Source organism: Eptesicus fuscus, chromosome 3, assembly GCF_027574615.1.
Source record: "Eptesicus fuscus isolate TK198812 chromosome 3, DD_ASM_mEF_20220401, whole genome shotgun sequence".
Lineage (NCBI taxonomy): Eukaryota > Metazoa > Chordata > Mammalia > Chiroptera > Vespertilionidae > Eptesicus > Eptesicus fuscus.
In genome coordinates, this window is record NC_072475.1 from 89,113,676 (window position 1) to 89,185,764 (window position 72,089).

A 72,089-nucleotide genomic window follows, 5' to 3' on the forward strand; every position below is an offset into this window, starting at 1 on the left:
GGAGGTTTTTGTTGCAGCTACTTGAAATTTTAAGTATCTTGATGCACCATTCACTATTGGAAGACTAGCTCTTTGTTGTTATATTTGCCATCAGCCCAACTTGTTCTAAACATTTACATTACTTCTCTTTCAGTCTTTTTCTGAATCTCTTTTCATAAGCCCAACTAAAGAGTTGGAGATTCCAGGTTTTGTAATGGCCTCCAGCTTTTGTATTTCTATTAAAGTTAATGTCTGCCTGCCATTAAAGTTTATTCAATTCCTGTAAATTCTTCTTTATGAGGCTAAGCATCTAAAAGATGAGCTCTTTTGCTTCCAGAAGGGCAAACACTCCAATGGCCAGTTCTTTATCTCTAACTGTGTAAATTAGGGTTCTAATAATGACAGAATCCTAGCGTTACTAAAGCTACTACCCTCTCCCATAACAATCTGCAGAGATCTGGGTCTGGTCTGAGGTCTCTTGTCAGCAATGCCACTGCCTCAATCTCTTCAGAAACAGATTGGTGCTGAGTATCATAGCCACTACCAACCTGACTCACTCCCATGGCATCAGAAGCCACAGATGAGCCCCATCATATTGCTAGGCCAGAGAACTCTGGGTATTCTGCCTGAAACCATACCAGTGCCCAACAACTGTCAGACCTCAATGTTTTTCTTGGGAAGAAGAGGTAAGAACAGTAGAAGAGAACCTTTCAATCCTCCTAACATGGTGATATAGACAGAGATAACATCACATGACTCCAGGAGATATAGAATAGACCCCCAGAGGCCAGTGATGATGCTCTGGGACTCTGGTTACATCCCTACACTGGGAATCTATGTCTTGTATCACATGTAAGCCATTCAAAGGCAGTGGGTGGGGTGTTCCAATGACTATGAAGCACTGGTTGGGAGGATTTGCAGGTTGCCAACTCTTGCAGATATTTCATCTTTTAAATAATTCTTTTGTTCGATGGCCCTTTTAAGATAGCCAGCTTTGGTAAATAAAATTATAGGGTGTTTAGTTAAATTTGCAATTTATAAACAATGAATACTATTTTAGTGTAAACATGTCCCATGCAATAGTACTTATATATTCATAATTTAAAATTATTTGTTGTTAATCTGCAATTCAGATTTAAACTGGGCATCCTGTGTTTATCTGGAACCCTTTGTCCTGGAGGCATCATTCTGTCCACAGAAAACTCAGTGCTCTCAGTTCCGCTCCTTGTTTTGTATTTGGCCAGCCTCGATTGTGTATTGGCAAGAAAGTTATGGAGGGGCCAACAAAGAGAGTCAACCAGTCATGTGCTGAAACCAGAACCCACCAATTGCTTAGATCTCATTGTAAGTATCTTTTCCCAACTCTGTGTTCAGCAATGTCTCACTGATAGCTTGAAACAGGCCATGGCTGGCATTTACACCAAAGAAATAGACAAACACTAGGGATGAAAGTTGTTTTTATCCTCCAACCCCCCAGTGCCCTGGAAAGTTGGTTTTTTAATTTGCTCACGACTGATTATAATCGATCTTCTTTCACCACAAACTCTGTCATTCTTATAATGTGGAGAAATCACAGAAGTCAGTTTTGGAGTAAAGGTGAATGAGAAATACCATTGCCACCAGAGGTCACTCTTAACCTCTTGAATTCAAAAGTACTCAAACTAAAATAAATAAATAAATAAATAAATAAACAAATAAATAAATAAATATCTTGGTGCACAGAATCAGGAGACATTTTCTGTATCATAAATTAGATAACCTAAACTTTATATTTTAACCAATGACTATGAAGTTTCTATAAAATACAAAATATTTCAAGAACCAGTGTTGCAAATACTAGTATCGCTTTTTCATTGATTGTCAGGTACAGAAATTTATTATTTATTAGACTCTCCTCCCTTCAGTTTTATCAAAAGAAATAACAAATCTTAAGATATGGAGGAAACTATACTTCATTAAAGTTTAGCTTTAATACATAATCTTGTGCCAGTCACTAGGCTAGGTCTTGAAGAAGGAGGAATAAGGTACAGGCCAGGATCTCAAGGGATCCATTATTGAAGAAGTAGACATGTCTGGGCGTTTGAGGTAACAGGAGTAATTGATAGGCCTTCCCTAAAGCATGAACCTTATCCCCCATGTCCAATAAATGTCAATTGATGCTGATGATAATATTCATGACAAAGAAGAAAAGATGGTTGACATTCATGTCTTCCCTTCTTCCACCATTAGGATTGCTTGATTTAGCAAATAAAAATATTAAACACCCCTGCAATATTTGGGATGTATCTATAAAATCATTCATTATTTATTCTAAATTCAAAGTTGATTGGTTTCTCCCATTTTATCTAGCAACTCTCTCCACCATGTGAGATCCATTGACCTTTTAGAACAGAACTCATATGCTCTAAAAAAAAAAAAAGCATCCTCTGCAGAAAGCTTTTCCTCTTTTAGCTGTCCACCTCCTGCAGGGGTTGCGTTTGTGTTTTGATTGTGTTTCTCTGTGCTGGCTTTACTTGCATACATATCCTTTACAACCATGCAAACTCCAAAGAAGTTAACCTGGCATACTAAAACAACAGAGTAGACACTTACCTAGGAGGTTGTTGCAGATTAAGGGATTCTGGGGCATCTGACACAGGTTGGCAAAAGGTAAGGGTTCTTACCATGTCAGCACACTCCCACATCTCTGTCTACAGGATCTAGTGGAAGTGAAAGTGAGATTACAAAATGGTGGTAGAAGTGGAAGCTACAGTGACATACTTCCAAGACCAAACTGGAAATACAACTAAAATACAGAAGAATCACCCTGAAAAATCAATAGAGGACTAGCTAGAAAGAACCCTGGTAACCAAGGATGGAAAGTAGAGACTGAATAAAGACAGGTAGAAAGTGCAGAGATGCGAGAGAGCTGGCCAGTATCCCACAGACAGCAGCTAAAGTTCCAGAGAAATAGCTTAGATGTGGGGGGATCCCACTGAGAATTCGGAAGTCTAAACCTCAAGCTGGGGCTCCCCACCCAGAGCACCAGAACTGAGAAAGGTGCCCACATAAGATCTGGCTATAAAAATCAGCAAGGGTGCTGTCTGCAAGGGAGAGACAGCTGGAAATGCAGGTATCCTCCTGAGGGCCAATGCCACTCATCTTGAGCTCTGACAGAGGAAGGGCAGAATGGATTGAAGCTGTGTGAGAAGAGTCCAGGGTTGGGGGCTCTGGGGTTGGAGATCTAAGAGCAACCACTCTGGTCTGCTGTGCTGAGTAATTACCTCACAATGAAGAGGAGATCTTTATTCTGAGGGCATTTGCTTTCCTGGCAGTTTTTGCCTGGGGAGGGGTCAGTTGCCCTACCCTGTTGGAAGACCTCTCTCTCCACCCTGTGGTTGATGGCCTGAGGCTAATCAAGGCTGATAACAATCAGACTGCAGGCAGAGGAGGATCTCTGGAGAATTTGAATCTTTGCCTGATCTAATCCAGGGGATGGAGCTGTGGATTGCTCTAAATGGTACCCAGGCCCAGTCACAAACAGTGTCTAACATTGCCCTGCACTAGAGATTGGAAGTCATAGGAGATCTACATAATACACAGACACAAACACACACAGGCAGTCAAAATGGGGAGACTAAATAAATAAATAAATAAATAAGCCCCAAATGAAAGAACAAGAGAATTAACCAGAAGAGCTAAGTGAAATGGAGATATGCAATTTATCAGACAGAGTTTAAAATAATGATGACAAAGATGCTCAACAGCAGGAGAAAAAATAGAGTAACTATGAAGAATGACATAGCACTAATAAAGAACACAGTGGAAGGAATACACTGCAGATTAGGAGAAGACAAGGATCAGATAAGTGAATTAGAAGAAAAGATAGAAAAAAAAAATCACTCAATCAGAGAACCACAGAGAAAAAACAATTAAAAAACAGGAGGAGAGCTTAAGGGCGTTGTGGGACAATTTTGAATTAAAATATTTTAATTAAAGAAAAGCAGTTAACATTTTAAAATCAGTTATAAAGTTATTCCCCTACTTTTGTTAAGGGCCTTGTAGGAAAGCACATAATAAAATTTCATAAGAAAATATATCTCTTCATTTTTGTAAGATAGGGAAAGAGAACAAGGAGACTTTTTTAGATTTTCTTTTTTTTTTTTTTTAGACTTTACTTAACTCAATGGTTAATAAGGACAAAAATAGAGCTCATAATTTTTCCATTTTTACAAAGTGCTTTTTGGTTGAGCTTGCAAAATAAGGATTTGATCACTGGTAGGTCAATGTAACATGCTATATATCTTTATATTCTGAATACTAATAGGTTATATGGAAATCTGTGGGGGAAAATGAGTTGGATCTACTGGTAGAAAGTATCAAATGATTTGTTCAAACAATACGTGTCTGTGATTGTGGTGCTGAAGCAAAAACAATGTAAAATATTTTGGATCAGAAACAAATTTTAACAAATTTAGCATTTCTGTAGCTCTTAGTTTATCACACACCTACTTGATTCCTAAACAGGTCCACTTTGCTGCTGCCTATGCTTACCTATATCCCCTTTGATTATTTTTCCTGAAACATCTTGAAAATACTAAGTTTTGATTGCTAGCGCCCTCTGTTTCTATCCTTTAGATGAGAAATATTATCAGAGCCTATTGATATAACCTTCCAAATATACCTACTAGAATTTCCTATTCTCTAGTTATACCTCTGTTCTCAATGTCTTCAACAATTCTTATTTATCTGTACTTAGTCCTAGTTTATTTTCCAAATTGATTCTGGCCAGATTTGTCTATTGAACTCAAGCATCTTGTTTCTTTTCCCAATTCTAGTCCTTGCTATGGCTCTTATCCTATTGTTTTATTTACCCAAAACTTTTTAGAATATGTTTCACTATCAACCATTTCCTCTTTAATGACTTACAATTTGGTTTCCACTTATTTCTTTGTAAGTGAAGTGTATCATAATATAGAAAGTGGACCTGGACTTTGATTGCAGTTCTACCCTTTTTAGATCAAAGTTACTTCATATATGGGATGGCAATAGTAAAAACGCATTGCCGAGTTTGGTTATGAGAGTGAAATCAGATATAACATATAAAAGATCTTTTACATACTTGGTAGAAACAAGGTTCAGAATAGTACATTTTTATCTTTCTTTCATACTTATTAATACTATATGTTTTGTTTCTCCTCTTACTAGTCTAACCATTCTTCCTTCTGTATTGGATGTTCTTCTCTTATTTCCTCTAATAATTATACTCACAAAATTTGAATCCTCATTCTCTGCATATTTGTCCCAAATATATATCTTTGATTTAGCAAACCTTGAATTTGAAAGTAGCCTTATTGATTTCCTGATTAAACTTCTTTATTGTGTCCAGAGACCCAAATCCCAGAGTGATTAAGTTACTTCTCTAGAAACACGGAGTTTAACAGAATCTCTATATCTTGAATTTTGGATAACTGATCTGTCAGTTCTTTCTCCAACGTGTCAATGTCTTATTTTGAATTACCTAGTCATCTCACAAGAATCTTGTATTTTTTATAATAATCAAAGTGTTTTAAATTTTCTATCTCATTATCTCCAATATTCCCCAGAGCTTACCAATGCTCAGTAAATTTAAAAACTTCCTTGCTGAAACCGGTTTGGCTCAGTGGATAGAGCGTCGGTCTGCGGACTGGAAGGTCCCAGGTTCGATTCCGGTCGAGGGCATGTACATTGGTTGCGGGCACATCCCCGGTAGGGGGCGTGCAGGAGGCAGCTGGTTGATGTTTCTCTCTCATCGATGTTTCTAGCTCTCTATCCCTCTCCCTTCCTCTCTGTGAAAAATCAATAAAATATATTTAAAAAAATAAAATAAAATAAAAATAAAAACTTCCTTGGCTTATATAACTAGTAAAGAGCAAGAATGAGACTCAAATATTGCCTTTTGTTTCCTAAAAGCTCTGCTTCTTCATTTGTCAGAAATCATGCTTCCCATGCCTTTTGCATGATTTATTCACTGTTTTCAATGCTGAGAAGGTAATTTCTAAATACCACTCTATACAGTTATAATTTTAAACAACTATACCAAACTCACATGTAAATATATTATTAAAATGTTTTAAGAGGCATAGGATTATAACCTATTTTTAACACACACACACACACACACACACACACACACTCACTAAGTCAAAGGGACCAAGGTAATATATTTTTTCCTTTGCAGGCAATGAAAACAATGAGTCGCTATGTAAATTTTTTAAGGATTAATTTAAATATTCAATCTCAGACTCTCTTATGTAGCTCTCAGACATATCTTAATGTGAAACAATGACAAAGAAATCTCTACAGAGGCTGTTATAGGCTAGTACCAATAAAACATAGCTAACCATGATAAATACATTGGGATGTTTTATGACTAGATGGTGATTGTATGAATTATAAGTAGTAGAACCTGGTTACATTGTGATAAACTAACCAGCTTCAATAAAAATTGTTTTTGTTATTACTATATATAATGGGAATATGACATTCATTAGCATTATGTTTTCCAAATACACCTGCTATTATTTTCAGGATAGAAGCTTAGAGTCATTTTCCTTGAAAACATATTTAGTGTCCACGAACCAAAGTTACATGTACTATATTTCCATCATTTATACTTCAATAAACATGGTAATATTACATAACTTTAGATTATTTTCTCAGGTATATTACATAGATCTGCATATATGTATAATGTATGAATATTATTAGATTGTAGTAACATTAGTGTAATTTACTTATACATTGATAATATAATTTATATATAATTTATTAATTATCAATGGACTAATTTATATTAGTTACTAAATTATACATTTAATATAACATTTATTATTATGTATTAATCTATATACTTTTGAATTATATAACCTGACTGCCTACAATCAAAGCATTTACATCAGGAAAATTATTGAAATGTATTATGGAACATGCCAAGAAAGTAATAGTGTCTAAGTCCAAATATTAATTACACAAGCACCTACACATTGCATCATAACTACCAATGAAGCAGATGTGATATTAAACTGAATTAATAAACACATCCTAAATTTTAAATAAGGCTGATAATAGTCCCACTATATACAGCACATGGATCACATCTGGGTGGGCGTTGGCTCTAGACAGCACACTTTAGAAGAAACATTGGCAAACTGTAATGATTCCAGGGGAAAGCAGTGAGAATGTAAGACATTTGCTTAATAGAAATGGTAGATAGAATGGTAGATATTAAAGTTAAGGGGAAAAAGGTGAAGAGGCAGGATTGAGAGTCTGATGAATATAAAAAACCTCAGAGATATGAAAGATGTAGCATGAAAGAGGAGTTTGTCTTATTCATAGAGCACCAGAAGACAGATTGAGATCATGCAAATTGAGCAGTCATCTTACGGAATCACATTTCAGCTCAATCAAATAAAACACTTTCTGACAATTATCAATGCCTAAAAATTGAATGGACTGCCATGAGCTATTGCAATTTTTATTGTTGACTATTTTTAGACAGGGTTAAGGCAACATGGATTGGGGTATGGAGCATCAACATTCACTAGATCCAAGTGTAACAGACTTTTAAATAAGGTGCCTAAATCTTTTTATAAGCCCAAAAGAATACATTTAAAAGTAAAAGAGGATGCTAATAATTAGTTTTGAACAACAGTCCGAAACAGTGACTGTTATGGACACACTGGTGTTTCCATGATTTCTCAATGATTCTCTGAATCATGGAATCCATAGTCTTGTTCTTCTTGTTGATAATGATGATGATGATAGAAATCACTTAATAGCATTTCCAAAGAACCAGGCCATGTATTAAGTTACTTATATATGAGGTGGGGAACATTATTTTCAACATTCTGCAGAGAAGGATAACTGCAGTCAAATTTCCTAGATTGATTTAAGGTCTTACCGCTGATAAGAGATAAAACCAGCTGGTAAGAGGTAAAGCCAGGATTTAAATTAAGACAATCTATTTCTAGAGCTTATGAACTTTAACTATAATAAAAGCATAATATGCAAATAGACTGAATGACCATCCAGACATCCTTCCGGACGACATTCCAGATGGCCTTCCAGATGAAGCTGGTGTTGCAATTGCGGGATCAAGGCAGCTGCCTCGGCTGTGAGGGAGGGACCAAGGCAGCCACCACGGCTGCAAAGGCCTACTCTTGCACGAATTTTGTGCACCAGGACTCTAGTTTAGAAATAAATAGATTCACAGGAAGCTATAAATATACTACAGAGTGGTCTCATATTCACTTCCATTTTTTCCTAATAGTTGCATCTTATATAAAATAAAGTATATTGAATCCAGAAAATTGACCTCAGCACAGTGCATGTATATAGTTTCTGTGCCATTTTATCACATGTACCTTAATGTAACCACCACAGCAACCAAGATACAGATCTAGTCCATCAGCACAAGGTGCTCCCTTGTGGTTACTGCTTTATAGTCACACTAGAGGCCCGGTGCACGAAATTCGTGCACGGAGGGGGGTTCTCCCTCAGCCCAGCCTGTACCCTCTCCAATATGAGACCCCTTGAGGGATGTCCGACTGCCCGTTTAGGCCCGATCCCAGTAGGATCGGGCCTAAACGGGCAGTCGGACATCCCTCTCACAATCCAGGACTGCTGGCTCCCAACTGCTTGCCTGCCTGCCTTCCTGATTGGCCCTAACCGCTTCTGCCTGCCAGCCTGATCACCCCCTAACCACTCCGCTGCCAGCCTGATTGATGCCTAACAGCTCCCGTGCCAGCCTGTTTGCCCCCAACTTCCCTCCTCTGCCGGCCTGGTCACTCCTAACTGCCCTCTCCTGGAGGGTTGATCACCTCCAACTGCCCTTTCTTGCAGGCCTGGTCCCTCTCAACTGCCCTCCTTTGCAGGGCTGATCCCTCACAACTGCCCTCCCTTGCAGGCCGGGTGCCTCCCAACTGCCCTCTCCTGCTGGCCATCTTGTGGTGGCCATCTTGTGTCCACATGGGGGCAGGATCTTTGACCACATGGGGGCAGCTATATTGTGTGTTGCAGTGATGATCAATCTGCATATTATTCTTTTATTAGATAGGATAGAGGCCTGGTACAGGGGTGGGGGCCAGCTGATTTGCCCTGAAGGGCGTCCCAGATCAGGTGGGTTTCCCTTGGGGTGTGGGGTGGCCTGAGCGAGGGGCCTGTGGTGGTTTGCAGGCCGGCCACGGCCCCTGGTAACCCAAGCAGAGGCCCTGGTATCTGGAATTTATTTTCCTTCTACAATTGAAACTTTGTAGCCTGGAGCGGAGCCAAGCCAAGCCTGGGGCTCCCTCCGAGGCCGCAGCCATTGTGTTGGGGTTATAATTGAAACTTTGTTGCCTTAAGCAGGTGAGCCCGGCCAGGGTGTGTGGAAAGCTTTGCTTCCCCTGTTGCCGGCGGCAACCCTGGCCTGCTCTCTCAAGCTCCATTCTGCCGCCATTTGTTTGAATTTGTTTACCTTCTATAATTGCAACTTTGTAGCTTGAGTGGAGGCTTAGGCCTGGAAATGGCAGGCGGAAAGCTTGGCCTCCTCTGTTACCTAGGAAACCTTGCTCTCTGTGGCTGTAGCCATCTTGGTTTGGGTTAATTTGCATACTCGCTCTGATTGGATGGTGGGCGTGGCTTGTGGGCGTGGCTTGTGGGTGTGTCGGAGGTATGGTCAATTTGCATATTTGTCTATTATTAGATTAGATCTTCCCTCTTCCCTCTCACTGTCCCTAACACTTGGCAACTACTGGTCTGAGCTCCTTTTCTACAATTTTGTTATTTCAAGAACACTTTATTAAAAAAAAAATCATATACTTGTTGGCCTTTTGTAATGCTGAATAGATATGTTTAATGGGGAAATTTAAATGTGTCAATTATACAATTTCTATGGACAAGATTCCATTTGATTCTATGATAAAGCATTTGTTTAAATATAATTTAAAAATAACATATAATGCAGGAAACATATGAGACTTGATGACCTTTGGGGGATAAATATATTAAGAATATTGGATGAAAAAGGAAAGATTGTTGCGTTAACTGAGTAAGAATTGCTATTTTGGTTGGACTTGTTATGATGATCTCATAATGATTAGCTGTTTATTTTGTATAGCATCTTAAATGATCTGTTTTGTTGCCTATAAACACAGAAACAGCTCAATGTGTTGATGGGAAAGAATATAATTTAGCAATCAACATTTAAATTTACTTTAAATTACATTCCCAGACATAGGAAAATATTAAAAAGGAATTAAGAATTTTCCCCATTAGAGTTTTAGTTAGAACCACTTCATTAAAGACAGCTTCAAGTAAATAGGCAGGTAATTATGTATCTCTACTAATCACACTGGCTGGTAAAATTGTTTCTTTGCTTCTTATTTCCAGTTAGCTCTGTGCAATAATGTTATGTATAGGATAATGCTTCTGACTGAAGAAAAAAGGAATACTAATAAGCAAATCTAATTGCCAATAACACATCTACAGCATTTTATTAAAAAACAGCTTAAATGCTTAACAATTAACAAGATAAACACTGATTTTTTTGTTTCATTTTACTTTTTAATTCATTTCATTTATTTATTCATTTCTGGTAACAGGAAATGCTAATGTACTCTATGCTTTCATGCACATGTGGGGAAAATCAATTGCCCACCTTTGGAAAGGCAGCTGAGCAGACTCTAAAACAGGGGCAGCATTCTAGCCTAGCACAGCGCTATACCCAGAACCTGTGCTCACAAGATGCTTGGACATTAGAATAGGGCAAAACAAAGAAAATGTATAATTAAGATCTTAGTTGAACTTTCTTTCTAAATCCCATAAATGAAAATTTATCTTCTTTCTCCATACCAAAGGTGGTCAAATATATGTATAATACATTATACAGATAAGTAACAGGAAAGACAAAATGGTGTGTTCTTTTCAAAAACTTCATTGTAGGCAGTCCTGGTGTCATGTTCACAGATGTCAAATTCTCTTTTCCCCCAAAAAATAGAATTAAGCTACTCTACCTTATATATACAAAAATACCTGGGACACATGTATAAATGCATTAAGGAATGAAATAAAAATTAAACACATGAAAGGCCAAGTAAATACATTTTCATACTCATGTCCTATATTATAAAAGCCTAATATGCAAATTGACCATCACTCCAACACACAATATGGCTGCCCCCATGTAGTCAAAGATGGCCACCCCCATGTGGACACAATATGACCACCACAAGATGGCCAGCAGGGGAGGGCAGTTGGGGGCGATCAGGACCGCAGGGGAGGGCAGTTGGGGGCAACCAGGCAGCAGGGGAGGGCAGTTAGGGGTGACCAGGCCTGCAGGGGAGGACAGTTGGAGGTGACCAGGCTTTCAGGGGAGGGCAGTTGGGGGTGACCAGGCCAGCAGGGGAGACAGGGATGACCAGGCCGGCAGGGGAGAGCAGTTAGGGGCAACCAGGTTGGCAAGGGAGGGCAGTTAGGGGTGACCGGGCCAGCAGGGGATGGAAGTTGGGGGGGGGGATCAGGCCTGCAGGGGAGGACAGTTGGGGGTGACCAAGCCATCAAGAGGAGGGCAGTTAGGGGCAACCAGGCTGGCAGTGGAGGGCAGTTAGGGGTGACCAGGCTGGCAAGGGAGGGCAGTTAGGGGTGACTGGGCCAGCAGGGGAGGGTAGCTGGGGGCGACCAGGCCTGCAAGGGAGGATAGTTAGGGGCAACCATGCTGGCAGTAGAGGGCAGTTAGGGGTGACCAGGCTGGCAAGGGGGGCAGTTAGGGCCTCTGGTCTATATATACAAAAGGCTTATATGCTAAGAGTCCCTCCTACTATCAGACCAGTCACTATGATGCGCACTGACAACCAGGGGGCAGATGCTCAAAGGAGGAGCTGCTGAGCTTCAGTGACTTGGCAGTGGCAGTTCTCAGGTGACACACACCGAAACCAAAGAGGAGGGAGCCCTATTCCTCACAGGGCCTCGCAATTCCACCTTCGGCTGTAGGTTATGTTGTTGCTGGGGCACTGTCGGCCCTAAATCTGGTTTACTGCACACTTGCATTTGTGTTCCACACCCTGTACGACAGCAACTTTTCAGAGTGCCCTCTTGCACTCCGGGACCCATCGGGGGATGTCAGAGAGTTGGTTTTGTCCCAATCCCCGCAGGCTAGGCTGAGGGACCTCACCTACCAGAGGGGAGGGACCTGGTTCACTCCACAGACGCATGGGAGGGACTGTGGGAGGTTGGCTCCAGGGCGTGTCCACCCCATCTCACCCAGTCCCATCCCACCGGCCACCTTCTAATTAATTTCTTGTCAATGTGCATGAATCTGTGCACCAGGTCACTAGTTTCAATATAAACAAATACAATTCAATCCACCAACAACAAAACAAAAACACAAAGAATACAGTCCCAACTCTCAAACAAACTCACTTTCACCTTTGTATATGGAATTTGTGTGTGTGTGTGTGTGTGTGTGTGTGTGTGTGTGCTTCACTTGTTGAAATAATAGCTCTCTAGCTGAAGGAAAACATTTTTTACTTGAATTGTACTAAACAGTAATGCATCCTTTCTCTTTAGCCTGTCAATAAATATGAACCATTTTTTCATATGCAGTCCTAGATTATATAGTTAAATCATATGTAATCATTAATTTGTTAATCAACAAATACTCATTAAACCCTTAATATATACAGTCATTAGGAACATAAAAATAAATATTTGGTTTGTCCTCCAGAATAGAGCTAGCAGGCATACATATAAAATTAAATATAATATATATGATAATAGTTTATAGTTTTTTATCAAGCCAGAATAAAGATACTACTCTCTGAGTGGGAAAGAATGACAGAAAACATAATATAGTTCCCTAAGAAGAGGATCTAAAGTGACCACCTGATAATTAAGTACAAATTTTATAGGTGGAGAAACAGAGGTTCAAAAAGTTATCACAGCTAGTGAAATCATATTTTGACTAGATGCCAAAATTAAAAATATCCTGACTGCTGACTTTACAAGCTTGCTATAAAGAACAAATGAAGTATAATATGAAGACTTTGGTACATAACAAGGCATCAGAAACATCTGGGAAGAAGTCTGTTGCAATAGAAACAGCATGAATTTGAAATAAAACACACTTGGATTAAAGCTCCATCTCTTCCTCCATGGCATTTTATTTATCACTAGAGGCCTGGTGCACGAAATTCATGCATGGATAGGGTCCCTAGGCCTGGCCGGTGATCAGGGGGCCCTGCTGGCACCCACCTTGGCTAGCCTGGCAGCACCCGCCACTGGTCGCCTCCTTCTGCAGGGTTGGCCTGTGGGCTGGGGGCAGCTCCTGCATTGAGCGTCTGCCCCCTGGTGGTCAGTGCGGCTGTTCTGCTAGTAGTTCCACCATTCAGTTGATTTGCATATTAGGCTTTTATTATATACGATTGCTTGGTCTCACATTACTCCTCTTTAATACAGGGATAATCATATTCCAATAGCTCATGGTCAATTAACTATATAAAAATTGATCATTTTAATAAAATTATCATTTGATAAATTTATATCATTACTCATTTAATACTTAATATATTTTTTAAAAGGAGTTTTCTGTTTGGGGGGAAGATAAAAACTTGACTCACATATTGAATTTGAGATGCTATCTCTAGTAATATAACTAAGAGAGAATTACTTGTACAACATTAGAAAATGTGATGATTTTGTTTAGGTTTTTCTGGTCTCAGAGTGGAAATTGACCAGAGAGAAGCCAGCAATGCATGAATTCAATGACCAATGTTGACATCATTTAAAAATCTCATAAGATAGACTGTAGTAGGATTTGTTGACATTTTGATGTGATTTTTTTATCATTCTAAACTCTTAGTATCACATAATATATGTGGATAATTTTTGTTTTTGTGTTGTTTTAGTGGAAATGAAATGATTGAGCTTTCTATTTGGGTTAGTGGGGAGTATAGAAGCAGGACCCTGGAGATGGAGAACATAGCCTCTTGGGAATTTTGACATCTTATGGAGAAAATTGAATCTCCACAGAGCATGTAGTTGGGAGTAAAGACAACTGTACTTATAACTCAAAGGACAGGAAGTCCTCAGTTGTCATATCAGTTGCATTTGATGTAAAGATTTAATGAGATAATGAACATTACCTCCTGGGCATTGAGGTACATTTTGGAAGGTTTACATAGACAGTGATGGACCCTTTTTTTTCTTAGGCCTTTAGCCTTGATCACCAGCTCCCTGGTGTCTGCTAGTCAGATTGGTATTAGAATCTGAGCCCAACAGGCACATTCAAACACACTTTCCAAAAAATTTGCAATAGAAACTGAGAGAGAGGAATTTGTATTTATGTGTCACTAATACTATTATATATTACTAGAGGCTGGATGCACGAATTTGTGCATGGGTGGGGTCTGGACCTCCTGCCCCAATCAGGGCCATTGAGGCCAGGCCAGCCTGGGGGAGGAGATGTGGGAGGTTGGCCAGCTGGTCCACCCCCTGATTGGGCCTGTTGGCCGGCCACAAGTGCTAGTCATAGCAACCGGTCAGGCAGCAGAGCTAGAAAGAAACATTCTGACCAAAAAGAGCACCACTTCCCCCCACCCCCAATTATAACACTGCCATATTTCCTGATGAAAGTATTATTTTCTTGACAATTAACTGCATCAAGGTTTCTTCATCCAAAGTTCTGATGACAAAGAACAAAATTTATTTGAATGATTTATTAGAGGCAATAGTAATAGAAATCACCCCCATCCTCTTCCATTCCTTGGTTTCCAGATTCGTTAATTTGGCTTTGCAAGAAAAAGTTACATTTTTCTTTATAGGATCAAAATCACATCCAAAGGATATTTTATATCCTGTAGGACAGCACCTCAAATTCACAAGTGTTCTCCTAACTGGTCCCATAACTGAGTGTTCAACGGACTTCTGATATTCTATAAGGCTAGCACTCAGACACCGCAAGACTTAACTAACTCCACTTGAGAATGGAGTGCAGCCTACTAGCAGGGCCAAGAGCTCTTTTGCAAAGTGGCACCAAGTTTTTTGTGTAATAACAGATAGTTGCAATTCAAAAAGCTAGGAGTCTGCATCATAATTCTCTTATAAGGGATTTCCTGGTGTTCCTGTCTGAATAGACATTTAGAGCACTGTTAAATCTGTGGGGGTTCAAAAACCCAACCAAGAAAGCAGCTTACACCATAACTATGAATTTCAGAACTTTTTCTTTCTCTAGTTCTGTATTATTTTTGTATTTTATTGTGGTAACAAATTACCACAAACTTAGTGGCCTAAAACAAAAGTTCATTCTTATTGTTCTGTAAGTCAGAAATCCAACATCAATTGGCAGAGCTGCATTTTTGTGTGATGGTTCTAGGAGAAGATCTATTTTCTTATATTTTTCAGCTACTAGAGGCCACCCACATTCCTTGTTGTGTGACCCCATTCTTCTATCTTCAAAAACCAATAATGCTGCATCTCTTTATTTTTCCATAGTCACATCTTCCTCTCTTACAACACCTGGGAAAGGCTCTCTGCTTTTAAGAACCCATGTGATTAGATTGGACCTATCTGCACTACCCAGAATAATCTCCCCCACTTAAGGCCCTTAACTTAATCATATGGCCAAAGTCCCTTTGCTCAGTAATGCAATGTATCTACAGGTTCCAGAGGATTCTGTGATTTACAGAGGGCCATTATTGTGCCTAACATCAAAACTGCTTGTAAAAAAGCTTTAAAAACAGCATACTTTATGTAGTGCATACTCCCTACAAAATCCTCAGGAACATCATCTCATCCTGAGTTATGCAGATACAAGGCAAAGGAACTTATCTTCCATTTTGGAGTAAATATATGGCCATTCCTTAGTTCCACTCAACTTCTAGAACCTCATAAAGAGGACAGGTTTCTAAATTTTTATAGGGTGTATCTCTTCCTTATGGCATGCATATGTCTTGTCAACACATTTAGAGTATTTGCTGCTTGCTGCCCACCAGGTCTGATCAGGATGAAGTCATAAATGTCATGGGCCAGTATAATGTCCTGTGGGATGGTGCTGTGATCAGCTGCCCTGAGTAATAGATTATGGCAGCTAATTAGAAACTTGAAATACTCCTAGAGTAAAAGAATAAAGTTTTACCATTGCCTTTGCCAGATGATGTTTAATCATTACAATCAGGGTGAGGAGGCACATGCCAGATCAAACTTTGCAAACTTAACGAAAATAGATATGTAAATTTGCACTAGCAAAGAGATCACAATTGGAATATCAGTTGTGATTAATGTCTTTATCTATTTTAACTTGAAGTAGTTTACTGCTATTTTCCAAGACCTCATTATTTTCACACACTAAAGAGTCAAGTATATAAGGATATTTCTCTCAATGATCTGATATTTTCCCAGTCTAAAAGCAATAAAATTAGGACTGTTGTGGAAGATAGGACCAAGAACATGGCTCTGAAATTATTTATATCAAAATTATAAACACAAATATAATACTACATATCTGAACAAAACACAGATTAATGATACTTTTAAAGACTTGGAGGAGACAGATTGACAGCTCAACTGGGTCCAGCCGGTAGATTGGAGCTAAATCTTTATTACATCACTTCTGGAAATATTTTTGGACCATAGAGGCATTTGAATTCCCAAGAAACAGAAATGGTGTTAGCCCAGATTCAATGTCTTATAATCACCCCAACGCTTGGGTATTTTCCTCTTATTCTGAGCATAGTGACCCTGGCAAACGTCTACAGGTCCCTTTGGTAAAGGTTAGGAGGATGCTTTATAATAAACATTTTCAGAATATCTCCTTCAAGGAGCTTCAGGTGTGTGAACTGCCTGAGATCTAGGATCTTAGTGAGAGGCTGAGATCTTCCATTTTAATAACTGAGATCAGGTCCCTATTTACAAGACTTGGAGCTTTTTCATTGAATTCTTAAGTAGATTTTGTCATGATGAGTTGACCACTACCAAAGATCCCTGTAGATGAAAACATTTCGATTACCATGCCAACCCTAGGGCCCATTTTGGCAGTCTTGCCAACCTAGTTTCAGGCATTTAGATGCTGCCACCCTTGGTCCACATTCCTAGTAAAATTAGAGGGCCCATTCTAATAGCATCAGCTCACACATCTCACAGTTCTAGACATCCAAAAAGCACAGCAAGTACAGAAGTTTCCCTAGGTTCACTGTACTAGTGCTTTTCTCTTGCAATGTGTTGGTGAAAGCAGTCCTCTGGCCATTCCTAGGAGCCATAGTTTTAGAATATACTCACTCCAACATTCCCTTCTCCCCAAACCTCGAGATCCTTTCCTTTACATATACTAATACATTCTCTGACAACTAAACTTTCATGTAGGACACTTGAGTTGAGATTTCAGTCAATCACCTGAATAATTGTTGGAACTTCTACTCCTTGAGTTAATTCAATAGATCCAGGGCAACTAAATAAATTTAGCCCAGTGATATATATTTTCTTCACTAGCCATTTCTAAGTATATACCCATGGTTTTGTTAACAAAAATTAGCAACATTTTGTAGGTTTTTGGAGTATAATGTGTTTCCTCATGGGAGACCAGGTATGTTTAATCCCGGGGCATGAACTAATGATTCTGGGGAAAATAAGAGGCAATGGGTGGATCTTGAAGAGATTGGTCACACTTTGTAGGACAACTGTTTCAGATCAGATAAGAAAGGGTTTGTCCCCTCAGTCAAGGAAGAAGAGGCTGCTTCCTCCAGGAAGCACAGTGGGACTTGGAGTCTCAGTTTCTAAGATTCCTCTAAGTTAATAAAAATTTTCCTTATCCAATCCTTTTGTTCTGATTGAGGTTCTTAAGTACCAAAATTTTCAAGTTAGAGTTCTATTAATGCTTTGAATTCAGTTTACACTATAATTTTTCAAACCCCCAGAATTAAAATTCCAAACCTTGGTTTTGCCTTTATTGGCCATCCTATCTCTTACAGATAAGAGATTATTTTAGGTTAGTCATTGAAATGTTCTAGTTTTTTGCTTATAACTTGAACAGAGAATTTAAAGCCCTAGCTCATCATTTTCTTTATGTTATCCTTTCAATGTAGCCAGAAGTAACTCGTCCACAGAGCACTTGCAATCATCACTTACCATACCCTAATGGCCACTTTGTCTAAATTATCTTTATGACCAATATCCCAATTTCTCCTGGAGATGAGGTCATCACTACCTTCAAACAGAATCAGAACAGATAATTACTCCCAGATTCCCATCTTTGAGGGACTATTTCTTGGAACTACTCCTGGGCAAAGAAAACTACTGCATCAGTCAGAGTTCAGTCATGGGAACAGAAATCAACCTATGTATTTCAAACAGAAAGGTTTCATACAAGACCAACTGCCTGCAGTATTACTGGAGAAGATAGAGGAATAAACGCAAGCATTGGGGAGCTGTCTAGAAATTAGAAAACTGCGAGAAGCTGATGCTGAAGATGCACCTCTGAAGCAGTACACTCAGAGTGGACTTTAGATTTTTAGAAGCTACATGAAACCATTGCCACAACTCCATTAGTATTTGATGCCAGCATCATACTGGAGGAAGGATAAATTCTCTTTTCCTTCTTCTGAATCTTGTGTGAGTGCATAAAATAGGTAGAGTCTAAACCAGAAGCTTGTTGGTGAGGGGCTTGGGAAAATATAGTTCCCAGTATGCAGTACCCACAGTAAAGGGGAGATGATAGAAGGAGGTGGAGATAACACTGAGCACCAAAATACAATAACGAATATGTGCCCTTGTCAGAGGTGCCCAACTCTAAGCACTGTCATCTCTTTCTTATATTCCTGCTGTAGCTTCTTAGCAAAATTTCTCTTGACCACCCATAACTCATTTCCACAAAGCAGCCAGAACCCCACCTTTCTCCTTATTTTGAACTCTTTGATTACCTTTCATTGCAATTGGAATAAAATCCAAACCCTTACAATGGCCTACAAAGCCATTTCTATCTGACTCTTGCCTGTATCTCTGATCTTGAAAACTGCCTCTCTCTGCCTCGTTGCCTATACTTCTCACTCACCAAGGATAGCTTCCTGGTGTTTCTCACCAGAACTTGTTGGAGGGGTCTATCATACAACCCGATATTCCTCAAATCTGATTCTTTCAGGTTTTTTCCTAAAAAGAAAGATTTTGCTTCTCTCTTTTACACTATTGCAGGTGGGACTCTAGCATTTGCAGTTTTAATAAGCCCACCAAGATGATTCTTACATAGGCTGACTATGTATTTTTTATATTATACTTATTTTGGGGTTTTATATAATTTTGGAGCTGCTGGACTAAAAGTAATACCAGAATTTTTATAAGAAAAAACTTTCTAAGAATAAATAAATGCCAGCCTATCTCCAAGAATATCCCATGAGTATAGTAAGATTGGCCATTAATGAAATTTAAGCATATCTTATCTTAAGGTCTTAAAGAAAAAATATCTCATCTAAACACAAACTACTAGTAATTCAATAAAATGTTCCTTGCTACAGACTTAGAAACTATTTAGCATCCTGTAATTGTCCTAATGTTGGACAATTTATGAGTTATTTTCTTCTTTTGATAGGATTTCTATCTCACAAAAACAGGAAACAACTATACTTTGAATAAAAAGACATTGTGACACCGGCAGAACTTTTTACATGGTACGTGGAAGTCACACCTGCCGGACTTTTTACAAGGTACATGGAAGTCATATCTGTGATCTAAAAATTGGGAGTTCCTTCAGGTAAGGGTAGATGTTAAGCTCTTATTCTCCATACAGGATGAAAGCACCAAGAATCTTGCCTGGACTTTGTGGTGTATTTACTCCAAACATCATTAGAGGCAAAACTGAAGCCATCCTACATTGGGTACATCCTGAGAAGGCAGGGTTCTTTGAGAAAGCCAATAATGCTAAGCGTGGGAAGCGGGGAGGGAAAGAAGGCAGCAGGAAAAGAGAAAGACCAAATATGAAATCGATTGACTCCATAAAAGAAGCTGTAGCATGTGTCTGCAGAAGCAGAGCAGGGCTGTTGAGGACAGGATATTGTGGACATCACTCATGCATAGGGTCACCAGAAGCTGGAGCCGACTCAAAGGTATGTCACACACACACACACACACACACACACACACACACACACACACGGGTGATGGGACTGTTGAGATAGGAATAAATAATTTGAGTGGGACAAATTTTTCTTAATCCATAAATGAAATAATTTGAATACTGATCACACTTTAGATTCTAAGAAATTAATATTCCTCCCAAATAGTTTTGAGTTCCTGGAGATTATGCTTATATGTGTTGGTGATTATTTGTTGGTTCTTGTGCCAAATTCCTGGTTTTGGCTGCCTTCTTCCTGATCATTCTAGCCATCTCTCTCTACCTCCACATGTTCCTTTAGCCTTTCTGATTAGCTTCCTCTCAATATGTAACTGAAGACTTTATTCCCCAAAGCAGGGGGAAGAGACAGCATTACTAAGCCAGTAGTTAATAAATCTAATCTAATAATAGACAAATATGCAAATTGACCATACCTCCGACACACCACAAGCCACGCCCACAAGCCACGCCCACCATCCAATCAGAGCGAGTATGCAAATTAACCCAAACCAAGATGGCTACAGCCACAGAGAGCAAGGTTTCCTAGGTAACATAGGAAGCCAAGCTTTCTGCCAGCCGTTGCAGGCCTAAGCCTCCACTCAAGCTACAAAGTTTCAATTATAGAAGGTAAACAAATTCAAGCAAATGGTGGCAGAATGGAGCTTGAGAGAGCAGGCTAGGGTTGCCGCCGGCAACAGGGGAAGCAAAGCTTTCTGCACACCCTGGCCAGGCCCCCCTGCTTAAGGCAACAAAGTTTAAATTATAACCCCAACACAAATGGCTTTGGGCCTCGGAGGGAGCCCCAGGCTTGGCTCTGCTCCAGGCTACAAAGTTTCAATTGTAGAAGGAAAATAAATTCCAGATACCAGGGCCTCTGCTTGGGTTGCCAGGGGGCGTGGCCCACCTGCAAACCACCACAGGCCCCTCACTCAGGCCACCCCATGCCCCAAGGGAACCCCACCCTGATCAGGTACACCCTTCAGGGCAAACCAGCTGGCCCCCACCCCTGTACCAGGCCTCTATCCTATCTAATAAAAGAGTACTATGCAGATTGATCATCACTGCAACACACAATATAGCTGCCCCCATATGGTCAAAGATCCTGCCCCCATGTGGACACAAGATGGCCACCACAAGATGGCCAGCAGAAGAGGGCAGTTGGGAGGCACCCGGCCTGCAAGGGAGGGCAGTTGGAGGTGATCAACCCTGCAGGAGAGGGCAGTTAGGGGTAACCAGGCCGGCAGAGGAGGGAAGTTGGGGCAAACAGGCTGGCAGCAGAGTGGTTAGGGGGTGATCAGGCTGGCAGGCAGAAGCGGTTAGGGGCAATCAGGAAGGCAGGCAGGCAAGCAGTTGGGAGCCAGCAGTCCTGGGATCGGGCCTAAATGGGCAGTCAGACATCCCTCGAGGGGTCCCAGATTGGAGAGGGTACAGGCTTGGCTGAGGGACAACCCCCTCTGTGCACGAATTTCGTGCACCGGGCCTCTAGTCTATAATAAAGATTTGGGGAGGGGTGGGTGAAGGAAATTTTAGCACAGAGTGGGAAATTGCTCTTTCTACACTTAATCACACACTATCTCAGGGAATATTTGGTCTTAATCTGCACCTATGTTACTGGGACCTATTCTCTTTTTGCAAGTATTTTCTCCTAGTTATTTTTCTCTTCTCTCTGTCCTGACCACTCTATCTCTTCTCCATGTCTCACAACCTCCACCCCAGCAAAACTGCAGAAAAATCCAGCAACCAACCCTCCTCCCCAACGCACCTTTACTTTCTCTAGGTTGCCTGTTCAAAGCTAAAAGTATTTTATGTAAAAACAATCTCTCTACTTCAGCAAGAGAAAATATTAACTTTATTATGCAAAGCAGTTAAGTATTTTTTTCTATGTTTTCTCATTCTCTCATAACAAAAAATAACAAAAATATTTTTATTGATTTTATAGAGAGGCAGGGACAGAGAGAAACATCTATCAGTTGCCTCCCACACAGGCTCTGAGTCCCAACTGGGAATGGAACCCCCAACCTGGGTATGTGCCCTGGACAAGAATCAAACCCACAACCTTTTGGTGTACTAGGCAACACTCAACCAACTGAGCCAAACTGGACAGGGCAAAAAGTAACATTTCTTTAAAGAAAACAATTTATTTTCTATTTAGGAGGAATTATGAATTAAAAAAAAAAAAACCTGCAATTTTTTTCTTTCTTTTAAGGTAGCTATATTTCCTTTTAACCACAATGAATAGTGTATGCTTTCTTTCAACTCAGAATACACCAGGAGTGAGACAGAGAGAATGATATCGAAAGGTGAGCACAGCATTTTTAGAGATTCAGAGTTTGGATTCCTTCAACACATGTTCATAACTCAGAATAATTCTCAATATTAGCTGCTAATTAGAATTACCTAGGGATCTTTTAAAAATCCCTTCTTAGGCCCCAATCAGACCTATTAAATCAGAATCTCTGGGGGTGGAACCCAGGCATCAGTAGTTTTAAAAACTTTCCTACATGATAACAATGTGCCACCAAAGATTGGAATGACTGACCTAGAGAAAAATGGAAATACAGCCATGGCTAGTTAGTGGCCAAGGCCATCTTGTCAAGAGCACAAATTATATCAAAATGGGGGGGAGGGGGAGGCACTGAGGAAGTCAGAAGAGTTTTGCCCATTCATGTTATTTAGAAAGAGTAGAAGTTATTTATTCTTCTTTTTTGGGGGGGTGGATTTTAATGTATGATGGTTTTTATTTACAACTTTATTGGCATAAAAGAAGAGGGACAAGTTTAAAACAGTTTATCACAGGGCATTGCAGCTGATCCTGACAGATTAAAGAAGTTTCATTTTAAGGGTCCATCTAATTATCCAAAAACATACAACACTGAATCTGCATATGCAGTTTCCTTTATGAAGTACAGCACTCGTGTTGTAAGCGGTCTTTTAAACATGTAAATACAAAAGAAATAAAATCACCCACTAAAAACTGCAGTAAATAAAGGGTATTTTAAATTTAAATTTATGTGGTTCTTGTAGCAACACATGCCCAATGAAAAGCAAAAGCTGGCCAGCAGTGACACTTCCTACGTGAGCGGACACAGTTACAACCACCAGCCATTCCCTGAAATGAGATACTTCCAGGTTACTGCTCTGCACCTACTATGAGCTGTAACCCAAATCAGAAGACATCATGGGGGGAGAATAGTCCTGTTTTGGAGGAGAGTAAACCCTCCACAATCAGCATGGGTAATAACGTCCTGTTGAAGCATTCTAGGTGGAATATAATTAATACAGTCAATTTCAATTCATGCTAAACTGGCTTAATGTTTTCATACCCCAAATCAGTTGTATTTACTGTTTTCAATAGCTTCAAGGAAATGCTTGCACACGATTGGATTTTTTTTTTTTTTTTTTAGTTTCTGCCTCACCGTGCTTCTTGTTCACTACTTCTTCCAGTTTTTTTCTCATCCCAATTTTCCATAGTACCCTTTTGAAGTTCTTCATCTCTTGCATCAATGTAAACACTTCACTTCTCACATTTTGTCTCCAGAGTGAGGTCATGGGAGAACTTACGCTTGTCTCCTTCAGTGCACTGTCCTTGCTTGAAGAGTGCACACACCACAGATTTGGGATCAGCAGTACCTTTACTTCTTTTTTGAGCAGTAACTACAGGTTTGAAAAGCTCATTTAGCTCTTGCAATTCTTTCTTCTTGTCGTCTTTCTTTCATTTCTTTTCAGCTTCACTTTGTGCTGTCTAATGTGGCTCTTGTTGAGCAAATTTAACTTGATGAGTGACAGCTTTGATAAACTTCTGCTGCTTTGCTCCTTTCTTGTTCTTTAACACAAAAGTTTTATCTTTGATAATCTCCTCCTTTTTCTTCTGCTCCGCCTTTTTGCTGCTCCCAACCTGAGCCTGTTTCTTGGGGAGCATCGGGGAGACAGGTGGCACCGGCCAGACTGGAGCACAACTGGACACTGTCCAGGGACCTAGCCCGCATGCCACAGAAGGGGAGATGCGGGCTACAGTCACCACTGCGCCTCAAGGAAAGCGAGGCCTAGAAGTTTTGTATTTATTTAATCCTCACCCAAGGATATTTTTCCACTGATTTTTTTTTTTTTTTTTTTTTTTAGAGAGAATGAAAGAGGGAAAGACAGAGAGAAATATCAATGTGAGAGAGACACATGGATTGGTTGCCTCCTGCATGCACTCCAACCAGGGCCCAGCAACCAAGGTACCTGCCCTTGACTGGAATCGAACCTGGCACCCATTGTTCGACACTCTATCCACTGAGCTAAACCGGCTAGGGCTAGAAGTTATTTCTTAAAGAACATCTACTCATCTATGGAGTTTATAATACAAATGAGTAAGAATTAAGCAAGCCCATATAGTCAAAGATGGGTAGTGAAGGTTTGGGTTGGATGAGGTGTAGGTAGCTGAACTGTGTCAACTTTATCACGAAGCATTTGAATAAATATCCTATTGAGTTTTCAAAATTTTTGAGAGGGAAGTCAAAACCATCTGACCTTAGATATCAATTCTGAAAGAAGCTATCTATATTAACCTGCCACTACCTTTGTTTATAATAACATGGAAATACAATTTAACATAGAAAGAAGCCTCTATATTAATATAATCAACATTCTCACTTAACAAATGAAGAAAGTAAGTAATTTTGCCCACATCCATACAGCAAGTTAGAAATATAGTTGGTATTAGAATCAGACTTATTGTCTTAAGTATGCAACTCCATGCAGAAACTTCATTTCCTTAATTTGAGCTTTCTCTTTTCTTCCCTCGTGGTTCAAACTGGCCTCATCCAGCACCCTGACTCCCCTCCCGCCCTCTCACTTGCACGTCCACTTCCTTCCTCAGTAAGCCTCAGGACAATGAGCAGCATCAGATGACCTTAGGAACAAAGCCTCGGGTCTGTTGACCACAGAGACGGAATTACACTGTAACCAGAGATAACATTTAAGCCTCAGTTGTGTTTCAGCTCCAGACCCAGAAAAATGAAAGGACCCCACTGACCACACCCTTACAAAACCTGACAGAGTGAAGCCATGGCTGATATCAGGACCAGGGGCGATGATCAGCTGCCCCCTACCCTAGCATAGCCCGATCAATAGAGACAACACCCTAACTCCACCATGATTAATAATTTCCCCCTGTATAACCTATTCCCCAGAAGCCACTGGGGAGCCAGGTCTTCGAGAAGAAGCTCACTTATGGTTCTGAGTTTGGTGTCATTTCCTTAAAAATTTTACTTTATTGGCTGCAAACTTCTGTTCATGGTTGACTGAGTTTTGATGCACACAGGTAAACAAATCCCTTCAGTTCAGTAACAAGTATGATGTTCTATAAGACATTTTTTTACTTAAAAAAAAAAAAAAAGAAAAAAAACACAAAAACTTATTCTCTTTTTAAAGCTTAAAAAATGTATAAATATCTAGTGAGTCCATATTGAAATCCTCTAAAATTATATTTTTCAGCTCTGGGTTAATAATTTTCCACTATGATTATTATGTAGAAATACAAAAAAGAGTAAAAGAACTGATAAAATCACAAGCTCTTTGCCTCACTACCTAGTTGAAAAGGTATTAATTAAATCATTGGAAAGCAGAGTTAGTCTCAGATTTTATTATGAATATGAAATGAAAAATAATGTTAAAAAGGGAAAGAATGTTTTGAGCCAATTATTATTATACTAGAGGCCCAGTACATGAAATTCGTGCATAGGGGGTGGGCCTCAGCCTGGCCTGCACCCTCTCCAATCTGGGATCCCTTTCGCAATCCAGAACCACTGGCTCCTAACCGCTCACCTGCCTGCCTGATAACCCTAATTGCTCCCCTGCTGGCCTGATGGCCCTAACTGCTCTCCCCTGCTTGCCTGATCCCCCTAACTGCCTGTCTGGTCTCCCTTCCTCTCTGCGCCCTTCAGACCCATGGCACAGGAGTGCTGAGAGCTCTCCATCACTGCCCCGCCCCCGTTCTGATTGGTTGTTACGTGACGACGTCCCAGCCAATTTGTATATTCCTCTATTATTAGTATAATGCAATTTTCTTGTCAGTCTATATTTATTTCAGGACTAAGATGGTATCCATAGAAGCTATTGTTCAATATCCACTAATGGTAGAATCATTGATACTTATGGAGGTAGGCTTGAAATAAAGGGACATGTTTGTGTGTGTATGTTTTTTTTGTTGTTTTGTTTTGTTTTTTTTTGGAGGGGGGCAGGGTTTGAGGTATTTGGGGGGGGGCAGATGGTGAAATAAATAAGAAAAATTGTTCAACTGGTCTGACTGATAAAAAATGAAATGGAATTGTGAGAGATGTTGGAAAGAAGAGTAATTAAAAGGAAGCTTATGACAGTATAGGATAGTGATTATCTTCTGTAACATGGCTCTGGCTCAGTAGTATTTGGGTTTAAATATAAAGTTTTCCTCTTACTAAATCTGCAACTTTGTACAAATTATTTACCCTCTCTATAGCTCAGTTTCCTCCTCCTCCTCTATAAAATGGAAATAAATTAACCCTTATTTTATGAGTTGATGTGATATTTAAATGAGTTTACATCTTAAAATCAATTTATCAATTTCTATTTATCTATTTATCTATCTATTGATTTATCTAATGAACTTACAACAGTGCCTATTAAATACTCAAACAATATCAGCTATTATTGTAGAGCAATGAGTTTGTGGTTAGATAAAATGATGCAAGCTAGTTGATAATATGAAATGATCTTTTCCATAAAAAAGTTCATAATGTAGGTAATGAAATAGAATATGTATTGTATATTAAATTTGAGATTAGATGTGACAAAGTGCTACTGTTGATTACTTTGGGGCAGCCTGATGTTCAGGTTGTAGCTTTTTTAAAAATAATTGATGTTTAACTTTAACGTGCATAATTTATATAATCTTAACACTAAAACCAGTATTTTACTAAATACATAAACTCAAGTGATACTTCCATTAAATTTTTTAAAAAAGATACCCCACTCTTCTCATTAATAATCAACATATTATCAGATGTTAGCCAATTTATAAATTCAAATTAGTAGTCTCTCTCTCTCTTGCTCTCTCTCTTTCTCTCTCTCTCTCTTTTCACTTTGAGAGAGAAGAATACATATGTGGAAATAAAGTGTTATTGTCTGGAAGCTATGTATCCAAGGAATCATATGGAATAGATGTCAGGACCATTGGAAGTTTGCAGATAATAACAGGAAAGTAGGATGTGACTATGTTTCTCCATTGTGAATCACCCCCAGTAATAAATCTCCAAGGAAATAATTCATCCTTTGGAAACCTTTATCAACAGCCTTTTGGGGGTTGCCTATAACTGAAAGAATAAGCCAAAGTTATTCCATCCAGAAAACAACTGCGGGTTTGAGTACCACTGGCAAATAATTTAATTGTGATTCTATTAGAATAGCTATCTCAAAGTTTCTTTTCTATAATAATGGGTATGTGGCCCAATGTGGATCCTATTCTTATTCCCAATAGGCTTGAAAGGCCACAAGCTGGAAGCATGCTTTGCAAATCACCGATTTGATTCTCTGCTTCATCTAATCTGATGTTGATTCCTACAAGTGTATACTTCATCTCAGATATTGTATTCTTCGTTTCTGACTGGTTCTAATTTATGGTTTCTATGTTTTGTTTTTTTATGCTATTGAAGTTGTCACTGAGTTCCTTGAACATCATTATAACCATTGTCTTATTCTCTGTATCTGGTCGTTTGCTTGCCTCCATTTCATTTATCTAGTCCTTTTCCTAAAGATTTCTTCTGTTCTTTAATTAGGGTCATGTTTATTTGTCTTCCCAATTTGTCTGCCTCTCTGGTTTTGTATTAGGTTGATCTGCTATGTCTTCCAGTCTTGGTAAGGTGGTCTTATGTAGTAGGTGTCATGTGAGTCCCAGTGGTACAATCTCCTGATATCAGAGCCAGGTGTATCAGGAGTGTCCCTTGTGTGGGTTCTGTGTGCGCTTCTGTAGTAGTTGAGCCTTGATTGCTCATCTTGATTGTCACATCTGTGGGTGGGTTGACCTTCAGGCTGGCTGAGTGTGAGGATGGGCCATGGACACAGTGTAATGGTTGACCCCACAAAGTGGAATTTGGCCGAGCAGGATCTGGTGCCTGTTGAGACCTACCTTTGAATGTGGCATTTATAGAGCTAATCAGGTGGAACTCTGTATAGTCTACAGCCAGCAACTTGATATGTTGCTTTTGGGGTCTCTTGGGAGAGACTTTAGTGCAGGTTAGTGTCAAATACTGCTTATGTCTGGCCATAGGCCGCTTGTTAATAGCTATAAAGCAATACATGATTGGTAGCTGCTAATGCTGGGCCTGGGTACATGTGAGAGGGGCCAAGCTGCACATGAAGGCTGACTGCCATCACTACCGGGCCTGGGACAGGTCAGCAAAAGGTCCAAGGCACCCCAGGCCCACTGTGCCTGCTGGCTGCCAATTAGGCTCAGCCACTGAAAAGGCCTCATGAGTTGCATGAGGCAGGCTCTCAGGGAGCCACCAGGTAAAGGCACGTTGTGTTCACCAGGTTAATACAGTTTTAAGCTTGTCGTTCTGAGGCCACTCAGCAAATGTTTCAAGGGCAGCCTGTAAATGAGGGCAGCCTGTATCTGCGTGGGGCCTGGAGATCTTTGTGGTGGGAAGGAGTCGCCAGGGTGGAGCTAGTAGAGCTCATCAGACTAAAACAGATTAAGATTTGGCCAGTGGCGGGAGGGCTTAACACCAGAAAGATAGTGTCTGTGGGGCTTTAGGAAGACAGCCCTCGTCCCAAAGCCTCACAACTGTTTCTCCCTTTGTGTCTCTGGTGCCTTCACGCTCGCCTGGGATACCTCAGGAGTTTTTTTTAGAAAGACGGCAAACGGGCCCAGGCTGGTTACCTCTGGCAGAGTTACAGCTCAGCTCAGTACAGCAGGGTGGGGCCTCTGGGAGGCGTCAGGCTGGGGCCAGTGAAACTCACCCAGCTAATGCTCTGGAGGGGGAAACCCTCCAACCAGGAAAGATGCCGTCCCTGGCGGGACAGCAGAGGAGCTCAACACAGAGACAGGGGCAACTATCCCTCCAGCCCTCTCACGGAAGCCACACGACTCAGTCTCTCCCTCTGACTTTGGCACCCTCTGAGCCACTGTCCCTCTGACGGAGTCCAAGGTGAATGCCAGCAGGTGAGAGTTTGTGCGTGGGGCCTTTAAAAGAAGCTTGGGTTTCTAGCAGCCTTCTGTCTCACCAGGGTAGACAGAATCCCTGCTGATTTTCACAACCAGATGTTATGTGGGCTCCTCTTCCTGGCACTGGTGCCCTGGGCTGGGGAACCATTGCTCCTCAGGAGGGCCCTCTGCAGCCATGATATCCCTCCAGGTTATCAGACGCCACATGCGGGAGTGAGCCAGCCCTTTTCTTTCTTTCTTTTTTTTTAAATATATATATTTTATTGATTTTTTACAGAGAGGAAGGGAGAGGGATAGAGAGAAACATTGATGAGAGAGAAACATTGATCAGCTGCATCCTGCACACTCCCCACTGGGGATGTGTGCACAACCAAGGTACATGCCCTTGACCGGAATCGAACCTGGGACCCTTGAGTCCGCAGGCCGGCGCTCTATCCACTGAGCCAAACCAGTTAGGGCAGCGCCAGCCCTTTTCATGTCTCTATCCTTCCTGTCAGTCTCCATGTGGCTTCTTTTGTGTATCCTCAGTTATAAGACTTCTGTTGAGCTGATCTTCAGATGGTTATCCAGGTTGATTGCTTTATAATTTAGTTGTAATTTTGATGTGGCCATGGGAGGAGATAAATCCAGCTTCCACCGACTTCACCATCTTGGACAGAATCTCTGTGTAAAGGTTTGCGCTTGATGAGAAGTTGTATTGAAAGCCAGTCACTGAGAAGGTCCATTAGGTTTGACAAAATTGTGATTAACTGGTGATTTTCTAGTGTAAATTCAGTGGAGTGATAGAAACATTGGTGAGACTGAGGAGTTGTTTGGATGGGAACTCTGACTTTTCAATCTCCCTTTAGATATTTTAAAGTCTTAAATAATAATTAGTGAAAGCTTAGCATATCCAAGGGCCATGGTAAATATTTGCTTTAAAATTAGAAGCAATAAAACCCTTTCATTTGAGGGTCTTTTTTCCCTTTTAAAATGAAAATACATAGCTTATACAGTACCTTCATTTTAAGTATACACACATTCATATCTGGAAACATGATGGCCAATATCTGAATGAACTAAAAACAGACAAAAAGCTGCATTTTCCTATATTTGGCCAACTAAGTTTGCTTTGTTTACATTTTGCTAATGAAATGTTCACTTAGATATATGGCCCTAACATCTAAGTGAATAAAAGAAATACAAATTTACAAATTATAAAGCAATATATTTTTGGCATAATAAATAAAACATCAGTTAAATTTTAGTATTTACTACTTACTAGACCTCTAATTTATGCAAGATCTTTTACCTTCAATTATGTAACTTTATTTGCATAATAATCCTATAAATACAAAATGAAACTTGATAAGGAACAGAATTAGAGGGACGTCAAGTGAAATTGTTTTTAAATTAGGAAATATCTTTGCATAAAAGTTTGTTTTTTAAACCATTGATGGCAAGAGCCACTCTTATTAGGGTCTGGGAGCATTCAGGTCACGTTGCTTTCAGTATTATTTGAGATTCTTCTATTTGAATAGTCTTGGCCTGTGGTAAAAGTCTTTAGTCTTCCTCTGTGTACATTAGAGGGATGCTTAGCAACCTTGTGGTTGTAATATTTCTGAAACTCTTGGTTCACTTTCGGTGAATATCAATTCAAACAACTTGGGTCTTGAAAAGATTGACTTACAGCTTTGCATTGAGAACTAGACCAACATATACCTTCCTGGTATATCTCTTCCTTCTCTCTTTTCCCTACCTCGCTTCCTTTTGCAATATCTACCTAGATTCCTGGAGCAAAGATAAGCAGCCTCAAAGAGTCATCCCTGTATGCTGTACCCTTCAATGGTCTGAAAGGGCCTGGCTTCCTATTGTATTTGGAGCATTCCTGGAGATGTTTCAGCTGATTCAGGGGAATCAGAGAGCCAATCCTTTCTTTAGGGTTCTTATTTGACCAATGCCAATTGGAGCTTTACCACTACAGCATATAATAAACAAAAAGACTTTGGATAAAGAAGAGAAACATGACAAAATTTTAACTCACTAAAAAAATTGAAGAGTGGGTAAATTTTACTTAAGGCATAGTTGGAAGAAAAAAAAGTTGTAACAGTGTGAAATCCCCTAAAACTCCTTCCCAGAAGCCTCTAAATCTTTATTTAAACATTTGCTAAGGAAAGGAACGGTGGTAGAGTAGCAAAAGCATCAAAGTGATAATGAAAGGCGGGATTAGCCAAGACCTTTGCTTGACTTTGGGCAAATCACTTCTCTGGTCTGAGTTTTCATAGTCAATAAAATGAGAACATTCTACTAAATGACCCCAGGGGATCCATTCAGTGCCTATATTCCAATATTCATTCCAACCCTCTGGACAAATGTTAGAGGTGAGCTCTCAATATCTGTCTGGTGAGAATATTACTCATAATAATTTCAATAACTCACTGATGTCAACCTAAATGATAGGTTTCTAAAAAATAGCTCTCCATGGTGTTTTAATACAACTCTTAACCTCAATATTGCTTTATTGAATGTTAGCACAGATATGCAATAAGGTAGGAGGATTTGTTTTAACTTCTGGAATATAATAGTTTCAATTACTTTAAATTACATATTTAATGTGTTTAAAAGGTAAAGGATATTTAGCTTCCTCTCCCAAGTGTCACTTACTTTTCTATCAAATATCATTACATTGTAATAGTAGAGAGTAAAGAAAGATGTTTCTTTTTAAAGCATTAAAGTTTTAGGGTAGGGGCATGATGTCACCAGGGTTTTATGATTAAACAGCAGATAAATGGTTAAGTAAAAAACGGTTTTTTTAAATTGTATTATGTGTCTATGTGAAGCAAAGGAAAACATTTTAGGAAACACAAAATGGATGGATTTCTCATTTGCAATATGCTAATGCTATGTAAGACATAGTGGCTTACATAATAAATCTTTTCAAGTAGTGCTGCAGCAAAAATTTGTATAATGTGACTTTTTAAAAACAGTCTAAATTAACAAGATGCATGGAATTGGTTTATGAAATCCTTCAGATATGTATGTGTTTAGCCTACACATTAGTGCAACATTCTTCCTTTGGGCACTTTAAAAGGGGATAGGCTGCAGCTATTAAAGCATGTTACAGTTACTCCATAACATTCTAGGCTGAAAAGCTGTTGTCTTGAGAGGTCTCCTGCTGTGCTGTTAATAACAGTAGGATCTTAAGTGGAGCTATTACCTCCACTCTATAAATTACAATTGTTTTTAATCAAAGAATGTTAAAAAGAGCTAGTTGCCACTGAGGGATTATTAAGGTTTAAAGGGGCTACTTTGCTGGGCCAGCGTAGTTCAGTGGTTGAACATTGACCTATGAACCAGGAGGTCACAGTTCAATTCCTCGTCAGGACACAAGCCCAGGTTAGGGCTTGATCCCCAGTGTGGGCATGCAGGAGGCAGCTGACCAATGATTCTTTCTCGTCATTGATGTTTCTATCTCTCCCTTCTTTTCTAAAATCAATAAAAATATATATTTTAAAAAGAGGCTATTTTATGCAGTCAGAGTTAGGGTAGATACACTCACAATTTTTTTCAGGCAAAGATTTGGTTCATAAATCATATTGGGGGAAGTTCCATTAGCAAAGGAATAGCAGAATGATTCTACATGTACAAAAGGGGGACAATACACAATCTTGAGGAAAATGCAGGTCCCATCACTTCTACCTTGTGCGTGTGTATCACAAAGTTCAATTCCAGAATCCTGAGAGCACATGCAAACAAAGAGTTCTGGGAGGGAGACACTGCCTATTTATCAACTCCAGCTTTGGAGACTTCCAGGAAATTTCAACTACCTCATTTTTTTTTTTAAATTTCAAAATATATCACACCTTCATGTGGTAGTTATTGTATTACTAGTGTCCATGAATTATAAAAACACATAAAGCTAAACATCTGTCATAAATTCAGAGACTCTTAAAAAACAATTTTAAAACATGGCAGCATTTGCATACTAAAATATTGTAAGTATATGTGTGAGATATGTATGTGAGGCAAAGTTGATTCCATCTCGAGGCAATTCCTGGTGCATTTAAGGATTTGCAGATGCCAGGGAGGCATAGTCCATTTCAAACTTTTTGCACTGTGACAGGCTCAGTGGATGAGATTCCTGTTTGTATATGCGGTGAAGTATTAGACATATCAAATAGTGCCGTAGTCATTTCAGGTGAGTCATTATGAAAGCAGTTAATATATTATGTCAATAATGAAAACAGCTATTTAAAGATGCCACCAATATTGTGAGTGATCCACAATTTTGGTTCAGTGGCTACAGTACTACCCCTCAGGGTAAAAAAAAAAGTCTAATAATGCAGCGTATGAAACAGATGTATTTTTTAAAATATATTTTATTGGTTTCAGAGAGGAAGGAAGAGGGAGAGAGAGATAGAAAGAACAATGATTGGCTGCCTCCTGCATGCCCCCTACTGGGGATGGAGCCCACAACCTGGGCATGTGCCCTTGACCAGAAATGAACTTGGGACCGTTCAGTCTGCAGGCCAATGCTCTATTCACTGAGCCAAACCAGCTAGGGTGAAACAGATGTATTTTGTAGCTACTCTTGAATCTGCTATAATTTTTAAGAGGTAATCATACAATTTGTACTTTCCTATTTTTGAAATGTGACTCAAAATCTATCTGGCAATAGCTTACAGTCCACTTGAAAAGGACTATAGATAATAGGTTTGCTTTTGACGTTGCAAGTATCCACACATTCAGATGCATGGGACGTGGGCCAGGTTGCATCCCAAATGCCTACAACTTCTATGAATTTGGTGAAATTCTGTTAAGCACACTATAGGTATGACTCTTCCTGACTTCACAGATAAAATCCTAATATTCAGCTAAGACTTACATGATTCAGTAGCATCTGATTGACCTAAGTCAGAAATTCTGGCACAAACTGCAAAGCTATGCTCCCTGATCAGCTATTGCTCAGAGCGCATCTAGGAAGACATATGCTCATGTAGCAGCAGTTCAATTCTCAGCATGCTGCCATAATTACGTGCTTCGGTGTGTGTGCTTAATGACAAGCGCAATGAGAGCCTGAACTGCCTCAGAGAATACCAGGCTATTGGTTCAAAGATCTACACTTTCCTAGGTCCTAAAACTTTGATCATTTTTAGAAGATAGTACCTTTCCAAAAGGTATTCTCATTAACTGAATTTCTATTTCCTATCTTGTATAATTTTCTTTACTACAAATCCACATTTACTTATTTTCAAGATATATTCATTGGGTTATTTGGTTTTAGTTGCTTATTTAATTGTTGGGGCAGGGGATGGTAAGTTGATAGGGTGCACCAATAATGAAGAGGCCATGAATGGAAAGGGGTAAACATAAAATTGTGATACAGGTGCAATTTGTTACAGAAAGCATTGTCCCCTCCCCAGTTTCCAATGTTTTCTGCTCAATATATGCTGAAAATCTCATTGCTCACAGAAACTCAATTTTCCTGAGCCTTGGGGTATTCCTTCCTTTGTTTAAAAAATATTCTTAGTAAAGACTCTGAGACATTCATTTTTGATTTTTGAAGTGAATTTACTGTCAAACTCATCAGATCCCTTCTGTTGCACAGCCCCCTGCCCAATTCTTGTTTTTAATTTTTATTCATAATTGTGTCTTATTTTTAAAGATAATCTCAGGTCTCGAAAACCTGAATTTGCTCCCACTCATGCAGTTTAGTTTGGCAGCTTATCCAAGGATCTGGCATTTACACAGAGGCCAAAGCCTTAAATAAAGAGATGAAGCTGCACAATTGAATTTCAGGTATAAGGCCATGAAAAGCGAAATCCTTTCCAAGGTTTAAAACCAAATATTTCAGTTTCTTTTACATTAATATCTCAGTGAACTGAATTTACATGGGGGTCCTTTGAGTCATCCTCTCTTCCCTGTGGCATGGGTAGCTATCTTAACTAATAAAAGAGTAATATGCAAATTGACCATCACTCCAACACACAAGATGGCTGCCCCCATGTGGTCAAAGATGGCTGCCCCCATGTGGACACACGATGGCCATCACAAGATGGCCAGCAGGGGAGGGCAGTTGACAGGGACCAGGCCTGCAAGGGGAGGCAGTTGGAGGCAATCAAGACTGCAGGGGAGGGCAGTTAGGGGTGACCAGGCTGGCAGAGGAGGGAAGTTGTGGGCAACTGGGCCTGCAGGGAAGGGCAGATGGGGGGGGGGGACCCAGGCCTGCAGGGGAGGGCAGTTAGGGGTGACCAGATCTGCAGGGGAGGGAAGTTAGGGGCAAACAGGATGGCAGCGGAGCAGTTAGGCATCATTCAGGCTGGCAGGGGAGTGGTTAGGGGGTGATCAGGCTGGCAGGCAGAAGTGGTTAGGGGCAATCAGGAAGGCAGGCAGGAGAGCAGTTGGGATCCAGCAGTCCTGGATTGTGAGAGGGATGTCGAACTGCCCGTTTAGGCCCCTTGAGGGGTCCCAGATTGGAGAGGTGCAGGCTGGGCTGAGGGACACACACCCCTGTGCATGAATTTCGTGCACCAGGCCTCTAGTCCTATATAATTAAAGGCTAATATGCAAATTGTCCCCTTGACCAGGAGTTTGACCAGGGGGTGCGGCCGGCTGGCCAACCGCCCACGGGCCCCTACTCCCCACTGGTCCAGCTGGATCTGCCCCAATTGGAGCTGGCCAGCCGGACCCCACCCGTGCACGAATTCGTGCACTGGGCCTCTAATATTATTATATTTGTGCAAAATTGGCAAAAAATAACAATAACTGCAAAAATAGTTAGCTATTATTGATTATTTCTTAAATGCCAGAATCTTTGTTAAACTGTGGCTTCCACTACACAATTGAAATAAACTAACTGAAGAAATTTCCTGCAACATCAGAGATGAATTAGAAGATAAAGAAGAATCCTAGTTTGGAGAAAGCTTTGGGATTCAAAAACACAAGGGTACAGATTTCTTTTTAGAGATATTGCAAAAAATGGTAATATTTTTAGTCAAATTTACAAATAATTGTATTTAAATAAGTAACAAAATCTCTTTTTACCCCTTATATTACATTTCAGGATATAAGTCTAAAGAATCACAGAACCTTCCATTCGGACATCATTTTGGATTACTGATTTCAGTCTCTCATCTATTTTGTGAAGATCCTCCTGCCACCCTGACAGAGGGACCATCGAGCTTCTGTTTTACTGTAAGCATTTTGTTTTCAGCCAATTCTGTCTCACTATAGCATAGAGTCAGCACGCTAATCCCTCGGGTCAAATTCTGCCCTGCTGCTGTTTGCATCTGACCTGCAAGCTAAGAATGGACGTTCCATTTTGTAAATGGTTGAGGAAAAGCAAAGGAAGAATAATATTTAATGACACATGACAATTATACGAAATTCAGATGTAAATGTTTATAAATAAGTGTTTATTAGGGCACAGACATGCTCATGTTTGTTTATTCACTGTGGCTGCTTTCATGCTACCAGGGCTGCGATGAGCAGTCACAGCAGAGACTTCATGGCCCACAAAGCCCAACATGTTTCCTGTCTGGCCCTTTACAGAAAAAGGGTGCTGATTCCTCAGGAACCACACAGCGAATGTATTGTCTTTTCCTCTGACAGAACAGCAAATATTTTAAACTATCTTTGTTTCTATCTTTTACAATTGGAAAATGTCTTCATTTTGCCTTCACATTTTTTTCTTAATTGGAATAATTATATATTTGCATTCAATTGTATGAAATAATATGAGAGATCCCTTGTATATTTTTTCCAGTTTTCCCCAATGGTAACATTTTGAAAAACTATAGTATAATATGACAGTCAAAATGTTGACAGTCATACCGTCCATTGCTCTTATTTAGACTTCCTCAGTTTTATTTGTACTTATTTGTGTGTATGTTTCACATGATTTTTGTGATCTGTGTATATCTATGTATGCAGCACCACAGTCAAGATACTAAACAGATTTCTCTTTTATTCTTAAACCTCTTTCATTCTCATGTGGCATAGTTTGAAACTTCTATCCATCTTTCTAATGTCCAATATCTTTGCAATTTACTGATATTCTAATTAAAGTATCTATATCTATCAACAGTTCTGTTACATACAGGTATTTTCAATTTTCAAAATAATCTAGGAAATGTTACCAATGAAGTTTAAAGCAAGCTAAGAAACATGGAACTTCGGCCACCTCAGATAATATAGTCTTCTTTAGGGACAATTGTGATACTCCTAATACAATAGTTAAAAATGCACTAGCCAAATTAAAATCTGCATCTAATGTAGTAAAATATACAAAAAATCTAAATCAGTAATAAAGTAAAGAAAAATTATAAAATAATGCAGAACTTAGGAAGAAAGAATACCAACACATAAAGAGAGAGAGGGAAAGAGGGAGGAAGGGATGTGGGAGGGAGAGAAGGTAGGAAGAAATGAAGGAAGAAAGGAAGGGATCATATATTACTAGATGTGAAGGATAGAGAATGTGGATCCAACATATAAATAATTGTTTTCAAAGAATAAACCAGAGCAAAACATAAGCAACTGAAGTACTGTATGGAATGATACTCCCCTGTGTTGAATAAAAGCATATACTAAAGATTAAACTGTCCATTATTAATATGTACCAAGGAATGATAATAATGATAACAGTAATAAAAGACATATACCTAATATATTCTTGTAAAATTTTTAATCTTTATGACAAAGATAGAACTCTAACAGTTTCTAAGAGAAGGAAAAATAAAATAGGTACCACAAGAGAACCTTACAAATTTGAGGAGGATATGTTGTAGCCTGATAATTATAAATAGATTTAACCATTTACTTATAAATGTAAGAATAATTAATTTTCAGGTAATCACAAGTTCAGAAAATATACTACTCATGTGTATTTTCTGGAAAAAAATAGATGTCTATACTAACTGAGCAATAATTCAATTTAAAAATAAAAAATTCAAAATTAGAAAATTATATGAGAAAACATCTGTGTGAAGCATACGCATTTTACTTTATTTTCATCAATTAATTACTTGGGTTTTGGTGGACCAGACCAACAGTTCTTAATCTTTATTAAGATTACATCTTAAATAAATAAATATCATTATGTTTTTCAGGATTTTAAAAAAAATACACTCTTACACATTTTCTAGCTTCTCATTTATTGAGCCTTTTCTACGTTTTGTTAACACATTTGTAGTACTCCTGATAATTATTTTTCCTAATTTATTATTCACTTCAACTCTGTAACCTTGACTTTTAAAAACATCTTATTTTTAAATAGTTGTAAATTTATTAAAACAACTTGTAAAAATAGTTTCTTCATATTCTTCACTGTGCTTTCATTAACGATAAAACTTTACATAACTATGGTACAATTATCAAAATCAGAAGATTGATATTCATATAACACTAGTAACTAAAATCCAGGCATTCAAATGTCACCAATTGTTTCACTAATTTCTTTATTTCTGTTCCAGGATTGGACACAGGCTCCCGCATTGCATACGAGTATTTAATTTATCCTTAGTTATAGTTAGGACACTTTCCTAAACTTGTTTTTGTTAGTTTGTTTTCTTTTTTTGTTCATTTGTGACCTTGGTAATTTGAAGAGTACTTATTGGTTAGGTATTGTTTTTAACTCCACCACGTAGCTCTGTGAGGTCAACCAGAATGAATACAGAAAAATGGGTCTCTTGTTTGAAAAATATGAAAGTGAGATCCATCTAGTGGACAAAATATTGTATCACACAATAACCAAATGCTCTATTTTTCTGAATGCATATGTAAGTAGATAAGTACATATACACACAATTTAAAGTGTAAGTCAATCAGATAGTTTCTTCTTGAATTTTCTCCTGAAATAAAAATTATAACAGCCAGTTTTATAATCCAATATTAACTATATTATGAAACCAAGTACACATTCAGAAAACTCTAAAGATTGTTTTGAAAACACTAATCTCAACTCTTAAGAAACTTTAGAACCAGAATTTACTTATCTATGTTTATTCTTAGTGTCTTCCAAGTAATGGACTTTCACAATTTTGGAAATTACACTGAGTAAGGGCCCTGGCATTTTACATACATTCTAATAACTTTGCATCACTATGTAGCAACTATAATCTCTGCTGTCTAGTGTCAAAAAAAAAAAAATGAAGGAAAACTATCAGGAACAATTAAAACTGCTTTTATTTTAGATAACTAGTCTTTTGAATGAAATAGAATCTACTCCTAATTTGTCTCATGAAATAATTTTAATTCCTCTGTTAAAGGTGGCAAGTAGAGCAAGTTAATACCTTTCTTAAGTGTGAAAGCTGTATGAGAGCAAGAATATGTGTCCTGCCCTGGCCGGTTTTGCTCACTGGTTAGATTGTCAGCAAAAGACCAAAACGTCTCAGGTTTGATTTCAGGTCAAGCTCATGTACCTTGGTTGCAGGTTTGATCCCAAGCCCTGGTCCCTCCTTTCCACTCTGTCTAAAAATCGATGGAAAAAAAATACCGTTGGGTGAGGGTAATATATATATATCCTTCTTTTGAATTGAGCACCTTCTAAGATAGACAAGTGATTAAACAAAGGGAGAGAATAATTAATTCTGAGACACAGCATTCTGAAACTTTTTAATAGACATGCTACCTTAACGATGGGCTAAGGGAAGGAAACCATGAAGCCTAAACATAGGAGGTAAATAAAATAGAAGACATTCAAGTCAAAAGCAAATGAGAATAAAAATGAATTTTGTAAATAGATAAAATTTCCCCTTCAGCTAAACACTGCAGTGTACCTTCTGGTTTCATTTACATTTATATTTACCAAATATAGTTATTTGTCATAAAAAATTTTCTTTCAGTGAAGTCTGTAAAATTTAAACTGTTAGTTATCTGTAGGCTCTTCTAATATGCACAGCTGGGAAAACAAGGAGATTTAAAGTGGTTTGGGTGTATTTCAAGGTTTTGTTCTTGGCCTTATGCATGAACCAAAAAGTTGCCCTTGGCTTCTATATTTGGGAATGATGATTTGAAACTTTCAAATACATGTGTTTCATTGGTGTACATTACATATAGACTTTGTCCATTTAAAAATATTTAATATTGAGAAACTTTAATAAATGTCTAGAAATATATATATGAATATTAATATTTGGTTTCTTTTCTATGAAATTAATATTTTTTCCTAAGCCTGGACATTACCTATAATCATATGTTTAGGAACATTATTTTACCTGAAAGTTGATAATTTTCAATTTAATATTTCTCATTTAGTTCAAAATTAATGTTTTGATTTATTAAACCTGTTTTATTGGACCAAAATAGTATAAAAAACTATCTTTATGCGTAAACACTCAGATGATAATAATAATAAAAATATTATCCTTTGTAACTATGTAAATCAAACCTGGCAGCTGGTTGTTGGCAGCTAGAAAAGACCCACAGAATTATTATTGCAAATTATGAAGAGTAACTGAACCCACAGCAACCCCTGGCACAACTGGATAATGAGTTAGTCAAAAAATTACTAAAAATTATGTCTTCTGATTGCCTACAAGCAGAAAACAAAATCTGTGGTTGGTGTAGTCTCATGCATGTCTGTTTTCTTAGCTAGTTTTTTGGACCTCCCCTTTGAAGGAACAAAACAAAAGGTTTTCTTTTTTTTTTCTTCAGAATAAGAGTATATGTTCATTCTTAAATATCTCCCTGACTCTGCCCCATGCTAGCCTATGACCACAACTTTCTGTAATGCAAATGAAATTAATGTGCAACAACTGTTGTGAATTTATTATTATTAAAGTTTTTACATTTAATGGTAAATAACTCCTAAATGAGCCTTTCCTGAAAGCACATTTTAGTGGATTCAGGAGGAAATGGGCAAAGTAAGATAAGAGAATAATAGGAGAGATGTGGTGTCTGAAGACCAATTTTTTCCACTTCACATTTTTACCTGCAGCAACCTTAGAAGATATTGGTAGTTTTTGACCCTGCCAGTTTTCTCTGTGTTAGTTGTGATATGGGTCAGAATAATACTGTAAAGATACTAATGATATTGCCTTTTCCCACCTGGATTTATTCTTTCCTTTCCTCCCGACTCAAGCATAGACTTTTCTCCATTCATCATTTCCAGGATAGAAGTGTCAAAACAGAAACACAATGATCACATTGACCACAACAACCAAAACAACATCAATTTCAAAGAGGGAAAATGTTTGAGCTTCTTCATAGGTTTGGTTTTCAGATACTTAATGCCTTGAGGAAGTGAAGAGGAACTGGGATATAGATGAACATAAATGAACAAGTTTCCCATCCACTTTCCCAACAGGAGGAGAGCGAGATGGAGAAGACGTTATAAGGACAAAGGTTGGGAGAGACATGAGGATTGGACATAAAGACTCATCATGCACTTCATGTCTATGGCTAGGGTCCTGGCAGGTTGACCTCTAGGTCCTGAAACCATTAAAATCATTGCAGCAATTTCTGCAATTATAACGTGTCATAGAAATATCATAATAATAGCATATAACACCTGTGCTCTTGAAGGTGTAACAGGAGTAGAGACTTTGGTGCTGGGCTGAATGGTCTGGTGACGAAGGACCACAGGCAGCAATGCATGAATGGCAGAGTTAAAGATGTGGTTTTCTCACTCCATAAGTACTTGGAATTATTTAACTCTACCAAAACTTAAACCCAACCCCAGGAGAAGGAGCAGAAAGCCTAAATTGACTTACAACCATTTTCTGATATATGGAAAAATGAGTGTTCAAAACAAAATTAACTTGTATTACAAATAAGTTATGTTTAAAACTGCAGCCCAGAGGCCCTTTTTGCACACTGAGTTCTTGTACACTTACTGACACTTGTACTTACTATTAAGACACAGACATAAGCAAACATTTTGCAATAAGGGAACGATTTGCACTATTAGCAAAGGTGGCAACATTTGAGCAAAGTTGCAAAAATGAATGAGAATGTTCCTGATGAATACTGGATGAGGAGCATGTACAGAAAGTGAGTGTAAGGGCACAACTATGAACAGATGAGAGAGAATTGTGTGTTCGGGTAAGATCAAGGAGTAACTTACTGAGGACATTGACCTAGGAATTAGCTAACTGACAGATGCAAGGGTGGAAAAGTAGACAGAGCCGGAACATTCAAGTCCTTGCTGAGAAGGGTTGGTTTACTCCCAGAGTTGATAAGGATCTATCAAAATACTTTTAACTGAGGAGGGGCATGAACAAATAAAATTTGTATAAATATAACAGGCAGAATGTGTAGGATTCTTTGAAAGGTGGTGAGAATAGAGGCAGATAGGCCATTTAGGAAGCTGATGGGAAATTATTACGGTTAAAATCCTGAGAGTGGAGATAGAAGGCAGCTGAGATTTACTTGGCATGTAGAATTTATGGGACTTGGCAAATTAGACATTATTTATGAGGGAGTGGTTGATGATAGCTCCCAGTTCTGAATGGAATGTTAGTATAATTAATCAAGCAAGATAAGGGATATGGGGAAAAGATATGTAGAGATGGCTAGTTGGCCATTGGAAAGAGATTCTTGGATCTCTGTAAGATTTCTGGACTAAAAGCAGATTAGGGAAATTCCATGACCACAAAACATGGTTTGGGTAAATTTGTACAGACTTTCAATATTTTCAATCTTTACCATGTCTTCCTACTTCTCTGTCACCTTCCTTCTTTGACCTTGAATCTGGCAACAAAATTGGTATTTTCAATGTTGCCATCTCTCACCTTTGACTCTTAACTTTATTTATATATTTTTAAATATATTTTTATTGATTTCAGAGAGGAAGGGAGAGGGTGAGAGAGATAAAAACATCAATAATGAGAAAGAATCATTGATTGGCTGCCTCCTGCATGCCCCCTACTGGGGATCGAGCTCACAACCTGGGCATATGCCTTTGACCAGAATCGAACCCGGGACCCTTCAGTCTGCAGGCAGATGCTCTATCCACTGAGCCAAAGTGGCTAGAGCTCTAATGTTATATCTGGTTCCAATTTGCCTTTTATTGCATTCTCTCTTTATTGATTTAATTTTTGATCTTGAACAAAATCCTCTTGCCTCAGAATGTTTTGAAATGACATTGCCCTGCTTTCTGACAGGTAATAGGCCACGAACCAGTCTAAGAAAGCAGGAAAATAATAGACTAGGAGGAAACATATTTCCATTTGTTTATGTGGACAGAAAATCACCTTGCAATGGACCAAACTGGCATTCACTCACTGGCAGCTATATAGAATCAATGAACTTCCAAATATACCAATTGCTCCAATATTTATAATAACAGATTTCTTTATTTCAGGCTCATATTTTAAGGTCCTTTATATTAATTTATTTATTCCCTTGCCTTAACCCTATGAAGTATTATTATTCCCATTTTACAGATGAAGAAACTGAGATACAAAAAAATTAAATGGAGTTTCACACAAGAATGTCAATTCAAACCCACAAAAGCATAGCTCCAGAGACTTCACTCTCATTCAACATAGAATACCCATTTATATTAGTTTCCTATTGTTGCTGTAACAAATTACATGACAAACCTAATGGCTTAAAAGAACACACATTTATTAACTTCCATTTCTGGAGGTCAGTAGTCCAAAAGAGTCTTAGTAATTGCAATCAAGCATTACACTCTTTCTGAAGGCCCTAAAGAAGAATCTGTTCCATTCATTTTCCAGTGTCTAGAGGCCACCTGCATTCTTTGTCTTGAAGCCCTTTCCTTCATGTTTGAAACCTCTTTCTAACTCTGCTTCTATCATCATATAAGGATACTTGTGACACCCAGGTAACCCAGGATAATCTCTCTACCTAGAGATCTTAAATTTGCTCATGTCTGCAATGTCTTCTTTGCCACTTAAGGCAATATATTCATGGGTTTTGGGGATGAGGATGTGGACATATTTAGGATAACACTGTTTTGTCTGTCACATCAATCTTTTTTTTTTTAATATAATTTTACTGGAGGCCCGTTGCACAAAATTTGTGCATGGGGGGTAGGTCCCTCAGCCCGACCTGCACCCTCTCCAATCTGGGAGCCCTCAGGGGAGCCCTCTCCAATCCGGGAGCCGTGACAACTTAGGCTCACTCCCCGTGGTTCTCTGCTCTCTGCAGGGCCTGGCTGCTCCTCGCCCGCAGCCCAGAGGCCCTCTGTGACTGGGTGGGAATGCTTGCCTTGATGCCCTGGTGAGGAAGCAAGCATTCTGCCAGGCCGCTCACTCTGCCTGCTCTCAGCAGCCATGCCCCCAGGACTCGGGACTCCAGCAGGGCTGAGGGGACTGGGCACCACCATCTTGTGGCTATGGGCACTGCCATCTTTGTGATGGAGTGATAATTAATTTGCATACTACCCTTTTATTAGATAGGGTTGATTTGAGAGAGGAAGGGAGAGGGCAAGAGAGATAGAAACATCAATGATGAGAGAAAATCATTGATCACCTGCCTTCTGCATGCCCCACACTGGGGACTGAGCCCACAACCCAGGTTTATGCCCTGACTGAGAATTGAACCATGACCTCCTGGTTCATAAGCTGATTCTCAACCACTGAGCCATGTCAGCCAGGCCACCATTCTTAATATTTCCACAGACTGAGAGGATTATCATCTACTTGGGAGACCTCAATATTTGCCTTGTACTTTTATGGAGTGATTTAATCTAAAAAAACATTCCCATCCCACATAGACACAAACACACACTTGCCCACTCACACAACATAATTTTTCAATGTGGAAAAGAAAATTCACATAAGCACATGAAACAACATTATGGATGAAACCATGAAGGCCAAGATCTATACTCCTGCCTAGACACTGAGTGAGCACCAGAAAGATTAGTCAGAAAATAGTTGGGAGAACAACTTCTTTAATTATTTATCTGTAGGTATTTATCATACCAGAGCCCTGGGAGATGCTTTGTTTTATTTATTTATTTCACATGATTTTATTTTCCACAAAATTTAAAGTGATAAATTCCCATGAAGTGCAATTAACATTATAATTTTCAATTCTTTTGTTTTTGTTGTTAATCCTCACCCGAGGATATTTTTTTCATTGATTTTTTTGAGAGAGTATAAGGGATGGAGAGAAACAGACAATGAGAAACATTGATTGGTTGCCTCTTGCACACGCCTTGATGGGGGCCTGGCAGAGGATCAAGCCTGAAACCAAGGTACTTGCCCTTGACTGGAATAGAACCTGGGGTACTCTATCCACTGATCCAAACAGGCTAAGGCTATAATTTTCAATTATTTCAGTGCTAATATATTTTCACCAAACATGTAGGAAGATGCCAAATATGTAATGGTTTAGATTTGTCTTTTCTTCTTTCCAGAACCCCTATGCTTGAGTCAAAGGTTTTTTATATATATACTAGTGTCCCAGTGCATGATATTCGTGCACAGTAAGGGGTTCCCTCAGCCCAGCCTGCCCCCTCTCACAGACTGGGATCCCTCAGGAGATGTCCTACTGACAGCTTAGGCCCGCTCCCCATGGGAAGCAGGCCTCAGCCGCAGTCTGGCCTCCCTCTGTGGGAGGTGACCGGGCTGATCAAGATAAGGCGCCAGCCCCATTACCCCACTGCTACAGCCACTGACAGCCACTGCAGCTGCCAAGGTGTTTTCATCAACACGGACTCTAGTCCCTTCACTGTGAAAAAATGACAACTTTCTTTAGGCATTTTCAAGATGTGTCTTTCATAGGATATGACATTTCTTTCTTTCTTTTTTTTTTTTAATCCTCACCTGAGGATATGTTTCCATTGATTTTTAGAGAGTGTGGGAGAGAGGGAGAGACAGAGAGAAACTGTGAGAGGGACACTCATCAATGTGAGAGGGACACTTTGATTGATTGCCTCTTGCATGAGCCCTGACCTGGGCCCCGGCCAGGGAGGAGCCTGTAACCTGGGTACATGCCCTTGACCAGAATCGAACCCGGACCCTGAAGTCAGCAGGCAGAGGCTCTATCCACTCAGCCAAACCAGCTAGGGCAGGATATGACATTTCTTAGCCCCTCCAACAGCGGACCTTAATTTTTTCCTCCAGGAGTGTGGTGGAAAAACCCTAGATCACCTTCTTGGATTCTTATAACCCAAGTTACTAAGAACACTGCAAGTGGCAGCGTACAGGGAGCTTAGCCAATGAGTGGTCAGAAAAGGTGTTTACGCTCAAACTGGTTTGGCTCAGTGGATAGACCACGGGCCTGCAGGCTGAAGGGTCCTAGATTTGATTCCTGTTAAGGGCATGTACCTTGGTTGGAGGCACATCCCCAGTGGGGAGTGTGCAGGAGGCAGCTAATCGATGTTTCTCTCTCATTGATGTTTCCAACTGTCTATCCATCTCCCATCTTCTCTGTAAAAAAAAAATCAATAAAATATATATATATTTTAAAAATGGTGTTTCCTCTGCAGCTCATGTGGTCCTTGCATTGTATCCACTGGGCTAGGGGGCTGTCTCCACCATCAGGCAGCCAGCCCCATGTCGTGGGCTCTGGGCTGGGGGCTTGAACCCGAACTGCTGCTTGGCACCAGTGCACGCGCAAGCGGCTGGGGGCTGGGCGAGAACATCTCCATCTCCGAAGCCCCCAAGGCCAGCAGCCAGCCCCGTCGTGGGTGCCAGGCTGGTGGGCATGCAGGGACCCCTGGGCTGTGCACAGCAGTGGCCACCGGGGTCTCCGCATGCTCCAGCGGCCAGCAGCCAACCCCTTGTCATGAGCGCCTGGCTGGGGGCCATTCAGGGCCAGGGTCTCCGCACACTCCAGAGGCCAGCAGCCAGCTCCCTGTCATGGGCGCTGGGCTGGGGGTGTGGACCCGAACACTGCTTGGTGCCAGAGCATGTGCAAGTGGCTGCACCCATAGTCCCGGAGTGGTTGGGGGGTGTTCTGGGACCCCTACCTCTCAGGGCCTAAGTGTGGGCCTACAGTCTAGGAGCGGCCTGGGTCCCAAGGATGTTACTGGGACCCAGGCTGCTCGGTGCCTGTGGATGCAAATTAGCTGCCATCTGTGTTGGTTAATTTGCATGTTTCTCTTTTATTAGATATATATACTAGAGGCCCGGTGCACAAAATTTGTGCAGGTGGGGGGTGTCCCTCAGCCCAGCCTGCACCTCTCCAATCTGGGATCCCTTGAGGGATGTCCAGGATTGGGCCTAAATGGGTGGTCAGACATCCCTCTCACAATCCAGGATGCTGGCTCCCAACTGCCCTCTCCTGCAGGCCTGGTCCCCCCCAACTGCTCTCCCCTGCAGGCCTGGTACCCCCCCTGAACTGCCCTCCCTTGCTGGCCTGGCCCCCCCCCAACAGCCCTCCACTGCAGGCCTGGTCACCCTCAACTGCCCTCCTCTGCTGGCCTGGTCACCCCTAACTTCCCACAACTTCCCTCCCCTGCAGGCCATCTTGTGGTGGCCATCTTGTGTCCACATGGGGGCAGCCATCGTTGACCACTGGGGGGCGGCCATTTTGTGTCTTGGTGTGATGGTCAATTTGCATATTACTCTTTTATTAGATAGGATATGTTAGGAATTACCCCATAATCCTTTCAGGTGGCATGAAATTATAGTCTCTGGTGGGAGAATTGTTGACAGGAGAACGAGGTCTGTATTCTTTGTCCTTTATTTTATAACTAGAGGCCCAGTGCATGAAATTCGTACATGGTGGGGGGAGGTCCCTCAGCCCAACCTGCACCCTCTCCAATCCAGGAGCCATCAGGGGATGTCCAACTGATGGCTTAGGCCCACTCCCCATGGTTCTCTGCTCTCTGCCGGGCCTGGGGGCTTCACCACTGCTGCCATGCGAATGAAGCCTCCATGCCCTGCTGCCTGCCCTCCGCTCCCCTCCTCCCCACGGTGCTGACAGGACCAGGGACTCTCACAGGGCTGAGGGGACTGGGCACCACCATCTTGTGGCTGTGGGCACCGCCATCTTTGTTGGGTTGATTTGCATACTCACTCTTGATTGGCTGGTGGGAGTGATGGAAGTACAGTCAATTTGCATGTTTCTCTTTTATTAATGTAGATTGACTAAGCCACTTGCTTTAATAAGTTCTTCATAGTCTTATTATATTCCTATATGTACCACAACATGTTATACATTTAAATAACATGAGTGAAACTCAGATATCTTAAAAAACATTTTCTAAGTTTTGCTTCTATTTTGGGAAGATTTAAGTGCTAATTCCTTTGATCTTTTTCACATAAAGAGGGCGAATCTACCTTTAAATCATTGCTCTTATTGGAGATAGTCCTGGATTATGGCTGGCTCTGAATGCTCTTTAGTCCTGAACTTTTCTTTGATGAGTCTGTAGGATTTTCATTCCTCCCACGTACATGTTACTTGTAGTCTCCACAAACAAGTAAAAATGACCTTTTTTCCTTTTTTTGTTTTCTGTGCTGTTTGAATAAAATAGGAAGTTTTTGTAAATAAGCTGTATTTTGTTCATATCTATTAAATTGGAAATTGGTACAATTCCATGTTATTTTTAAGTCCTCTCCCTAGAATCTCCTTATCTATTTTAAAATAGTTAGAAAATTATTCTTTTTTATGCACTGACAATTCTTGTACATATTCATTTCCAAAATACTTGAAAAAACAAAATGTCAAATTTTAAAATTTTTGTATTGTTGTGGTACAGCCACTTTTCCATATTCATGAGTAAAACTGGTAGTACTTATCCTATCTAATAAAGAGGCAATATGCTAATTGACCATCACCCTCACAAGATGGCGACCCCCACAGCCAACAAAGAGGGAATATGATAATTGACTTCCATGCCCTCATAAGATGGCTGCACCCACAGCCACAAGATGGCAGCACCCAGTCCCCTCAGTCCCGCCTCATCCAGCTGGAGTCCCCAAGTCCCCTCAGCCCCACCTCACCCAGTCCCCACAACATCCAGCCTCATCCAGCCTCAGTCCCCCAGTCCCCTCAGGGCTTTCTCATCTAGCCAGAGTCCCTCAGTCCCCTTAACTCCACAGGGGAGGGCAGTTGGAGGCAATCGGGCCGGCAGGGGAGGGCAGTTGGGGATGATCATGTTGGCAGGGGAGCAGTTAGGTGTCAATCAGGCCAGCGGGGGAGCATTTAGGGGGCTTTCAGGCTGGCAGGTAGAGTGGTTAGGGGCAATCAGGCAGGCAGTTGAGTGGTTTGGAGCCAGCAGTCCCGAATTGTCAGAGGGATGTCCGACTGCCGGTTTAGGCATGATCCCTGCCTGATTGGGCCTAAACCAGCAGTTGGACATCCACCAAGGGGTCCCAGATTGGAGAGGCATGCAGGCTGGGCTGAGGGACACCCCCATGCACTAATTTTGTGCACCAGGCCTCTAGTGTTAACTATAAAAGAACAACTCCCTGAACTTTCAGTTGCTATAAAACACTTGGGAAATAGGCAAACATATTTTCTCTTTTTACCAAATTGCTTAGATTTAAAGGTATAGTTTAAATTAGGTTTAAACACACACACACACACGCACACACACACACACACGCACACACACACACACACCATCTTTTACATTACTTTCTTTTGAACAGTATTAACAGTTTAAAGTCTGGATTGAGAGAATAAGGCAAGTTCGTTACTATGATTGGGAGAAATGAGTTTCAAGTTCTGTCTCTTCTTCCAAGAGGTAAAAAGCCAGTCCTAGGAAAACAGCCTGTTTGTTTTAGCTGAAAGGATGGCCGAAGGGCTCCTGGCCTTTGACAAACTTCCTCACCCAACTTGCCATAACTCAGATGTGTGAACAGGGAGGATTGTGGGCACTGAAAATTAGTGCACATGTGACCAGATTCTCATTAAATGCTGAACTGAGTTGCAAGCTGGGGTAGGAACCGGCACTGAAATAGTGGTCTGGGAAAGGACTGGGGGAGGGTGGTGAGGGAGGAACCATAGGGAGCTATTGGAAAGTATGCAGCTTAGAGCAGAAGGAAACCTCAGACTGATTCCAGATTTATGGAGTGGGAGGATGAGCAGGAGAGAGTTGTGAGACACATATATATGGTATTTTTTCTTAGAAGAGGAGTTTCTGTATAAAACTGGACCACAATTGGTACTAAAAGTAGAGAACTGAACTTGAGCATCAAGAGAACTAGATTTTAACAAATCTGAGACTTGCTGTGATGCAAACTGGAGTAAAATTCTTAACCACTATTGTGTCTGACTCTTACTTTTTACAATTCTGCATGTAGATCAATCTCTCTGGAAGAACATTCCCAAGCCCTGGGGACCACGTGGATGGATGCCTGTCTCTTTGAGAATAAGTGGCTGGCACTGCAAATCTCTGGTCACCAAATTCCCCATCATTAAAATTAAAAGGTTAAAACTGATATGGTCTAAAGTTGCCCACAAATTATTTGTTGAAAAAAAATGAATATATATATATATACACTAAAATCCTGTTAATCAATGTATCAGATCAATGTCATTTACTCTACAAATATTCATTAAGCAACTATTATGCACCAAACATTTCAGTGGGGAGCACCCACATGCAGAAATACTGATGGGCCAAAAACAAAGAGCTCCTCTCATTTATTATAACAATCAGCCTTATATTAATATGTTTTTGTGGAACTCATGAGAAGATAACTTGAGGAAACATGTGGTGTGTAGCATCTCTGCTCTCCTCATTCAGGCAGCAAACTCCAGACACTGAAGAGCTACTTTATTGCTTCTGGGCCAGGTAAGCAAGAACAATGAAATCTGCAATAATTTAGAAGTATAGACCTGTTAAAACAATTTATACACTTTTCCCTAAAGAAATTCTGGACTAGAATGTATTCAGATTCTTCATTCTCCTTACCTGCATTTCTACAGTGTAGTGTGTATTTTTGCTAGTTTATTTACAGAGAAAAAACATGTATTTCTTCGCATGCCTTGAAAAAGTCCTTTCATAGAATTAATTTCAAAGAGGCCAGGGCATGCTTAGCTGGCACTTAGTTTGGGTAGAACTGGAGAGTATTATGCTAAGTGAAATAAGCAAGTCAGTGAAAGATAAATACCACATGATCTCATTCATTTGTGGAATATGAAGAACACTAGTGGCCCAGTGCATGAAATTCGTGCACATTAAAAGAGGATTAATTAGAGGAAATAATTTAATATTGCTATTTGTCCTTTCTCTATAATAGAAGTGTCAGAGATGAAAGAAAATTAGTAAAATGTATATGAAAATCTTCCTCCTGTCAGAGTCTGGGGCATACCACGGGACCCAGAGTCAAGTCCTCGCCCACCCACATGCACCTCAAAATCATGCAAGACCCAGACCTGCCGGCCCAACCCCCATTGGGCTAGATCCAGACCCGGCCGGTCCCACCCTTGTCAAGCCCCGCTGGGCGGGGGGCACAGCCTCAAGTCCCCTGGCCTGGTGCTGGGGCAGGGGGCATGGCCTAAGGTCCCCCAGCCTGGGCTGAGGTGGGGGGGCGCACCTTGAGGTCCCCCGTCAAGCCCCGCCAGGTGGGGGATGTGGCCTGAGATCCCCAGTCAAGCCCTGCCGGGCATGGGGTGTGGCCTGAGGTCCCCCATCAAGCCCCACCAGGCAGAGGGCGCAGCCTCAGGTCCCCTGTCAAGCCCCACTGGGTGGGGAGCACAGCCTGAGGTCCCCCAGACCCAGCACTTGGGCGGGGGGCACACCTTGAGGTCTTTGGTCAAGCCTTGCTGGGCTGGGGGTGCGTCCTCAGGTCCCCTGGCCTGGCACCAGGGTGGAGGTGCAGCCTGAGGTCCCCCAGCCTGGCGCTGGGGCAGGGGGTGCGGCCTGATTTCCCCCATCAAGCCCTGCTGGGTGGGGGCGTGGCCAGGTGGGGGGCGGGGTGACCTAAGGTACCCCATCAAGCCCTGCTAGGTGGGGGCGCTGCCTGGCGCCAAGGTGGGGGGCGCAGACTGAGGTCCCCTGTCAAGCCCCACGGGGGTGGTGGGGGCACAGCCTCAGGTCCCTGCTGATTGCTCATTAAGGCTTGTTACAGGAACTCAGCCTCCGCTGTGGGTGCAGCCATCCTGTGTTATGGAAACCCCTGCCTCCACTGTGGGCGCTGCCATCTTTGTGATGGAGGGATGATCACTTTGCATATTCCCTCTTTATTATATAGGATTATAAACTGTTGAACAAAAATACATAGAGGCAAAGAAGCATTGAACAGACTGTCAAACTACAGCAGGAAGGTAGGGGAGGGTTGAGAGGGGTAAGAGATCAACCGAAGAACTTGTATGCATGCATATAAGTACAACCAACAGATGCAGGACACTGGGGGCGGGGGCAGGGGCGAGGGCAATTGCTGAGAGGCCGGGGGGAAGGTCAATGGGGAAAAAAATGGAGACATATGTACTACTATTTGTAATACCTTAAACAATAAAATAAATAAATAAACAAACAAACACACAAATAAAATAGAAAAAAAAAAAAGCAAATGAGAGTACTCTGTTTAGCAGTGAAACAAAGGCACCCAGGTAGTTCCACACTGGTAAATACTCCTGGAACAGTGTAAAATGATAAATAACACACAAATGTGACTTATTTGAGGAGACATATGTGGTGACAACTAATGCACATGCTGCCTGGTTCTTTTGTCCCTTCTGCAGGATTTGCAAGCATAGATTTACTAATCACTTTGGGATTAGGTGGAATTTTATATAGCCTCAGGTTTCTGGATTTGTCTTGCACCCCAAAGAGTTGCCTTTGCTCAGCTCTCTTCATTTAGCATGACCCGGGAGGGATTTCAAAGTTCTACTCATTACTTTTTTGGATCATTGCAGAACTTCATAGGGAATAGTAAATTACCGAGCCAAGAAGGCCAGCCTACAGGGAAGGTCAACTCCAGGAGGGGTGTCATGGTCAGTGTTTCAGTCTTTATGGTCCACAAGCCAACACTGTGAGACAGAGAAGTGTGGTTGTATTCTGACCCCTTTTCCATGGAGTGATCTTGTCAAACTCTCCACTTTTGTCCAGAAAGATGCTTTTAAGAGGAGACAAAGAGGGAGGCTACTCATGTGCTCATGGGGTGAGTGAGTGGAGAACATTTGGTAAAGTGTGATTTTTAAAAAAAGAAATCTGAAAAATATGTTTCTAAAACATCTTACACAAAATAAATTATAATTAACTAGAGGCCCGGTGCACAAAATTCGTGCACGGGGGGGTTGGTGTCCCTCAGACAGTCCTGCAATGATGTAAGAGTTCCACGCCTGGCCTGGTCAGAGGCCCTCCACTGGAGCTGAGAAGATTGGACGCCGCCATCTTGTGGCTATGGGTGCCACCACCTTTGTGATGGAGTGATTGTTAATTTGCATATTACCCTTTTATTAAATAGGATAATCATTGCATTTTCATTAAAATCAATTGAATTAACATACCTCAGTGAATTAAATCCTAAAAGCAAAGATGATTACAATCTGTGTGGACTGAAAAAAAATATCAAAAAGAATAAATGGCTTTTCATGAAAGCCATATCCTATACAATAAAAGGGTAATATGCAAATTGACCCTAATGGCAGAATGACCAGAACAACTGCTGGACCAGTCACTATGAGGCACACTGACCATCTCTTGGTCCTTTTCCCTGGCGGGCAGGCTCCGATCGCCTGATGGCTACCCATCATGGGGGTGGGGCCAGCGAGCGGGTGGGAACAGCTGACCTCTCAATCCCTTTCCCTGGCCATCATGCACCAATCACCCGATAGTGAACGGGGAAAGAGGGATAGGTGGTGACGGGGGGTGGGGATGATTGCGGGCAGCTGGGGAAGATGGCCCTGATCTCAGGCCAGGCCCAGAGACCATACCCACTCATGAATTTTGTGTGCCGGGCATCTAGTAAGGATATATTTCTTTAATTTAAATTCTTCATTGTTTAAAGTATTACATAAGTCTCTTTTTTCCCCTCATTGTCCTCTCCATGGCTGCCACCATTCCCCAGCACATGCCCTCACCCCCACACCCTCATCTGTGTCCATTGGTTTTGCTCATATGCGTGCATACAAGTCCTTTGGTTGATATCTTACCCACTCACTCCCCATTTTCCCTCATAGTTGGACAGTCTGTTCGATGCTTCTATGACTCTGGTACTATTTTGGTTACTCAGTTTATGTTGTTCATTATATTTCACAGATGAGTGAGATCATGTGATATTTATCTTTCGCTGACTGGCTTATTTCACTTAGCATAATGCTCTCCAGTTCCATCCATGCTGTTGCAAATGGTAAGAATTCCTTCTTTTTTACAGCAGTGTAGTATTCCATTGTGTAGATGTACCACAGTTTTCTAACCCACTCATCTGGTAATGGGCACTTAGGCTGTGTCCAAATCTTAGCTGTGGTAAATTGTGCTGCTATGAACATAGGGGTGCATATATCCTTTCGGATTGGTGTTTCTGTATTCTTGGGGTATATTCCTAGGAGTGGGAACACTGGGTCAAATGGGAGTTCGATTTTATTTTTTTGAGGAAATGCCATACTGTTCTCCATGGTGGCTGCACCAGTCTGCATTCCCACCAGCAGTGCAAGAGGGTTCCTTTTTCTCCGCATCCTCTCCAGCACTTGTCATTTTTTGATGATAGCCGTTCTGACAGGTGTGAGATGGTACCTTACTGTTGTCTTGATTTGCATCTCTCAGATGATTAGTGATTAAAGCATGTTTTCATATGTCTCTCAGCCTTCTGTATGTCTTCTTTAGAAAAGTGTTTATTTTGTTCATTTGCCCATTTGTTGATTGGGTTGTTTATCTTCCTTTTGTTAAGTTGTATGAGTTCCCTATAAATTTTGGAGGTTAAACCCTCATCAGAGATAACATTGGCAAATACATTCTTCCATGCAGTGGGCTTTCTTGTTGTTTTGTTGATGGTTTCTTTTGCTGTGCAGAAGCTTTTGATTTTGATGTAATCCCATTTGTTTATTATCTCCTTAATTTCCATTGAACTAGGAGCTGTATAGGTAAAGGTATTGCTACAACAAATGTCTGCTATTTTGCTGCCTAGGGCTTCTTCTAGGATTTTTATGGTTTCCCGTCTTACGTTTACTAGTAAGTCCTTTATCCATTTTGAGTTTTTTTGTGTGTGTATGGTGTAAGTTGGTGGTCTAATTTCATATTTTTGCATGTATCTGTCCAATTTTCCCAACACCATTTCTTAAAGAGACTGTCTTTACTCCATTGTATGCTTTTGCCTCCTTTATCAAATATTAATTGAGGATAGTGGTTTGGGTCGATTTCTGGGTTCTCTATCCTATTCCATTGGTCTATATTTCTGTTCTTGTGCCAGTACCAGACAGTTTTGAGAACCACAGCTTTGTAGTATAGCATGATATCTGGTATTGTGATCCCTCCGACTTTGTTCTTCTTTCTCAACATTGCTGCAGCTATTAGGGGTATTTTTTATATCAGATGAATTTTTGGAAAGTTGGTTCTAGATCTGTGAAATATGCTGTTGGTATTTTAATGGGGATTGCATTGAATCTATAGATTGCTTTGGATAATATGGACATTTTAATGATGTTGATTCTACCAACCAGGAACATGGCATATTCTTCCTTTTGTTTATTTCTTCCTTTATCTCTTTTTTCAGTGTCCTGTAATTTTCAGAGTACAAGTCCTTTACCTCCCAGGTTAAATTTATTCTTAGGTATCTTAATTTTTTTGTTGTTGCAATGGTAAAGGAGATTGTTTTTTTAGTTTCTCTTTCTGTGAGTGCATTACTGGTGTATAAAAAAATCCAGAGATTTCTGGGTGCTCATTTTGTATCCTGCTACATTGCCGAGTTCATTTATTAGTTCTAGTAGTTTTTTGATGGAGTCTTTACGGTTTTCTATGTATAATATCTTGTCATCTGTGAATAAGGACAGTTTTACTTCTTCTTTTCCAATTTGGATGTCTTTTATTTCTTCTTGTCTGATAGCAATGGCTAGCACCACCAGTACTGTGTAGAACAAGAGTGGTGAAAGTGGGCATCCCTGTCTTGTTCCTGTTCTTAAGGGAAATAGTTTTAGTTTTTGCCCATCAAGTATGATGTTGGCTGTAGGTTTGTCATATAATGCTTTTATTATGTTGAGGTATGATCTCTCTATTCCCACTTTGCTGAGACTTTTTATCAGGATGGGGTGTTGGAATTTGTCATATGCCTTTTGTGCATCAATTGATATTATTATGTGATATCTGTCTCTCAATTTGTTTATGTGATGTATCATATTTATTGATTTGTGGATATTGTACCAGCCTTGTATCTCTGAAATAAATCCCACTTGGTCATGGTGATTGATCTTTCTAATGTAAGGCTGAATCCGATTTGCTGAAATTTTGTTGAGGATTTTGTATCTACATTCATCAGGGATATTGGCCAGTAATTCTCTTTTTTTTTTGTAGTGCTTTTATCTGGTTTGGGGATTAGGGTAATGCTGGCTTCATAGAAAGAGCTTATAAGTGTGCCTTATTGAGTTTTTTTGGATAGTCTGAGAAGGATAGGTTTTAGTTCTTCTTTGAATGTTTGGTCAAATTCTACTGTGAAGCCTTCTGGTCATGGGCTTTTGTTTGCTGGACGCTTTTTGATGACTGCTTCAAATTCCTCCTTAGTTATTGGCCTGTTGAGATTTTTTTTTATTTTTCTTGATTGAGTTTTGGAAAGTCGTCTTTTTCTAGGAATATGTCCATTTCTTCTAGGTTAATTAGTTTGTTGGAGTACAATTGTTCATAGTATTTTTTTTACAATATTTTGTATTTCTGTGGGGTCTGTTGTTCTTTTGCCTCTCATTTATGATTTTGTTTATTTGGGTCCTCTCTCTTTACTTCTTGGTGAGCCTGGCTAGAGATTCATCTATCTTGTTTATCCTTTCAAAGAACGAGCTCTTGGTTTCATTGATCTTTTTTATTATTTTTTGGTCTCTATGTCATTTATTGTAGCTATATCACTCTTTATTTCCTCCTGATTCTTACATAGGTTGTTGATTTTCTCATCCATCCAGTTTATGAACTGTATGATCCTTATTCTGAATTCTTTTTTGACATATTGCATGCCTCCATTTCATTTAATTTCTTTTTCTGGTGATTCCTCCTTTTTTTTTCCTTTGGAGGTTGTTCTTCTATCTCCCCATTTTTGTTCTCATCAAAAGATCTAGATGTTGAGTCACATGGGGCCTATGGCTGCAGTGGTGGGCTTGGAGGCTGGTCCCGTGGTCACGGGTGGCAGCTGCTCTTCAGGCGGTTGTGAGTTGCAGCTGCTCCACAGGTGGTTGCAAGTGGTAGTTGCTCCTCAGGTGTAGCCACTCCTCATGCAGTTGAAGGACAGTGGCTGCTCGCGGGGCAGCTGCTCCTTGTGCGGTTGTGGGTCTCCTGCTCCTCATGTGGTCGTGGGGGTGGGTGCTCCTCACTTGGTTGTGGGGTGTCTGCTCTTTGCGCAGTGGTGAGCAGCAGCTGCTCCTCGTGGGGTCACGGGCGGCAGCTGCTCATACAGCTGCTGTAGTGGTTGCGGTGCCCAGGGCTGCTGCATAAGGCTTGGCTCTTCACGCGCATGGTCGCAGAGCTTGGGGCTGCTGGGTCAGTCTTGGCTGTTCACACATGTGGTCGTAGATCCCTGGGCTGCTGTGTAAGGCTTAAGGATTTTCTTTATATTAGTCTGGGATCTTAGACTGTAGCAGTTTGATTTATCAAAATTATAAAAATTGATCAAAATACTTTTTAAAAGAGTCAGACCATAAAATCTTGGGTTATTTTAAGGATAAAAATAAATAGAGTATCATAAAATAGTAATAATAGCAATAATGATAACTATCATTTGTAGAACTTATTCAATATGTTGTGCATTATGTAAAGGTCTTTGTTTAATCATTGATCCATTTTATTTATTAAGTGTTTATTTAAGTATTGACTCAACAAACATTATACAAGCCTCCTCTCTGTATGGCATGGTGAGCACTAGGGCTACAGAATGAGTGAAACAAAACACCTGTGTGGAACTTGTAGTTCTGGAATTACATGTCATATCCCATTTACCCCTCAAAGCAATGTATGAGGCAGATAATTATCAAAACCTACATTTGTCAACATGGGACAGGAGGCTTCAAGAAGGTAAGTAATTTACCAAAGGTACCCAGCTGCTTGGCTGAGTGCCAGGAGTTGGAACTCAGTTTGTCAAATCACAAGTCTGTTCTCAGGGTCTCAGGGCTCCTTATGCTTTAGTGTATGAAGAAGCAGTGTGATTCAGATTCCACTGTGAGACTAGGACTGCTTTATTATTAGCTAGCATGAATAAAAGTGGAGATCTGAAGTATTTCTGAATGAGCATTGGACTAATAGTAACTTCATTCTCTGGCTACATAGTCTAGTCAGCAAAAGCAAAAGTTTTACAGCAAGTGAGAATGTGATTTATTGATAAGCCACTAAAATATTTTCCCTTAGAAAAGTATATTTTTAAAATGAAATTGAAAATAAATTGAAAATCAATTCAGTATTATAAGATTTTCTGAATAAATTTAAAAAATATTAGTCATCTTTTTGATTATTCAATGACCACTCTTGAAAATTAAAAACAATATTATACCTAATTTTAAAAATATTTATTTGGATTGTTTTAACATGGGTCTAACTTTCTGGTTATAGCTTTAAATTTGCAGAAAATACATTTTCAAAATTTCTCTAGTATTGAAAAACATTACCATATAACTCATGAAATTATGAAAATGTATCATAGTATAAAAGGGAAAAATTAGCCATTTTTCATGGAAAGAAGAATGAGTTAGAAAATCATGTAAACAAACAGTACATTTTTAGTAAAATTGAGTCCATGTGCAACACTGTTTTCCAAAATATAGAAACTTAACCATCTTTTCTGTATATAAATTAAATGCAGAAGAGGAAAATTGTTTCTATTCTACCCCATTTCTCTTTATGGTTTATATATAACTAATTTTGAATCATTTTTATCTTGTTGTAATTGCTTACTGACATTAAAAAGAAGCACATTCTAATGCTTCAAGTGTGGTTAATAAGTTTAAAATAACCCTTATTTGGTAACATATTATCATAATAGATTTCTGGAAACCATGGCTTTTATGGCCTGACATTAGATTTGTAATCAAAGTCTGTATCTTCTCAAATAAAAAAATAATTACAAAATCTAAGGGTTAAACTTAGTCAGGAAAGCCTATGCTAAACTATGATAACAAATCCCAAATCTGTGAAACAATAGTAGTGCTTACTATTTGCCCAAAACAGGCAGTCACAGTGCTCTGTTCCATTTCAATCCCAGCTTCCAGCCATTATTAGGGAGGGAGGGAGTCAGGGGAAGTGGGCACTACAGTGTCTTACATTGATAAGGACCATGTGTCATTTCCACTAAAGTCACTGGACCATGCCACAGTTCAGCCTAATGTGGGCCTAATACATGAAGAAAGAGGATACTTAGGAATAGTCCTAATGAATATAATGACTAACATAGAAAGAATCAGATCATCTAGTTTATAACCATTTTACAGATGTGTAAACTAGCAAATTTAAGAAGTTTGCTTGAAATAATAGCCTAATTAAAAACAATGGTTATAACCAAGGGTTTCTTTTATCTATTCTAAAGTTATATATTAAACAGCTTCTATGTGCCAGCTCTGATCTAGGGTCTTAGGGCTGAAAGAGAATAAGAGTGAATTACTAAAACAATTCTCACAGAACAGGTGACTTCACAATAACATCATAGAGGAAAAGTGAAGATTCAGGAGAAAAACAAGAGAGGAAAAGAACCTTTAGGTGGACATAAGAGAATCAGAAGAGAGGCATGAAATGGCAAAAGGAAGTTAGTATGGATGGATCATAAGGTATAAAGGAGGGTCTGGCCCACCAGAAAATAAGAAGGAGCTTAGTGTGAGGGAAATACTAAGGAGTTAGAATGTAGGCAGTGATCCACTGGTGGGGAGGAGGCTCTTCTGACTTCCAATCCCACACTATTTCAAAACTCCACTTTAATACCAAATAAAGAATGTAAGTTAATGACCTAGTTCTTCCCAAGGGAGAAGGCTGTTCCAGGAACTGTGTTCTGTGCTCATTTGCATGTCTTTGAGACCAGAGAGTTGGGGCTGAATCCCATCTTCCATGGCTAGATTGTCTAGTGTTTCACAGCCTGGAAGAATTTACGAAGTGATTTAGAAGGTCAACAAGAACAGATCCAGATTTGCAGTCTTCAAGCAGGATTCAGCAGAGCGGGGATGGACACCCCGGAGATTATTCTACATGCTTAGCAGGCCCTACTGCATTCCAGAGGAAAGGCAAGCGTGCACTTCGCATGTGCTTAGGAGGTTTCTTCTCCCAAGTACGGTCAGTGTTGGGTAACTTAAGAGGATCAGGGCTTGTTTTCCTCAGCAGCATCTAAAGCCTAATGTGGGCCTGATACGTGGAGAAAGAGGATATGTATGAAGAGTCCAATGAATATAATGACTACCACAGAAAGAATCTTCCAGATCATCTAGTTTATAACCATTCTTTATTTGATATTGAAATGGAGTTTTGAAATAGTGTGAGAGGGAGTCAGAAGAGCCTCCTCCTCGCGAGTGGATCACCGCATACATTCAAACTGCTTAGTATTTCCCTCACACCAAGCTCCGTCTTATTTGCTTAAATAATTTAGAAGCACGTGAAAGAGAGACTCTTTCATTTCACCTTGATTCCACCCAACTCCCATGCCTGGGACGATAACATTGATTTTCTTGACAAACAGGGGAAGTAAGTACACAGAAAAATGTCAAAGTCAGAGAAGCAGGAACAGTGGTTCAGAGTATAGGCTTAATGAATCTCTCTGTACAAATCCATATTCAGAAAAGTATTGCTCATAACTTCACTTTCTTTCAGACCTGTAACTTTCGTTATGGCAGGCATTGTTAGGCATTTGATGATACACTGCTAATAAGCATGATTGGAATTTAAAACACACACACACACACACACACACACACACACACACACAACACACACAAATAAAAAAGGCAGGTTTTTTTTTTAGCCCAAACACTCTAGACTACAACAAACTTTAACTCTAACCACATGCAGAGCATGTTGCTTAGAAACCCAAAGCAGAGAGTTTGCCCAACAACGTTAGATCTAGCCAGCTGCCTCATGAAGAAATTGACATTGGTGACCACAGCCTTAAGAAACGTGGAAATGCAAGTCATCTGTAAAGGATAAGAAAAGGAACATATGTAGGTCTAAGCATTCTTGCTTTTGCTTTACATTTAAGGAACTGTATGAAATCTGAAGCCCTGACTCTCATTGTGCATAAGATCAGAATGCATGATGCTTGTGAGGGTTATTTCCCATGTGCTATGGTTTTCTGCCTCTGATTAGAAACTGTTCACCCTGATGCTAACTTTCAGTAGTCAAGTTGATGCTATGCTTAAATATGTTTTATTAGTCTGAAACATAATTTCACACTCCCATACATATTAAACTTCCCTATGGTTTCACATTAGGCATAACTGCATCACAGATGTAGTGATTCCAGATTATGGAGTGTATTTAGTGAAGTCATAAATCATCTCTTAGCAGGTTATCACTGTAGTCGTCTGTCTGTGTCACTTTGATGTGTCATATCCTCAGATCACTTTGATGTGTCATATCCCTAGTTAACAGCAGAGAAAACACTTCTAAAAAGCAAATCTGATCTTGTCATTCTGCTACTTGGAAATTGCTGTTGTTTCACCATTGGTTTGGCTCAGTCTTTAGAGCAGTGATGGGCAACCTTTTGAGCTTGGTGTGTCAAACTTCGCCAAAAAACTGAGCATAACTCGGGTAGTGTGTCACTTTGAGGAAAAAACATTATTTCGCAAATGTTTCATCCTCGGCATGTGGCCGCCTCAGCGGCCTCGTGTCATCAGAAATGGCTATGCGTGTCAGTGCTGACACGCGTGTCATAGGTTCGCCATCACTGCTTTAGAGCATAGGCCCTTGGACCGAATGGTTGTGGGTTCAATTCCTGGTAAAGGGCGCATATTTCAGTTGCAGGTTTGATCCCGTGCCTAGTCGGGGCATATGCGGGAGGCAGCCAATTGATCTCTCTCTCTCTCTCTCTCTCTCTCTCTCTCTCTCTCTCTCTCTCTCTCCCCTCTTTTCTCCCTTCCACTCTCTCTAAAACTCAATAGAATAAATCTCCTTGGGTGAGAATAAACACACACACACACACACACACACTAAAACATGAATTTGTTAGTATGGCATAAAAAATGCCATTATTACTTCACAATCATCCATTCTATTTTCACTATCCTCTGAACAGGCAACACCTTCAAAACTCCATGGGTCAGTCCAGCTCCTCCATAGCCCTGGAGTGCTCATCTCTCCTCTCCATCTGAAGAGCCTTTCTGATTTCCTTCAGAAAAAGATGGTTATTATTACTAAATACCCAGAGTTGAATCTGGCTCAAAGGAGGAGCTTAATAAATGTTGCTAACTTATGATTCAGTGTCCTTTTCCATTACACATTTGACTTTCTGATATAAATAATGTTCTAGTCAATAGTTATAACTTCATTACATGTGATTTAACACAGTATCTTCCTAATAAAAGAGTAACATGCTAATTGACCATACCTTCGCGATGCCCACCAGTCAATCAGGAGTGAGTATGCAAATTATCCCAACAAAGATGGCGGGTTAATTTGCATATGCAGGCACCAAGAAGCCGGGGGTGGGGCGGGATGCTTGTGTCATTGCCATGGCGACGACACAGGTTTTCCATACCACCCCAGCCACTCCGGGCCTCTGGGCAGGGTGGGAAGGTGAAAAGGTGGCTCTGGCCAGAGCAAAGGTGGTGCTGGCAGCCAGAGAAAAGAAGGCCCATTCTTGCATGAATCTTCGTGCATCGGGCTTCTAGTCACTATATAAAATTCTATCTTTTCATTTACTTATATTTAAGTTTTGGGGCTATGATTCTCCTGAAAGAGTTGTCTTATCCCAAAACTGATGAAAACAACAGACTTTAGAATACAGCTTTTTTCTTCAAGGATCATTCTGGCTTACTGCAGGTAGAATATAAATAACTCCAATTACATATTATTACATATATACTATATATGTATAATTTATGCTTAATAAGCACACATAATGAACTTACTTTTTATTAAAGGAATAACAGACTATATGATTATCTGGTAGTTCTTATTTTATTTGAAGTGAGAATTCTGGGTCTTCAGATTTCCCAGATTCACCCCCATTCCCCACCAGGTCCATTAGGCACTCTTATAGAACCAGTCAAGACTACTTCATAGAGCTGTATAAATGAAAATATTAGGTATTGACTTGTTATGTGTCCTATTTAGAATGCAAACTACATAAGAATAGGGACTTGGGTATGGTTTCTTGTTCAACATTCTATCCTTAGTGCTTTGTTCAAAGTTTGAAACATAGTAGTCTCTTAAAGAATATTTATTGAAGGAATCCTAATATATAAAAACCCAATTTCTTTAACATCTACAGTGACTGGAGGCTCTGCCTTGGCTGTGGGGCTGCGGATCAGGCCTGGAGAGAGACATAGGGAGAGAGAAGCAGGGTCTGATCCATAGCCTTCATGGCAGCTGTTGATCAGCACTTGCTTCTCTCTTTTGCTCCCAGCCTGGCCAGAGGCTGGTCCTATCTTTCTGGCCTCTGCTGGGGCTACTGATCAGCCCCACCTCTCTAATCAGGCCTGTTGATAGGCCTGGAGATGCTGACTGGCATAGAAACCAACCAATAAGAAACAAATATGGGTGAAGTGTGAGGAGCCAATGGCTGCCTAGAAGGCAGAGCTTTTGATGCTGACTGGCATAGAAACCAACCAATCAGAACCTAATCTGGGTGAACTTCGAAGGCAGAACCTAAGATGGGGGCTGAGGAAGGTTTTTAAGGGCAACAGCTGTTTGGTGTAAGGTGTAAGAAAGCAGTTCAATTTTTTAATGACCAGTTTGGCAGTATAGTGCATATGGCTGGCTATCAGTCCAGATATAGGAATTATGTATTTTTGTCTGCCAAGAGCATCTCTTCCTGATGGTCCCCCCCGACATTTAAGCAATCCTATCCTATATAATCTATCTATACTACTAAAAGGGTAATATGCTAATTAGACTGGCTCGACCAGCCATCTTCCAGACATCCAACTTCCTTCCAGACAAAGCCATGGTGGTGGGGACCAAGGCAGAGGCTGTTAGGGGTGATCAGGCTGGCAGGGGAGGGCAGTTGGGGGCGAGATCAGACCAGCAGGGGAGGGTAGTTAGGGGCAATCAGGCAGGCAGAGGCAGTTAGGGATGATCAGGCTGGCAGGGGAGAGCAGTTAGGGGGGAGATCAGGCCAACAGGGGAGGGCCATTGGGGGTGAGATCAGGCCAGCAGGGCAGGGCAGTTGGGGGTGAGACCAGGCTGGCAGGGGAGGGCAGTTGGGGGTGAGATCAGGCCAGCAAGGGAGGGCAGTTAAGGGTGATCAGGCAGGCAGAGGCAGTTGGGGGTGAGATCAGGCCAGAAAGGGAGAGCAGTTGGGGGTGAGATCAGGCCAGCAGAGGACAACTATTTAAACTGGCGGTCAGATAACTTCCAAGGGGTCCCCAATTGGAGAGGGTGCAGGCTGGGCTGAGGGAACCCTCCCTTGTGCACAAATTTTATGCACTGGGCCACTAGTTAATATAAGAATTGCATGCTTAATACACATACTAGTTTTTTCTATTTTTTCAAATATTCAGCACAATTTTATTTTTAGCATAAAAGGGCTCAAGGATACATATTTTGTTAAAAATGATATAATTTAACAGTAGCGGTGCCACTCTCTCAAATACTATTTACACACACCCACACACACAGATTTCAAGTACTTATTATTTGTGAAGAACAACATTGGTTGGTAGTAAAGACTGGGTCAACATAGAGATATTGTTGTAATCACCATAAGCAGCTACTTTTGGATCTACAATTGGTTTTGCAGACCAAAACTATTTCCAAAGATTATTTTGTGGCAAAATATCTGCTATTTAAATCACTGACACAGTTTTTAAGATACAGACACATGAAATTCTACCTAATACATATGAAAATATGGACCTTTACAAATCTCCTTGTTTGGGGTATATACGGATGTCCTAAGTATGAAAAATAACAGCGCTTATACGCACAATGATACTGGGAAGAGAAGATATGTTTTTGTGTGAAGCCAGAGACAGAGAGCAAGAGAAGGGGTGGGGGGTGGAGGGGTGGGGAGATGGGAGGAAAGAGAGAGAGAGAGAGAGAGAGAGAGAGAGAGAGAGAGAGAGAGACTGTTTTGATCTAAGTAATTATATCCCAGACCTGATGGAGTTTCTACTGAGGCATAGATGAATTTATTTCCATCAGATTTAAAAAACATATATAGCAGGGCTGGTAGAGTGGCATTCAACAGTAAAGAAAGATCATTAAAGAACTCTTCTTACTAGAGAGAAGAAATAAAACAATTTCTTATTGGAGAGAGCTGAGATTCTACATGCTTGGCAAAACCCAACGACAATGCTTTTAACAGAATAAAAAATATTTGCTGTAATTCTCTCTTCTATATCAGGGACAGATTTTATTCTGGAAGAATAGTATATGTGTGATGATTTATACAAATGAATACATTTGGAGGCCTTGCTCAAGTGCAAATCCAATCTAGAAATTAAAGAGTAGTATCAGTGCTGGCGAGGATGTGGAGAAAAAGGAACCCTCTTATACTGCTAGTGGGGATGCAGATTGGTGCAGCCACCGTGGAGAACAGTATGGAGTTTCCTCAAAAAACTAAAAATGGAACTCCCATTTGACCCAGTAATCCCACTTCTAGGAATATATCCCAAGAAACTAGAAACACCAATGAGAAAGGATATATGCACCCCTATGTTCATAGCAGCACAATTCACCATAGCTAAGATTTGGAAACAGCCTAAATGCCCATCAGCAGATGAGTGGATTAAAAAAACAGTGCTACATCTACACAATGGAATACTATGCTGCTGTAAAAAAGAAAAAGAAGGCTTTCTTACCATTTGCAACAGCATGGATGGAACTGGAGAGCATTGTGCTAAGTGAAATAAGCCAGTCAGAGAAAGATAAATATCACATGATTTCACTCATCTGTGGAATATAATGAACAAGATAAACTGATGAACAAAAAACAGATCCAGAGACAGAGAAGCATCGATCAGGCCATCAAACCTCAGAGGGAAGATAGGGGAGGGTGGGGGTAAGGGAGAGAGATCAACCAAAAGACTTGTATGCATTCATATAAGCCTAACAATGGACACAGACACCATGGTGGTGAGGGCATGAGTGGGGGTTGGTGGGAGGGTAATGGGGGAATAAGGACATATATGTAATACCTTAATCAATAAAGAAAAGAAAAATCCCCCCCAAAAAAGAATAGTATCATTTGAGGAATGTGAAACTATCACATTTAATAGCCTTACTGCCATTTTTTTCTGACCTGAAATGATAATAATTATTAGTTAACATTTTGGCTGCTTTAATATCTATCTATAATCCTCATTCATTTTCCATTTAATATTCATAACAATTCTAAGAAGTTGGTGCTATTATTGTGAATTTTCAAGTTAATAATTGAAGGAGAGAATGGTTAAATACTTGGCCCTGGGTCACACAACTAATAAATAGGTCTGGGATTTGAATTCAAGTTGGTCTGACTCAAGAAACTGCACTGTTGACTTTGTATTTTGCAGCCATATCCAAGAATGGGGCCAGCTTATCTCTGGTGGGCTCAGTGACAAGATCTCAGGAGAGTGGTGTGAGGAGGGTGATTAAGAGTGAGGGAGCTAAGGTCAATGAACCAGGGAGAGAAATGTATGGGTTCAGTCTGGGATATAACCATTTTAAAGCTGTGTCCAAGACCCACTGCTTGGTGAAATTTATCTCATGATGAAGGAGCAGAGGTTTACTTTGCATGAAACCTGAGGAGTCTCATTTTCCTGGAAATAAGTTGTTAAAGAATGATTGAATTCACAACACCTTGGAGGCCCAACATTCTTGACATATGATACACCTTAAAATTTCTTTCTTGCCATCTTTGAAGTTGATATGTAATCTCTGCACAAGAATCACTTAATCCATCACTGTGCCCAAGCTGCCTTTTGCATAGAATTCAGGAACTATTTTAAGTCACCCAACAATTCAATTTAAAGAGTGAGAAATTAGAATTAATACTTACAAAAGAGATTCCAAAGTAATAACATTTCAAAAAAATGCATCCATTCATATGATATTTTCATGGTTACAGTGGAAAGCACTGGGTGGTCTGTTAATATTGAAGGTTAGCACTGAAATAAAATGATGAATATAGTGCAAGTCCTTATAAATCCTCAAAGAGAACTTGATCTTGGAGATGTTTTTGTCACCAGGGGAGGTATCAATTACATTGATCTGAGGACATTAACCTGTATCTAGATTTTTTCCTATGCCATAGAATGTTCTTAAACAGTTAACTCATAGGTAATAATAGACCCGATGTTGTAACTTACACTGCTGGTGATACTGTAGCACATTCATGTAAATTCAGAATCCATTAAGTGGCTAAAGCTCTAAAATTCTTTAGGGAGTATCAGAAATTCGTTTGCTGTTTCACAAATCCAATGCTGCTTTTACATTGGGATTTCTGGATTACCACAGTTACAAGATATTCAGAGCCTTTGAGGACAAAAGTCTCTCTGTCACCTGATTATGCTCAACAGTGTAGACACTATCAGATGAGGCGGGATATTACAGTGGTCAGGAATGCAGGCTTATATACCTCAAGACATGTATCAGACTTGTCACTCAACAGTCATGTGATCCTGATAAAATTCTTTATTCTGTCCCTTAGTTCCCCATGTGTTCAAAGTGAATGTTTATAAGACCTACTCATTTGGTTGGAGGATGAAATAAAATCATCAGTAGACAGCGCTCAATGGAGAGCAGTCATGATTCCTTCAAAAGGCAGCATGGTTAGATTTGCCAGACTCAGGAAATAAAAATGAGGGTATCCCCGGCTAAACTTAAATTTCAGATAAATCAATATTTATCTGCCAAATGCAATATTAAGAATATACACTAAAAATTATTCATGACTGAAATTTTATCTGGCAACTTTAATCATAGTGCTGATGATAGTAGGCATTCACTGGTTTCATTTAATCAGTTTGATTTGAATATGCAAAGGAAACTATAGATTGAAATGTTTTGAGTGGCTGCATATTGATGCATTTAAATATTAATTTTGCTCTGTGAATCTGAAAGTATTCACATTTGAGAATAACTAGAAATCACTCATTTATTCAACTAACAGAACCTACTAGATGCCTATGTTTGCTGGTATACTAGTAGTGATGAGACAGGCAAACAAGAATAAATGCCAGTACAGAGTAATAGAGATCTAGATTGTGAATAAGCACAACACTACAAATCAGTACAGTACAGATACAGAGAGAAGCATCCAGCAATTAATGTGCCAGATATTATTTTGTTCCATGGATGACATAGGTCTATAATGCTGAAGCCCAAACAGATAGATGATGTGAAAATCACACAAATAAATGTAAAATTACACCTGTGGTAAGTACACTGAAAGAAGGGTAGGTAAATGGTGCTATAAAGATGTGTATTAAGAAGTTTGAATCTGCTCAGAGAAGTCAGGGGAGGGTTCTCTGAGGAAGTAATGCACGTTAAGATCTGAAGGATAAGCAGGAATTAACTAGGAAAAGAGAGCTAAAGGAATCCCATTCTAGGCAGAGAGAACAGCAAGCACAAAGGCCCCATGGTGGGTGGGAGCATCGTGTTAAATGGAACAAAAAGAAGACCCCCAAGGCCAGAATGATGAGAGGAGGGAAGAGGCTGCAAAGGCACAGAGGGCCAACTCATCTAGGCCTCAAGATTTTAGCCCTTATCCTAAGTGCCCAGTGAAATAACTTAGGCAAGGGAGAGAGAAGGGATGATGGACATGCATTTTTAAAGGTAATTTTGGCTGCTTTATGGAGAATGACTTAGAGGTACCCATGGTAACTGAATGGAATCACTAAGAAGGTTCCCCTAAAGGAATGAAATGTCAGATATGGCCTGGAGGATTTAAAACAATGAGGAAAAATAAGGTTAAGGGAAACTGAAATATCTGTGGCAAATCCTGAAACAAAGAGTATGCCTGTGTGATTGGGAAGAGTTTCACTGAAATGAGTAACAGAAGACATTAGTAATGGGGGAAGTGGAACAGGAGGGAATTCAGGAACCGATTGAAAGTACTTCGTAAACAAGAGTGAGACTAACCCCATAAGCAATGAGTAGTTGCTGAAGGTTTTAGTAGAAACAACATAAGGAGAGCAGCGTTTTTCTTGTTCCATTGGTTTTATTTTATTTATTTATTTTTATCTTTATGGTTTAAAGTATTACAAATGTCCTCCTTTTTCCCCCTTGACCACTCCCACTCCACTCCCTCCCCCTCCCCAGGCCTTCACCACACTATTGTCTCTGTCCATGGTTATGCCTATATGCATATACATTCTTTGGTTAATCTCTTTCTGCCCCCCACCCCATCCTCCCATGTCTCTGGATCTATTTTGTCTATCAGTTAATTTTGTTCATTAGATTCCACATATGAGTGAGATCATGGGATACTTGTCTTTCCCTGACTGGCTTATTTCACTTAGCATAATACTCCCCAGGTCCCTTCATGCTGTCTCAAAGGGTAAGAGATCCTTCTTTTTTACAGTAGCGTAGTATTCCACTGTGTAGATGTACCACAGCTTTTTTATCCACTCATCTGCTGATGGGGACTTGGGCTGTTTCCAGATCTTAGCTATTGTAAATAGTGCTGCTGTGAACATAGGGATGCATGCATTCTTTCTAATTGGTATTTCAGGATTCTTATGATATATTCCTAAAGTGGGATTCTGGGTCAAATGGTAGTTCCATTTTAAAAATTTTTGAGGAAACCCCATACTGTTCTTCATAGTGGCTGCACCAGAAAGTGTGTTGTTTTATTTTGTTTTTTTTTAATACCTTTATATTGTATCAGGAATACATAATTTAGGCTAGGGGGTTATAAATTTAAAACTGTAAGACCTCTTAAACATCTACTATAGTATAATTAGTGTGAGGAGGTAAAGGTGTGATTTAAAGACTTAGGTGTAGAAAGAAGGACAATAGGAGAAGGACCCAATGAAAATAGTAATGAAGCAGCAAAGAAAAGTTTGGAAAAGAAAAGCAGTTTTATAGCAAGTTCAAAGGAATAAAGAAAGAAGTTCAAAGAAGTAGATTTTATTTATTTATTATATTTTATTTATTTATTTTTTAAAAGATATTTTATTGATTTTTTGAGAGGAAGAGAGAGGGATAGAGAGTTAGAAACATCGATCAGCTGCCTCCTGCACACTCCCCACTGGGTATGTGCCAGCAACCAAGGTACATGCCCTTGACCGGAATCGAACCTGGGACCCTTGAGTCCGCAGGCTGACGCTCTATCCACTGAGCCAAACCGGTTTCAGCTCAAAGAAGTAGATTTTAAATGTTACATGAAATTAAGTAGGGTAGAAAGAAGCAGTTTCTAAGGTTTATCCACCAGCTTTTGCTAGGTTATGCTGAGATAACAAATTCAAAACCTCCGTCTCACGTAGCAGAGAATGTTCATTTCTCACTGAGGTTACATGTGGGCTGCGGGCTGCCTGTATCCTGCTCCCTGTCTTCTTTCTTACAGCCAGGCTGAAGCAGTAGCCACATTGGGGACGTGCCGTTTTTGCGGCTGAGGGAAAAGCGTGAGGAAAAATCATGTGTTGTTCCTGAAAGCTTTTACTCAGAAGCTGCACAGGTGCTTTTGCTCACATTTCATTGGATAAAGCAAATTATGAGAAGAACCCTGATATCAAAGGGAGAAGAGTATAATCTTCTTATAGGAAGGGCAGTAAACAAATGTTGACATGAAATCAAACATTGATTAGCATTATGACTCAGCAATCCCATTTCTATCGATTTATCTAAAAGAAATGAAGGTATAGAGCTACACAAGATACGTATGCTAATGTGCATCTTTATTCACAATCATCAAAATTAAAAGAAATTAGGATGCGTAGCAACTTGTTTTGAAAAAACAAATTGTGGCACATCCATACAACGAAATAATACTCAATAATAAAAAAGCAGCAGCCTACTACTGAGACATGTAACAGACACAGATGCATATCAACTACATTATGCTAAGTGAAAGAAGCCAGATTTAAATGGTTACGTGCCATATTATTTTATTTATATGACATTGTGGAGAGGACAAGACTGTAGAAAAAGAAAACAGACAGTGGTTGCCAGAAGTTGGTGATGAGGGAGGGCATCGGCCACAAGTGGGAACAAGGGAATTTTGTGTCTGTCATAAGGCATCCTATCTAATAAAGAGGGAATATGCTAATTGATGGCCACACCTTCAAAGATGGCAGCGCCCACAGCCAATAAAGGAGGGAATATGCTAAATGACTGCCATACCCTCAAAGATGGCGGCACCCACAGCCATAAGATGGTGGTGCCCAATCCCCTCAGCCCTGCTGGGGCGGCAGGCACACAGCAAGGCTGGGCCTGTCCCCAGGCAGGCCCGGCTGCTCTGTTCACCTGCCTCTGGAGTCCCTCAGTCTCCTCAGCCCCCCAGCTGCCCAGGGCCAGCCCAAGATGCCTAGCCGCCCAGGGTTGCCCGAGGCTCAGGTAACCAGGGCCAGCCAAGGCTTGAGCTGCCAGCAGTGGCAGCAGCAGAGGTATGATGGGGCGTTGACTTCCCCTAATCGCCATGTCGCCTCCCACCCCTAAGGGCTCCCAGACTGTGAGAGGGAGCAGGCCGGGCTGAGGGACCCTCCCTCCAGCACATGAATTTTCATACACCAGGCCTCTAGTACAACTATAGCACTAAATGGATAAATTTATTGAGGGAAATTATGCCTCAATATATGAGTTAATAG

The 72,089-nt window shown here is 40.2% G+C and overlaps 1 long non-coding RNA gene across 1 annotated transcript; it reads left to right on the forward strand.

Annotated features, from left to right (window-relative positions):
- The first annotated feature begins 29,068 nt into the window (after positions 1 to 29,068).
- Positions 29,069 to 50,457, forward strand: LOC129148036 (uncharacterized). The gene is made up of 3 exons (XR_008555228.1): positions 29,069 to 29,246; positions 36,292 to 36,422; positions 50,399 to 50,457. It is a non-coding gene; the product is annotated as an uncharacterized LOC129148036 (long non-coding RNA).
- Positions 50,458 to 72,089: the final 21,632 nt, after the last annotated feature.